This window comes from Eucyclogobius newberryi, unplaced genomic scaffold (genome assembly GCF_026437365.1).
Source record: "Eucyclogobius newberryi isolate DKJ021-1_F unplaced genomic scaffold, fEucNew1.0.hap1 SCAF_285, whole genome shotgun sequence".
NCBI classification, from domain to species: Eukaryota; Metazoa; Chordata; class Actinopteri; order Gobiiformes; family Gobiidae; genus Eucyclogobius; species Eucyclogobius newberryi.
The window spans coordinates 26544-98632 of record NW_027315929.1 but is presented as its reverse complement, the minus strand read 5'-3'; the positions used below and the strand labels follow the sequence as shown (position 1 = coordinate 98632).

Genomic DNA, 72089 nt, shown 5'->3' with positions numbered 1-72089 from the left:
GTAGTGAGAGTAGGAGCTCTGACCTTTAGCATCTCTGCGTGGATGCTGTAGTGAGAGTAGGAGCTCTGACCTTTAGCATCTCTGCGTGGATGCTGTAGTGAGTAGGAGCTCTGACCTTTAGCATCTCTGCGTGGATGCTGTAGTGAGAGTAGGAGCTCTGACCTTTAGCATCTCTGCGTGGATGCTGTAGAGAGAGTAGGAGCTCTGACCTTTAGCATCTCTGCGTGGATGCTGTAGTGAGTAGGAGCTCTGACCTTTAGCATCTCTGCGTGGATGCTGTAGTGAGAGTAGGAGCTCTGACCTTTAGCATCTCTGCGTGGATGCTGTAGTGAGAGTAGGAGCTCTGACCTTTAGCATCTCTGCGTGGATGCTGTAGTGAGAGTAGGAGCTCTGACCTTTAGCATCTCTGCGTGGATGCTGTAGTGAGAGTAGGAGCTCTGACCTTTAGCATCTCTGCGTGGATGCTGTAGTGAGAGTAGGAGCTCTGACCTTTAGCATCTCTGCGTGGATGCTGTAGTGAGAGTAGGAGCTCTGACCTTTAGCATCTCTGCGTGGATGCTGTAGTGAGTAGGAGCTCTGACCTTTAGCATCTCTGCGTGGATGCTGTAGTGAGAGTAGGAGCTCTGACCTTTAGCATCTCTGCGTGGATGCTGTAGTGAGTAGGAGCTCTGACCTTTAGCATCTCTGCGTGGATGCTGTAAGAGTAGGAGCTCTGACCTTTAGCATCTCTGCGTGGATGCTGTAGTGAGTAGGAGCTCTGACCTTTAGCATCTCTGCGTGGATGCTGTAGTGAGAGTAGGAGCTCTGACCTTTAGCATCTCTGCGTGGATGCTGTAGTGAGAGTAGGAGCTCTGACCTTTAGCATCTCTGCGTGGATGCTGTAGTGAGTAGGAGCTCTGACCTTTAGCATCTCTGCGTGGATGCTGTAGTGAGAGTAGGAGCTCTGACCTTTAGCATCTCTGCGTGGATGCTGTAGTGAGAGTAGGAGCTCTGACCTTTAGCATCTCTGCGTGGATGCTGTAGTGAGTAGGAGCTCTGACCTTTAGCATCTCTGCGTGGATGCTGTAGTGAGAGTAGGAGCTCTGACCTTTAGCATCTCTGCGTGGATGCTGTAGTGAGAGTAGGAGCTCTGACCTTTAGCATCTCTGCGTGGATGCTGTAGTGAGAGTAGGAGCTCTGACCTTTAGCATCTCTGCGTGGATGCTGTAGTGAGAGTAGGAGCTCTGACCTTTAGCATCTCTGCGTGGATGCTGTAGTGAGAGTAGGAGCTCTGACCTTTAGCATCTCTGCGTGGATGCTGTAGTGAGTAGGAGCTCTGACCTTTAGCATCTCTGCGTGGATGCTGTAGTGAGAGTAGGAGCTCTGACCTTTAGCATCTCTGCGTGGATGCTGTAGTGAGAGTAGGAGCTCTGACCTTTAGCATCTCTGCGTGGATGCTGTAGTGAGAGTAGGAGCTCTGACCTTTAGCATCTCTGCGTGGATGCTGTAGTGAGTAGGAGCTCTGACCTTTAGCATCTCTGCGTGGATGCTGTAGTGAGAGTAGGAGCTCTGACCTTTAGCATCTCTGCGTGGATGCTGTAGAGAGAGTAGGAGCTCTGACCTTTAGCATCTCTGCGTGGATGCTGTAGTGAGTAGGAGCTCTGACCTTTAGCATCTCTGCGTGGATGCTGTAGTGAGAGTAGGAGCTCTGACCTTTAGCATCTCTGCGTGGATGCTGTAGTGAGTAGGAGCTCTGACCTTTAGCATCTCTGCGTGGATGCTGTAGTGAGAGTAGGAGCTCTGACCTTTAGCATCTCTGCGTGGATGCTGTAGTGAGAGTAGGAGCTCTGACCTTTAGCATCTCTGCGTGGATGCTGTAGTGAGAGTAGGAGCTCTGACCTTTAGCATCTCTGCGTGGATGCTGTAGTGAGAGTAGGAGCTCTGACCTTTAGCATCTCTGCGTGGATGCTGTAGTGAGAGTAGGAGCTCTGACCTTTAGCATCTCTGCGTGGATGCTGTAGTGAGAGTAGGAGCTCTGACCTTTAGCATCTCTGCGTGGATGCTGTAGTGAGTAGGAGCTCTGACCTTTAGCATCTCTGCGTGGATGCTGTAGTGAGAGTAGGAGCTCTGACCTTTAGCATCTCTGCGTGGATGCTGTAGAGAGAGTAGGAGCTCTGACCTTTAGCATCTCTGCGTGGATGCTGTAGTGAGTAGGAGCTCTGACCTTTAGCATCTCTGCGTGGATGCTGTAGTGAGAGTAGGAGCTCTGACCTTTAGCATCTCTGCATGGATGCTGTAGTGAGAGTAGGAGCTCTGACCTTTAGCATCTCTGCATGAATGCTGTAGTGAGAGTAGGAGCTCTGACCTTTAGCATCTCTGCATGGATGCTGTAGTGAGAGTAGGAGCTCTGACCTTTAGCATCTCTGCATGAATGCTGTAGTGAGAGTAGGAGCTCTGACCTTTAGCATCTCTGCGTGGATGCTGTAGTGAGAGTAGGAGCTGAAGTAGGCGTGGTCCTCTTCCTCTCGGAGCTCACACACTGCTCCCAGAGAGCGTCCTCCTGGAGTGGACTCTGCGTTCAGCACCAGCCCCTGGGCCAGGAGCCTGAGGACACAGAGGACACAGAGCAGATACTTACACTGGGCCACAACGGTTTGGACTGTAGCACTCAAAGAAACCAAACCGAGAAACACTTTTACAACTTGTAATCATGTCGATTCAGTGTAAAAGTATCAGATTCTTTCAATCGGAAAAGTGATTCACAAAAATGTTCATGTTCTGCACAAAACCACCACCAGATGTTTCCAGAAATGTCCATAATAACGTAAAAGGTTTAGTCCCGGTTTAGACCTGGTTTAGTCCCGGTTTAGTCCCGGTTTAGTCCCGGTTTAGTCCCGGTTTAGTCCCGGTTTAGACCTGGTTTAGTCCTGGTTTAGTCCTGGTTTAGACCTGGTTTAGTCCTGGTTTAGTCCTGGTTTAGTCCTGGTTTAGTCCTGGTTTAGTCCTGGTTTAGTCCTGGTTTAGTCCTGGTTTAGACCTGGTTTAGTCCCGGTTTAGTCCCGGTTTAGTCCCGGTTTAGACCCGGTTTAGACCCGGTTTAGACCCGGTTTAGACCCGGTTTAGACCCGGTTTAGACCCGGTTTAGACCTGGTTTAGTCCTGGTTTAGACCTGGTTTAGTCCTGGTTTAGTCCTGGTTTAGTCCTGGTTTAGTCCTGGTTTAGTCCTGGTTTAGACCTGGTTTAGTCCTGGTTTAGACCTGGTTTAGTCCCGGTTTAGTCCCGGTTTAGTCCCGGTTTAGACCCGGTTTAGACCCGGTTTAGACCCGGTTTAGACCTGGTTTAGTCCTGGTTTAGACCTGGTTTAGACCTGGTTTAGACCTGGTTTAGACCTGGTTTAGACCTGGTGTAGTCCTGGTTTAGACCTGGTTTAGTCCTGGTTTAGTCCTGGTTTAGACCTGGTTTAGACCTGGTTTAGACCTGGTTTAGACCTGGTTTAGTCCTGGTTTAGTCCTGGTTTAGACCTGGTTTAGACCTGGTTTAGACCTGGTCTCATGTGTGGAACCTTTTCCTTTGTGTCAGATCTAGATGTTTATCGTCATGACTAAAGTTCAATGATATATTTTTATTTTCAGTTTGTGGCTGGTTCAGGATTCGGCCTTCAGGCCCAAGAGCGCAGCAAACATGCACTTCACCTCCTCCAGGCCCTGCTTTCCCCTCCATTTTCCTTTCCCTCTTTCCTCTCCTTCCTCCCTTGCTCTCTCTCCTCACTCTCTCCTCCCTCGCTCTCTCTTTCCTCTCCCTCCTCCCTCGCTCTTTCCTCTCCCTCCTCCCTCGCTCTCCCTTTCCTCTCTCTCTCCCCTCACTCTCTCTTTCCTCCAGTGGAATTTTCCTCTCGTCGCTGCAGTGGAATTTTACCCTGGTTTGGTTCCTCTGTTTGAACTTGAGTTACAGAATGAGAGTGAGCGAGGGAGAGCGAGGACCTCATGTGGCGGCAGAGGGAACTGCACGTGTGACATCAGGGGAACAGCTGCAGGGCATCAGGTTTATTTTAGAACATAGAACCACACAAACAGATCTGTTTCAGGTCGTCAGCTTCTTCTTCACATTTGGTTTGAATAAACTCAGTAGATTGTCCGTATACTTTGATATTATTCCCTTTGGAAGTTCTGATGTATATTCCTTGATAAAGATTTCAGTCAGAGGGTTATAGTTGCCGTTATTTTGTTTCATTTCTATATTATAATAGTTCCTGATTGGCAAATATCTATAAAAATCCTGTTTTTCCAGACCAGAGGATTCTGTCAACATATCAAAAATTTTCACTTGATTTTCCTCGATGCCGTTTGGCTTAAACCTTTGGTCATGGCCCGAGCAGTGTAAGATTGTAACATCTTTCATTAGCTCCTTCCATGTCGTGAGCACAGGTTTGACCCAGGGATTCTCTACGTGCTCCAAAGGGTCATGTGACAGTGAGGCCCGTTCTGAACGCTCTGGATCAGGCCATGTAAATGGAGCTGCAATAGAACTTGGTCAAGTCTGGAACAGATTTCAATCCTTTGTAGACTTAGATCTGGAATAAAGTTGCACTTTTCAAGCTCTTTCTTTATAGTAGAAACAGATTCAGTCGCATCAGATTGAGAATGACCCTGGGATGAGAGTCGAAGTCCAGATGATAAGACCGAATCTGTTTCTACTCTGGACCCCTCCTGGACAAATGAGGCATTACGCCCACATGTCTTTAACCATGAGAAGTGAAGGACAGTCTTTATGAAGTATAACACCTACATATTTAAGAGATTCTGTTTGTCATTTAAATGTGTAAGTCTTCATACAGGACAGAGAGAGAGAATTTCAGTTTTTTGAACATTTAGTTTGTGTCCAGACTTTGGACCAACATCAGGAAGGAAATGCATCACATCAGATATGGAAATGTCTGGCTTTGTCAGAAACCGTAAGATATCAGCTGCATAACAAGCAATTTGATCTAACAGCCCTGTCTGACCCCTCTGTCCAGAGTAAACATGAGGAGAGACCAGACACAGCCCTGTCTGACCCCTCTGTCCAGAGTAAACATGAGGAGAGACCAGACACAGCCCTGTCTGACCCCTCTGTCCAGAGTAAACATGAGGAGAGACCAGGCACAGCCCTGTCTCACTCCTCTGTCCAGAGTCAGTGAGTCCGTCATGTGACCATTGACTTTCATTCTTGATGTTGGACCATCGTAAAGAGCCTCAATATATATTATTATTAAATTATCTATTTTAATGTGTTTATCACTTTAAATAAGTCCAGACTTATTCTTCCAACTTTGTTTAGTTGTGTGTGTGTCTCATTGTGTGTAAAGATGGTCTTATGTCCTCTTGTGTGTGTCTCATTGTGGATTTGTTCCGTTCTTTTGGACATAATTGAGGTGAATAAACGTCACATTCAGAAAAGAAATAGTCTCTATGAGGCACAGTCGCTCCTGCTCTTCTTTTGGTCTCAAGGACATAAGGGCCTCTTTGGGGGATCTGAGCTTTTTGAAGGGCCCAGTTAGAGGTTTATATCACTCACTGGAGATGTATTGTTTAGTCTTTTAATTGCACTTTGAATTTCAGTCAGTTGTTTCAGCTCCTGGTTTATATTTTGCTCTTGTTTCATGCGTTAAATCCAGAATATCTCAGAAAGATTCAAATGATGATTGTATTTGATCTTGTTTGGTTAAAATGACATTGTTCTGTCTCGATGTTTCTCTGCCTGATGTTTGTTCCAGGAGAGCTGTTTTTTGGATCCATTTTTGATCCACTTTCATCGTGTCTTTGTTTGGTAAAAAACATTTGTTTCATTATTTCTTGTGACGTCTTTCATCTAGGTCTTTCATCTAGGTCTTTCATCTAGGTCTTTCATCTAGGTCTTTCATCTAGGTCTTTCATCTAGGTCTTTCATCTGGGTCATTCATCTCTTTTCTCATTCATTTCCTGCAGCAGTTGATGATTCCCATTTTCTGCATGTTTTGCCTCCAAATGTTTTAATTTATTCTGTAAATCATTTCATTTTTCTTGCTTTTGTTTCTTTTTGCTGAGGCGACGGCAATGATGCTGCCCCGCAGCACTGCTTTAGCTGCATCACCATCATTATCCTCTGACATCTTCTTTTTAAATCTCCAGAGTGTCTTCCTGTTCCAGATCTACAGTCATGTCAATCAGGGCGTGATCTTTAAGTCTATTGTACCTTTGTCCGACTTTTTATTGTTTATTAAAATGACAAAAATAGTCTCTTCTGGTATATTTCTTATGTGGATTAAAGAAATGTGTACACTGGAGCTCTCCAGATATCCATCAGCCCTAATGGCAATGTCCCAGAGCGTGTTACCTTTGGTCACATTGTCCCAGAGCGTGTTACCTTTGGTCACATTGTCCCAGAGCGTGTTACCTTTGGTCACATTGTCCCAGAGCGTGTTACCTTTGGTCACATTGTCCCAGAGCGTGTTACCTTTGGTCACATTGTCCCAGAGCGTGTTACCTTTGGTCACATTGTCCCAGAGCGTGTTACCTTTGGTCACATTGTCCCAGAGCGTGTTACCTTTGGTCACATTGTCCCAGAGCGTGTTACCTTTGGTCACATTGTCCCAGAGCGTGTTACCTTTGGTCACATGTCTGCTGAAGCTGGTGTAGAAACATCTGATCAAACTTATTCATGTTTAATACAAACAGTAACTAATGTTTTCCGTCCAAAGGTCAGACACTGACTTGAGTTTGTGCAGGTCGTCCATGGCTCTGGTCAGCGCCTCCTCAGCTCGCCTCGCTCGCTCCTCGGCCTCGATCGCCCGCTGCAGCAAAGCATCATGGGAGGTGGAACTGGAGTGGGAGGGGCCAGAGGCACACAGCTCCTCTGGATCTGACAAAACAAAAGTTATTATTTATAGTTTTTACTGATAAATCTGTTTCTGCACCAGTATCGTACCCGTCCCGTACCGTCCCCGTCCCGTACCCGTCCAGTACCCGTCCCGTCCCCGGTCCCCGGTCCCGTCCGGTCCAGTCCCCGTCCGGTCCAGTCCCCGTCCGGTCCAGTCCCCGTCCGGTCCAGTCCCCGTCAGGTCCAGTCCCCGTCAGGTCCAGTACCTGTCTGCAGGAGCGGGTCGTCCTGTAGAACTGGTCTGAGGAAGTGCTCTGAGTCCCAGGGCAGTGGAGCGTCCTGAAGAGAGGAGAGGAAGGAGCTGCTGCACTTCTGCAGTACAAACACATGAAGATCAGGCCCCAAATGAGACGTTTCAGTTCATGTCAAAGACAAAGTAAAAGAACCGACTGTCGAGCGAGTGAAGTTGATCATCTGAATGAAGCCGTAATCGTCTAAACCTGAAAGAGACAAAGAGCTCAACCTTAGAGTCCGCACCTTAGAGTCCGCACCTTAGAGTCCGCACCTTAGAGTCCGCACCTTAGAGTCCGCACCTTAGAGTCCGCACCTTAGAGTCCGCACCTTAGAGTCCGCACCTTAGAGTCCGCACCTTAGAGTCCGCACCTTAGAGTCCGCACCTTAGAGTCCGCACCTTAGAGTCCGCACCTTAGAGTCCGCACCTTAGAGTCCGCACCTTAGAGTCCGCACCTTAGAGTCCGCACCTTAGAGTCCTCACCTTAGAGTCCTCACCTTAGAGTCCGCACCTTAGAGTCCGCACCTTAGAGTCCGCACCTTAGAGTCCGCACCTTAGAGTCCGCACCTTAGAGTCCGCACCTTAGAGTCCGCACCTTAGAGTCCGCACCTTAGAGTCCGCACCTTAGAGTCCGCACCTTAGAGTCCGCACCTTAGAGTCCGCACGTTAGAGTCCGCACCTTAGAGTCCGCACCTTAGAGTCCGCACCTTAGAGTCCGCACCTTAGAGTCCGCACGTTAGAGTCCGCACGTTAGAGTCCCACGTTAGAGTCCGCACGTTAGAGTCCCACGTTAGAGTCCGCACGTTAGAGTCCGCACGTTAGAGTCCCACGTTAGAGTCCGCACGTTAGAGTCCCACGTTAGAGTCCGCACGTTAGAGTCCCACGTTAGAGTCCGCACGTTAGAGTCCCACGTTAGAGTCCGCACGTTAGAGTCCGCACGTTAGAGTCCCACGTTAGAGTCCGCACGTTAGAGTCCGCACGTTAGAGTCCGCACGTTAGAGTCCCACGTTAGAGTCTTAGTGTTGCTGACGGTGTTTGGTGATGACGTCTGAGAGGCTGAAGCTGTGATCTGACGAGAAGTGCTCCAACATCTGAGCCACGGAACACAAGCACCTGCAAAGAAGACAAGACAGAACCTGAGAACCAAGAACCTGAGACGAGAACCAAGAACCTGAGACGAGAACAAAGAACCTGAGACGAGAACAAAGAAACTGAGACGAGAACCAAGAATCTGAGACGAGAACAAAGAACCTGAGACGAGAACCAAGAATCTGAGACAAGATCAAAGAACCTGAGAGGAGATCAAAGAACCTGAGACGAGAATCGAGAACCTGAGGCAAGAACCTGAGACGAGAACAAAGAACCTGAGAAAAGATCCAAGAACCGGAGACGAAAACCTGAGACAAGAACCAAGATCCTGAGACGAGAACTAAGAACCTGAGGCAAGAACCTGAGGCGAGAACCAAGAACCTGAGACGAGAACTAAGAACCTGAGATGAGAATCGAGAACCTGAGGCGAGAACCAAGAACCTGAGACGAGAACCGAGAACCTGAGACGAGAACCGAGAACCTGAGATGAGAATCGAGAACCTGAGGCGAGAACCTGAGACGAGAACCTGAGATGAGAACCAAGAACCGAAGGTAGAAATCAAGAACCTGAGGTGAGAACACAATCTAAAACATTCTCATCTGAAGTATTTTGCGCAAATAAAAAGTGTATTTGACGATGAATTAAATGTTTATGTCATTTGTGGAACTCACACGTCACAAAAGAGACAAAGAACCTGCTGCAGCTCAGAGTCTTCATCCTCCAGCCACAGGGCGTCCTCCTCTGCATCCTCCACATCCTCCTCTGCATCAGAGAGATCTGGAACCTCCTCTGAAACACGGCACAAACCAGGACTAAACCAGGACTGAACCAGGACTGAACCAGGACTAAACCAGGACTAAACCAGGACTAAACCAGGTCTAAACCAGGACTAAACCAGGTCTAAACCAGGTCTAAACCAGGACTAAACCAGAACTAAACCAGGACTAAACCAGGTCTAAACCAGGTCTAAACCAGGACTAAACCAGAACTAAACCAGGACTGAACCAGGACTGAACCAGGACTAAACCAGGACTAAACCAGGACTAAACCAGGTCTAAACCAGGTCTAAACCAGGACTGAACCAGAACTGAACCAGGTCTAAACCAGAACTAAACCAGGACTGAACCAGGACTAAACCAGGACTAAACCAGGTCTAAACCAGGACTAAACCAGGACTAAACCAGGTCTAAACCAGGTCTAAACCAGGACTAAACCAGGTCTAAACCAGGACTAAACCAGGACTAAACCAGGACTAAACCAGGACTGAACCAGGTCTAAACCAGGTCTAAACCAGGACTAAACCAGGACTAAACCAGGTCTAAACCAGGACTAAACCAGGTCTAAACCAGGTCTAAACCAGGACTAAACCAGGACTAAACCAGGTCTAAACCAGGACTAAACCAGGACTAAACCAGGACTAAACCAGGTCTAAACCAGGACTAAATCAGGACTAAACCAGGACTGAACCAGGTCTAAACCAGGACTAAACCAGGACTAAACCAGGACTAAACCAGGTCTAAACCAGGACTAAACCAGGTCTAAACCAGGCCTAAACCAGGTCTAAACCAAGACTAAACCAGGTCTAAACCAGGTCTAAACTAGGACTAAACCAGGTCTAAACCAGGTCTAAACCCGGTCTGAACCAGGTCTAAACCAGGACTAAACCAGGTCCAAACCAGGTCTAAACCAGGTCTAAACCAGGTCTAAACCAGGACTAAACCAGGTCTAAACCAGGTCTAAACCAGGTCTAAACCAGGTCTATTAATTCGTGTGTTTTTATTTTTATTTACCAAATTCACGTGGACGCGCGGACTCCGCCATGTTGTCGCCTTGGCAGCACGGACACTTCTGGTCACGTGACTGTGACATCACTGTTACGTATGCCACGCGGGCTGACGCACTTTCAGCTGAAGGCCACTGGAGGGCGCCACACGCACGTTAAAAGAATCACTTTAATTGTAAACGTAAACACGTTTTTAAATCAGAATCAGACTTTTATTCATCCTCAAGAGGAAACGAAGGAAAGAAACAAAAAATATTTAATGCTTTTGTTTTATTGTGTTTTTGGATCTTTATTAAGAAAAGTTATGAAATTTCCCCATGTGGGACAATAAAGGAATATCTTAAATATGTGTTTTATTTGAACTTATTAAAGTAGGAAAATCAGAAGCAGAAAAAAGGTTTATTTCCAGTGAATGTGATGAAACATAAACCAAATATAATAGATCCATGGTAACGACTCATTACAACTCCAAACATCACACTGACGCCATAAGACGCCTCTCCACAAACCCGACTCGCACCCTGTGGCTGTCATGTTCCGCAGTGTGGCTTTAGTGTAAATGTTCTAAAATGATTATAACAGTTTTATTTTATATTTACAGAGTTTGAAACTAGTTTTAGATTCTTTGAAGACAAATCACATCATCTTAACTTTTGATTACAGTTCAATTATTTTTATTCTATTAAGTCGGATCACGTGAAGTCGGATCACGTGAAGTCGGATCACGTGAAGTCGGATCACGTGAAGTCGGATCACGTGAAGTCGGATCACGTGAAGTCGGATCACGTGAAGTCGGATCACGTGAAGTCGGATCACGTGACGTCGGATCACGTGAAGTCGGATCACGTGACGTCGGATCACGTGAAGTCGGATCACGTGACGTCGGATCACGTGAAGTCGGATCACGTGAAGTCGGATCACGTGACGTCGGATCACGTCAAGTCGGATCACGTCAAGTCGGATCACGTGAAGTCGGATCACGTGAAGTCGGATCACGTGACGTCGGATCACGTGAAGTCGGATCACGTCAAGTCGGATCACGTGAAGTCGGATCACGTGAAGTCGGATCACGTGAAGTCGGATCACGTGACGTCGGATCACGTGACGTCGGATCACGTGACGTCGGATCACGTGAAGTCGGATCACGTGACGTCGGATCACGTCAAGTCGGATCACGTGAAGTCGGATCACGTCAAGTCGGATCACGTCAAGTCGGATCACGTCAAGTCGGATCACGTCAAGTCGGATCACGTGAAGTCGGATCACGTGAAGTCGGATCACGTGAAGTCGGATCACGTCAAGTCGGATCAAGTGAAGTCGGATCACGTGAAGTCGGATCACGTGACGTCGGATCACGTGACGTCGGATCACGTGAAGTCGGATCACGTGAAGTCGGATCACGTGAAGTCGGATCACGTGAAGTCGGATCACGTGAAGTCGGATCACGTGACGTCGGATCACGTGACGTCGGATCACGTGAAGTCGGATCACGTGACGTCGGATCACGTCAAGTCGGATCACGTGAAGTCGGATCACGTGAAGTCGGATCACGTCAAGTCGGATCACGTCAAGTCGGATCACGTCAAGTCGGATCACGTCAAGTCGGATCACGTGAAGTCGGATCACGTGAAGTCGGATCACGTGAAGTCGGATCACGTGAAGTCGGATCACGTGAAGTCGGATCACGTGACGTCGGATCACGTCAAGTCGGATCACGTCAAGTCGGATCACGTCAAGTCGGATCACGTCAAGTCGGATCACGTCAAGTCGGATCACGTGAAGTCGGATCACGTGAAGTCGGATCACGTGAAGTCGGATCACGTGAAGTCGGATCACGTCAAGTCGGATCACGTCAAGTCGGATCACGTGAAGTCGGATCACGTGAAGTCGGATCAAGTGAAGTCGGATCACGTGAAGTCGGATCACGTGAAGTCGGATCACGTGACGTCGGATCACGTCAAGTCGGATCACGTCAAGTCGGATCACGTGAAGTCGGATCACGTGAAGTCGGATCACGTCAAGTCGGATCACGTCAAGTCGGATCACGTGAAGTCGGATCACGTGAAGTCGGATCACGTGAAGTCGGATCACGTGAAGTCGGATCACGTGAAGTCGGATCACGTGAAGTCGGATCACGTGAAGTCGAATCACGTGAAGTCGGATCACGTGAAGTCGGATCACGTGAAGTCGGATCACGTGAAGTCGGATCACGTGAAGTCGGATCACGTGAAGTCGGATCACGTGAAGTCGGATCACGTCAAGTCGGATCACGTCAAGTCGGATCACGTGAAGTCGGATCACGTGAAGTCGGATCACGTGAAGTCGGATCACGTGAAGTCAGATCACGTGAAGTCGGATCACGTGAAGTCGGATCACGTGAAGTCGGATCACGTGAAGTCGGATCACGTGAAGTCAGATCACGTGAAGTCAGATCACGTGAAGTCAGATCACGTGAAGTCAGATCACGTGTAAAAGCTCATTTGTGTTTCCCGAGGGCGGCGATGGCCTTGTTCTCCAGAATCTCAGTTTCCTGCTCCGGTTTGAGCAGCGTGTTTGAGACCATCGCCGTGGCAACCGCCTGGACCGGAATCGACATCGACGGCAGAACAGGAGCGAAAGCACGAAAGAACTGACGAACCACGAACTCCATGGGACGACTCTCCTGGCGGTCCACGAGCAGCACCCTGAGGAGAGGCGGAGTCAGGGCGGAGTCAGAGAAAGAGTCAGGGCGGAGTCAAGGCGGAGTCAGAGAAAGAGTCAGAGAAAGAGTCAGGGCGGAGTCAGGGCGGAGTCAGGGCAGAGTCAGGGCAGAGTCAGGGCAGAGTCAGGGCAGAGTCAGGGCAGAGTCAGGGCAGAGTCAAGGCGGAGTCAAGGCGGAGTCAAGGCGGAGTCAGAGAAAGAGTCAGGGCGGAGTCAGGGCGGAGTCAGGGCGGAGTCAGGGCGGAGTCAGGGCGGAGTCAGGGCAGAGTCAGGGCAGAGTCAGAGAAAGAGTCAGGGCGGAGTCAAGGCGGAGTCAGAGAAAGAGTCAGAGAAAGAGTCAGGGCGGAGTCAGGGCGGAGTCAGGGCAGAGTCAGGGCAGAGTCAGGGCAGAGTCAGGGCAGAGTCAGGGCAGAGTCAGGGCAGAGTCAGGGCAGAGTCAAGGCGGAGTCAAGGCGGAGTCAAGGCGGAGTCAGAGAAAGAGTCAGGGCGGAGTCAGGGCGGAGTCAGGGCGGAGTCAGGGCGGAGTCAGGGCGGAGTCAGGGCAGAGTCAGGGCGGAGTCAGGGCGGAGTCAGGGTCAGTTCAGAGTCAGAGGAACAGGATAAATGTAGAGTCAAACCCTCCTGACCCTGGTCTGTAGATGGAGAACCTGTGGAAGCCCAAAGACTGGACATCGGCCTCCACTTGACCCTGAGGAACATAACAACATCAACGTTTGTGCTCAAGTTATTAAAAAGAGTCAGTGCAGTGTAAAGACACGGCCTGCAGAGGGCGCTATGGCCTACAGAGGGCGCTATGACCTACAGAGGGCGCTCACCTTCACTTTCAGATACAGGAAGCTGCTGTTTTTATCGGCTCCTCGCGACGACACCAGATGAAAGTGAGAACAGCCTCCAGCAAGAGCCAGTTCAGCCGCATTCAGCACGTAATCGTGATCCACACGAGCAAACTGCTCCTGAAACAAACATGGAGGATAACACACGAGCAAACTGCTCCTGAAACAAACATGGAGGATAACACACGAGCAAACTGCTCCTGAAACAAACATGGAGGATAACACACGAGCAAACTGCTCCTGAAACAAACATGGAGGATAACACACGAGCAAACTGCTCCTGAAACAAACATGGAGGACAACACACGAGCAAACTGCTCCTGAAACAAACATGGAGGATAACACACGAGCAAACTGCTCCTGAAACAAACATGGAGGATAACACACGAGCAAACTGCTCCTGAAACAAACATGGAGGACAACACACGAGCAAACTGCTCCTGAAACAAACATGGAGGATAACACACGAGCAAACTGCTCCTGAAACAAACATGGAGGATAACACACGAGCAAACTGCTCCTGAAACAAACATGGAGGACAACACACGAGCAAACTGCTCCTGAAACAAACATGGAGGACAACACACGAGCAAACTGCTCCTGAAACAAACATGGAGGACAACACACGAGCAAACTGCTCCTGAAACAAACATGGAGGACAACACACGAGCAAACTGCTCCTGAAACAAACATGGAGGATAACACACGAGCAAACTGCTCCTGAAACAAACATGGAGGATAACACACGAGCAAACTGCTCCTGAAACAAACATGGAGGATAACACACGAGCAAACTGCTCCTGAAACAAACATGGAGGATAACACACTCACAGGTCCGACTTTGCCTCGTGTCGTCCCCAAACAGCAGAATCCAACGTCATGTCCCTGAAACGCTGCAGCGTGATCGCCCAACTTCTCAAAGTCCACCACCTCCTGCACCTGAGAGAGAGAGAGAATCGTCTGGTGTTGAACAGCAGTTGGTGTTATAGGGGATACTGTGTCGTGTTGGGGATACTGTGGCGCGTGTTGGGGATACTGTGGCGCGTGTTGGGGATACTGTGGCGCGTGTTGGGGATACTGTGGCGCGTGTTGGGGATACTGTGGCGCGTGTTGGGGATACTGTGGCGCGTGTTGGGGATACTGTGGCGCGTGTTGGGGATACTGTGGCGCGTGTTGGGGATACTGTGGCGCGTGTTGGGGATACTGTGGCGCGTGTTGGGGATACTGTGGCGCGTGTTGGGGATACTGTGGCGCGTGTTGGGGATACTGTGGCGCGTGTTGGGGATACTGTGGCGCGTGTTGGGGATACTGTGGCGCGTGTTGGGGATACTGTGGCGCGTGTTGGGGATACTGTGTTGGGGATACTGTGGCGCGTGTTGGGGATACTGTGGCGCGTGTTGGGGATACTGTGGCGCGTGTTGGGGATACTGTGGCGCGTGTTGGGGATACTGTGGCGCGTGTTGGGGATACTGTGGCGCGTGTTGGGGATACTGTGGCGCGTGTTGGGGATACTGTGGCGCGTTGGGGATACTGTGGCGCGTTGGGGATACTGTGGCGCGTTGGAGATACTGTGGCGCGTTGGAGATACTGTGGCGTGTTGGGGATACTGTGGCGCGTGTTGGGGATACTGTGGCCTGTGTTGGGGATACTGTGGCGCGTGTTGGGGATACTGTGGCGCGTGTTGGGGATACTGTGGCGCGTGTTGGGGATACTGTGGCGCGTGTTGGGGATACTGTGGCGCGTTGGGGATACTGTGGCGCGTTGGAGATACTGTGGCGCGTTGGAGATACTGTGGCGCGTGTTGGGGATACTGTGGCGCGTGTTGGGGATACTGTGTTGGGGATACTGTGGCGCGTGTTGGGGATACTGTGGCGCGTGTTGGGGATACTGTGGCGCGTGTTGGGGATACTGTGGCGCGTGTTGGGGATACTGTGGCGCGTGTTGGGGATACTGTGGCGCGTGTTGGGGATACTGTGGCGCGTGTTGGGGATACTGTGGCGCGTGTTGGGGATAGATGCTGTGGCGCGTGTTGGGGATAGATGCTGTGGCGTGTTGGGGATACTGTGGCGTGTTGGGGATACTGTGGCGTGTGTTGGGGATACTGTGGCGTGTGTTGGGGATACTGTGGCGTGTGTTGGGGATACTGTGGCGTGTGTTGGGGATACTGTGGCGTGTTGGGGATACTGTGGCGTGTTGGGGATACAGTGGCGCGTGTTGGGGATACAGTGGCGCGTGTTGGGGATACAGTGGCGCGTGTTGGGGATACTGTGGCGCGTGTTGGGGATACTGTGGCGCGTGTTGGGGATACTGTGGCGCGTGTTGGGGATACTGTGGCGCGTGTTGGGGATACTGTGGCGCGTGTTGGGGATACTGTGGCGCGTTGGAGATACTGTGGCGCGTTGGAGATACTGTGGCGCGTTGGAGATACTGTGGCGCGTTGGAGATACTGTGGCGCGTTGGGGATACTGTGGCGCGTGTTGGGGATACTGTGGCGCGTTGGAGATACTGTGGCGCGTTGGAGATACTGTGGCGCGTTGGAGATACTGTGGCGCGTTGGAGATACTGTGGCGCGTTGGAGATACTGTGGCGCGTTGGGGATACTGTGGCGCGTGTTGGGGATACTGTGGCGCGTGTTGGGGATAGATACTGTGGCGCGTTGGGGATACTGTGGCGCGTTGGGGATACTGTGGCGCGTTGGGGATACTGTGGCGCGTTGGGGATACTGTGGCGCGTTGGGGATACTGTGGCGCGTTGGGGATACTGTGGCGCGTTGGGGATACTGTGGCGCGTTGGGGATACTGTGGCGCGTTGGGGATACTGTGGCGCGTTGGGGATACTGTGGCGCGTTGGGGATACTGTGGCGCGTTGGGGATACTGTGGCGCGTTGGGGATACTGTGGCGTGTTGGGGATACTGTGTCGCGTGTTGGGGATACTGTGTCGCGTGTTGGGGATACTGTGTCGCGTGTTGGGGATACTGTGGCGCGTGTTGGGGATACTGTGGCGCGTGTTGGGGATACTGTGGCGCGTGTTGGGGATACTGTGGCGTGTTGGGGATACTGTGGCGTGTTTTGGGGTTACTGTGGCGTGTGTTGGGGTTACTGTGGCGTGTGTTGGGGATACTGTGGTACTTTGGCGCGTGTTGGGGATACTGTGGCGTGTTGGGGATACTGTGGCGTGTTGGGGATACTGTGGCGTGTTGGGGATACTGTGGCGTGTTGGGGATACTGTGGCGCGTGTTGGGGATACTGTGGCGCGTGTTGGGGATACTGTGGCGCGTGTTGGGGATACTGTGGCGCGTGTTGGGGATACTGTGGTACTGTGTCGCGTGTTGGGGATACTGTGTCGCGTGTTGGGAATACTGTGTCGCGTGTTGGGGATACTGTGTCGCGTGTTGGGGATACTGTGTCGCGTGTTGGGGATACTGTGTCGCGTGTTGGGGATACTGTGTCGCGTGTTGGGGATACTGTGTCGCGTGTTGGGGATACTGTGTCTCGTGTTGGGGATACTGTGTCGCGTGTTGGGGATACTGTGGTACTTTGGCGCGTGTTGGGGATACTGTGGCGTGTTGGGGATACTGTGGCGTTTTGGGGATACTGTGGTACTTTGGCGCGTGTTGGGGATACTGTGGTACTTTGGCGCGTGTTGAGGATACTGTGGCGCGTGTTGGGGATACTGTGGCGCGTGTTGGGGATACTGTGGCGCGTGTTGGGGATACTGTGGCGCGTGTTGGGGATACTGTGGCGCGTGTTGGGGATACTGTGGCGCGTGTTGGGGATACTGTGGCGCGTTGGGGATACTGTGGCGCGTTGGGGATACTGTGGCGCGTTGGAGATACTGTGGCGCGTTGGAGATACTGTGGCGTGTTGGGGATACTGTGGCGCGTGTTGGGGATACTGTGGCCTGTGTTGGGGATACTGTGGCGCGTGTTGGGGATACTGTGTCGCGTGTTGTGGATACTGTGTCGCGTGTTGGGGATACTGTGGCGCGTGTTGGGGATACTGTGGCGCGTGTTGGGGATACTGTGGCGCGTGTTGGGGATACTGTGGCGTGTTGGGGATACTGTGGCGTGTTTTGGGGTTACTGTGGCGTGTGTTGGGGTTACTGTGGCGTGTGTTGGGGATACTGTGGTACTTTGGCGCGTGTTGGGGATACTGTGGCGTGTTGGGGATACTGTGTCGTGTTGGGGATACTGTGGCGTGTTGGGGATACTGTGGCGCGTGTTGGGGATACTGTGGCGCGTGTTGGGGATACTGTGGCGCGTGTTGGGGATACTGTGGCGCGTGTTGGGGATACTGTGGCGCGTGTTGGGGATACTGTGGTACTTTGGCGCGTGTTGGGGATACTGTGGCGTGTTGGGGATACTGTGGCGTGTTGGGGATACTGTGGCGCGTGTTGGGGATACTGTGGCGCGTGTTGGGGATACTGTGGCGCGTGTTGGGGATACTGTGGCGCGTGTTGGGGATACTGTGGCGCGTGTTGGGGATACTGTGGTACTTTGGCGCGTGTTGGGGATACTGTGGCGTGTTGGGGATACTGTGGCGTGTTGGGGATACTGTGGCGCGTGTTGGGGATACTGTGGCGCGTGTTGGGGATACTGTGGCGCGTGTTGGGGATACTGTGGCGCGTGTTGGGGATACTGTGGCGCGTGTTGGGGATACTGTGGTACTTTGGCGCGTGTTGGGGATACTGTGGCGTGTTGGAGATACTGTGGCGTGTTGGAGATACTGTGGCGTGTTGGAGATACTGTGGCGCGTGTTGGGGATACTGTGGCGCGTGTTGGGGATACTGTGGCGCGTGTTGGGGATACTGTGGCGTGTTGGAGATACTGTGGCGTGTTGGGGATACTGTGGCGCGTGTTGGGGATACTGTGGCGCGTGTTGGGGATACTGTGGCGCGTGTTGGGGATACTGTGGCGCGTGTTGGGGATACTGTGGCGCGTGTTGGGGATACTGTGGCGCGTGTTGGGGATAGATGCTGTGGCGCGTGTTGGGGATAGATGCTGTGGCGTGTTGGGGATACTGTGGCGTGTTGGGGATACTGTGGCGTGTTGGGGATACTGTGGCGTGTGTTGGGGATACTGTGGCGTGTTGGGGATACTGTGGCGTGTTGGGGATACTGTGGCGTGTTGGGGATACAGTGGCGCGTGTTGGGGATACAGTGGCGCGTGTTGGGGATACAGTGGCGCGTGTTGGGGATACAGTGGCGCGTGTTGGGGATACTGTGGCGCGTGTTGGGGATACTGTGGCGTGTTGGGGATACTGTGGCGCGTGTTGGGGATACTGTGGCGCGTGTTGGGGATACTGTGGCGCGTGTTGGGGATACTGTGGCGCGTGTTGGGGATACTGTGGCGCGTGTTGGGGATACTGTGGCGCGTGTTGGGGATACTGTGGCGCGTGTTGGGGATACTGTGGCGTGTTGGGGATACTGTGGCGTGTTTTGGGGTTACTGTGGCGTGTGTTGGGGTTACTGTGGCGTGTGTTGGGGATACTGTGGCGTGTGTTGGGGATACTGTGGCGTGTGTTGGGGTTACTGTGGCGTGTGTTGGGGATACTGTGGTACTTTGGCGCGTGTTGGGGATACTGTGGCGTGTTGGAGATACTGTGGCGTGTTGGAGATACTGTGGCGTGTTGGAGATACTGTGGCGCGTGTTGGGGATACTGTGGCGCGTGTTGGGGATACTGTGGCGTGTTGGAGATACTGTGGCGCGTGTTGGGGATACTGTGGCGCGTGTTGGGGATACTGTGGCGCGTGTTGGGGATACTGTGGCGCGTGTTGGGGATACTGTGGCGCGTGTTGGGGATACTGTGGCGCGTGTTGGGGATACTGTGGCGCGTGTTGGGGATAGATGCTGTGGCGCGTGTTGGGGATAGATGCTGTGGCGTGTTGGGGATACTGTGGCGTGTTGGGGATACTGTGGCGTGTGTTGGGGATACTGTGGCGTGTGTTGGGGATACTGTGGCGTGTTGGGGATACTGTGGCGTGTTGGGGATACTGTGGCGTGTTGGGGATACTGTGGCGCGTGTTGGGGATACAGTGGCGCGTGTTGGGGATACAGTGGCGCGTGTTGGGGATACAGTGGCGCGTGTTGGGGATACTGTGGCGCGTGTTGGGGATACTGTGGCGTGTTGGGGATACTGTGGCGCGTGTTGGGGATACTGTGGCGCGTGTTGGGGATACTGTGGCGCGTGTTGGGGATACTGTGGCGCGTGTTGGGGATACTGTGGCGCGTGTTGGGGATACTGTGGCGCGTGTTGGGGATACTGTGGCGCGTGTTGGGGATACTGTGGCGCGTGTTGGGGATACTGTGGCGCGTGTTGGGGATACTGTGTTGGGGATACTGTGGCGCGTGTTGGGGATACTGTGGCGCGTGTTGGGGATACTGTGGCGCGTGTTGGGGATACTGTGGCGCGTGTTGGGGATACTGTGGCGCGTGTTGGGGATACTGTGGCGCGTGTTGGGGATACTGTGGCGCGTTGGGGATACTGTGGCGCGTTGGAGATACTGTGGCGCGTTGGAGATACTGTGGCGTGTTGGGGATACTGTGGCGCGTGTTGGGGATACTGTGGCGCGTGTTGGGGATACTGTGTTGGGGATACTGTGGCGCGTGTTGGGGATACTGTGGCGCGTGTTGGGGATACTGTGGCGCGTGTTGGGGATACTGTGGCGCGTGTTGGGGATACTGTGGCGCGTGTTGGGGATACTGTGGCGCGTTGGGGATACTGTGGCGCGTTGGAGATACTGTGGCGCGTTGGAGATACTGTGGCGCGTTGGGGATACTGTGGCGCGTGTTGGGGATACTGTGGCGCGTGTTGGGGATACTGTGTTGGGGATACTGTGGCGCGTGTTGGGGATACTGTGGCGCGTGTTGGGGATACTGTGGCGCGTGTTGGGGATACTGTGGCGTGTTGGGGATACTGTGGCGTGTTGGGGATACTGTGGCGTGTGTTGGGGATACTGTGGCGTGTTGGGGATACTGTGGCGTGTTGGGGATACTGTGGCGTGTTGGGGATACAGTGGCGCGTGTTGGGGATACAGTGGCGCGTGTTGGGGATACAGTGGCGCGTGTTGGGGATACTGTGGCGCGTGTTGGGGATACTGTGGCGCGTGTTGGGGATACTGTGGCGCGTGTTGGGGATACTGTGGCGCGTGTTGGGGATACTGTGGCGCGTGTTGGGGATACTGTGGCGCGTGTTGGGGATACTGTGGCGCGTGTTGGGGATACTGTGGCGCGTGTTGGGGATACTGTGGCGCGTGTTGGGGATACTGTGGCGCGTGTTGGGGATACTGTGGCGCGTGTTGGGGATACTGTGGCGCGTGTTGGGGATACTGTGTTGGGGATACTGTGGCGCGTGTTGGGGATACTGTGGCGCGTGTTGGGGATACTGTGGCGCGTGTTGGGGATACTGTGGCGCGTGTTGGGGATACTGTGGCGCGTGTTGGGGATACTGTGGCGCGTGTTGGGGATACTGTGGCGCGTGTTGGGGATACTGTGGCGCGTTGGGGATACTGTGGCGCGTTGGGGATACTGTGGCGCGTTGGGGATACTGTGGCGCGTTGGGGATACTGTGGCGCGTTGGAGATACTGTGGCGTGTTGGGGATACTGTGGCGCGTGTTGGGGATACTGTGGCCTGTGTTGGGGATACTGTGGCGCGTGTTGGGGATACTGTGGCGCGTGTTGGGGATACTGTGGCGCGTGTTGGGGATACTGTGGCGCGTGTTGGGGATACTGTGGCGCGTTGGGGATACTGTGGCGCGTTGGAGATACTGTGGCGCGTTGGAGATACTGTGGCGCGATGGGGATACTGTGGCGCGTGTTGGGGATACTGTGGCGCGTGTTGGGGATACTGTGTTGGGGATACTGTGGCGCGTGTTGGGGATACTGTGGCGCGTGTTGGGGATACTGTGGCGCGTGTTGGGGATACTGTGGCGCGTGTTGGGGATACTGTGGCGCGTGTTGGGGATACTGTGGCGCGTGTTGGGGATACTGTGGCGCGTGTTGGGGATACTGTGGCGCGTGTTGGGGATAGATGCTGTGGCGCGTGTTGGGGATAGATGCTGTGGCGTGTTGGGGATACTGTGGCGTGTTGGGGATACTGTGGCGTGTGTTGGGGATACTGTGGCGTGTGTTGGGGATACTGTGGCGTGTGTTGGGGATACTGTGGCGTGTGTTGGGGATACTGTGGCGTGTTGGGGATACTGTGGCGTGTTGGGGATACAGTGGCGCGTGTTGGGGATACAGTGGCGCGTGTTGGGGATACAGTGGCGCGTGTTGGGGATACTGTGGCGCGTGTTGGGGATACTGTGGCGCGTGTTGGGGATACTGTGGCGCGTGTTGGGGATACTGTGGCGCGTGTTGGGGATACTGTGGCGCGTGTTGGAGATACTGTGGCGCGTTGGAGATACTGTGGCGCGTTGGAGATACTGTGGCGCGTTGGAGATACTGTGGCGCGTTGGAGATACTGTGGCGCGTTGGGGATACTGTGGCGCGTGTTGGGGATACTGTGGCGCGTTGGAGATACTGTGGCGCGTTGGAGATACTGTGGCGCGTTGGAGATACTGTGGCGCGTTGGAGATACTGTGGCGCGTTGGAGATACTGTGGCGCGTTGGGGATACTGTGGCGCGTGTTGGGGATACTGTGGCGCGTGTTGGGGATAGATACTGTGGCGCGTTGGGGATACTGTGGCGCGTTGGGGATACTGTGGCGCGTTGGGGATACTGTGGCGCGTTGGGGATACTGTGGCGCGTTGGGGATACTGTGGCGCGTTGGGGATACTGTGGCGCGTTGGGGATACTGTGGCGCGTTGGGGATACTGTGGCGCGTTGGGGATACTGTGGCGCGTTGGGGATACTGTGGCGCGTTGGGGATACTGTGGCGCGTTGGGGATACTGTGGCGCGTTGGGGATACTGTGGCGCGTTGGGGATACTGTGGCGTGTTGGGGATACTGTGTCGCGTGTTGGGGATACTGTGTCGCGTGTTGGGGATACTGTGTCGCGTGTTGGGGATACTGTGGCGCGTGTTGGGGATACTGTGGCGCGTGTTGGGGATACTGTGGCGCGTGTTGGGGATACTGTGGCGTGTTGGGGATACTGTGGCGTGTTTTGGGGTTACTGTGGCGTGTGTTGGGGTTACTGTGGCGTGTGTTGGGGATACTGTGGTACTTTGGCGCGTGTTGGGGATACTGTGGCGTGTTGGGGATACTGTGGCGTGTTGGGGATACTGTGGCGTGTTGGGGATACTGTGGCGTGTTGGGGATACTGTGGCGCGTGTTGGGGATACTGTGGCGCGTGTTGGGGATACTGTGGCGCGTGTTGGGGATACTGTGGCGCGTGTTGGGGATACTGTGGTACTGTGTCGCGTGTTGGGGATACTGTGTCGCGTGTTGGGGATACTGTGTCGCGTGTTGGGGATACTGTGTCGCGTGTTGGGGATACTGTGTCGCGTGTTGGGGATACTGTGTCGCGTGTTGGGGATACTGTGTCGCGTGTTGGGGATACTGTGTCGCGTGTTGGGGATACTGTGTCGCGTGTTGGGGATACTGTGTCTCGTGTTGGGGATACTGTGTCGCGTGTTGGGGATACTGTGGTACTTTGGCGCGTGTTGGGGATACTGTGGCGTGTTGGGGATACTGTGGCGTTTTGGGGATACTGTGGTACTTTGGCGCGTGTTGGGGATACTGTGGTACTTTGGCGCGTGTTGAGGATACTGTGGCGCGTGTTGGGGATACTGTGGCGCGTGTTGGGGATACTGTGGCGCGTGTTGGGGATACTGTGGCGCGTGTTGGGGATACTGTGGCGCGTGTTGGGGATACTGTGGCGCGTGTTGGGGATACTGTGGCGCGTTGGGGATACTGTGGCGCGTTGGGGATACTGTGGCGCGTTGGAGATACTGTGGCGCGTTGGAGATACTGTGGCGTGTTGGGGATACTGTGGCGCGTGTTGGGGATACTGTGGCCTGTGTTGGGGATACTGTGGCGCGTGTTGGGGATACTGTGTCGCGTGTTGTGGATACTGTGTCGCGTGTTGGGGATACTGTGGCGCGTGTTGGGGATACTGTGGCGCGTGTTGGGGATACTGTGGCGCGTGTTGGGGATACTGTGGCGCGTGTTGGGGATACTGTGGCGTGTTGGGGATACTGTGGCGTGTTTTGGGGTTACTGTGGCGTGTGTTGGGGTTACTGTGGCGTGTGTTGGGGATACTGTGGTACTTTGGCGCGTGTTGGGGATACTGTGGCGTGTTGGGGATACTGTGTCGTGTTGGGGATACTGTGGCGTGTTGGGGATACTGTGGCGCGTGTTGGGGATACTGTGGCGCGTGTTGGGGATACTGTGGCGCGTGTTGGGGATACTGTGGCGCGTGTTGGGGATACTGTGGCGCGTGTTGGGGATACTGTGGTACTTTGGCGCGTGTTGGGGATACTGTGGCGTGTTGGGGATACTGTGGCGTGTTGGGGATACTGTGGCGCGTGTTGGGGATACTGTGGCGCGTGTTGGGGATACTGTGGCGCGTGTTGGGGATACTGTGGCGCGTGTTGGGGATACTGTGGCGCGTGTTGGGGATACTGTGGTACTGTGTTGCGTGTTGGGGATACTGTGTCGCGTGTTGGGGATACTGTGTCGCGTGTTGGGGATACTGTGTCGCGTGTTGGGGATACTGTGTCGCGTGTTGGGGATACTGTGTCGCGTGTTGGGGATACTGTGTCGCGTGTTGGGGATACTGTGTCGCGTGTTGGGGATACTGTGTCTCGTGTTGGGGATACTGTGTCGCGTGTTGGGGATACTGTGGTACTTTGGCGCGTGTTGGGGATACTGTGGCGTGTTGGGGATACTGTGGCGTTTTGGGGATACTGTGGTACTTTGGCGCGTGTTGGGGATACTGTGGTACTTTGGCGCGTGTTGGGGATACTGTGGTACTTTGGCGCGTGTTGGGGATACTGTGGCGCGTGTTGGGGATACTGTGGCGCGTGTTGGGGATACTGTGGCGCGTGTTGGGGATACTGTGGCGCGTGTTGGGGATACTGTGGCGCGTTGGGGATACTGTGGCGCGTTGGGGATACTGTGGCGCGTTGGAGATACTGTGGCGCGTTGGAGATACTGTGGCGTGTTGGGGATACTGTGGCGCGTGTTGGGGATACTGTGGCCTGTGTTGGGGATACTGTGGCGCGTGTTGGGGATACTGTGGCGCGTGTTGGGGATACTGTGGCGCGTGTTGGGGATACTGTGGCGCGTGTTGGGGATACTGTGGCGCGTGTTGGGGATACTGTGGCGCGTGTTGGGGATACTGTGGCGCGTTGGGGATACTGTGGCGCGTTGGAGATACTGTGGCGCGTGTTGGGGATACTGTGTTGGGGATACTGTGGCGCGTGTTGGGGATACTGTGGCGCGTGTTGGGGATACTGTGGCGCGTGTTGGGGATAGATGCTGTGGCGCGTGTTGGGGATAGATGCTGTGGCGTGTTGGGGATACTGTGGCGTGTTGGGGATACTGTGGCGTGTTGGGGATACTGTGGCGTGTGTTGGGGATACTGTGGCGTGTTGGGGATACTGTGGCGTGTTGGGGATACTGTGGCGTGTTGGGGATACAGTGGCGCGTGTTGGGGATACAGTGGCGCGTGTTGGGGATACAGTGGCGCGTGTTGGGGATACTGTGGCGCGTGTTGGGGATACTGTGGCGCGTGTTGGGGATACTGTGGCGCGTGTTGGGGATACTGTGGCGCGTGTTGGGGATACTGTGGCGCGTGTTGGGGATACTGTGGCGCGTGTTGGGGATACTGTGGCGCGTGTTGGGGATACTGTGGCGCGTGTTGGGGATACTGTGGCGCGTGTTGGGGATACTGTGGCGCGTGTTGGGGATACTGTGGCGCGTTGGAGATACTGTGGCGCGTTGGAGATACTGTGGCGCGTTGGAGATACTGTGGCGCGTTGGAGATACTGTGGCGCGTTGGGGATACTGTGGCGCGTTGGGGATACTGTGGCGCGTTGGGGATACTGTGGCGCGTTGGGGATACTGTGGCGCGTTGGGGATACTGTGGCGCGTTGGGGATACTGTGGCGCGTTGGGGATACTGTGGCGCGTTGGGGATACTGTGGCGCGTTGGGGATACTGTGTCGCGTTGTGGATACTGTGTCGCGTGTTGGGGATACTGTGTCGCGTGTTGGGGATACTGTGGCGCGTGTTGGGGATACTGTGGCGCGTGTTGGGGATACTGTGGCGTGTTGGGGATACTGTGGCGTGTTTTGGGGTTACTGTGGCGTGTGTTGGGGTTACTGTGGCGTGTGTTGGGGTTACTGTGGCGTGTGTTGGGGATACTGAGGTACTTTGGCGCGTGTTGGGGATACTGTGGCGTGTTGGGGATACTGTGGCGTGTTGGGGATACTGTGGCGCGTGTTGGGGATACTGTGGCGCGTGTTGGGGATACTGTGGCGCGTGTTGGGGATACTGTGGCGCGTGTTGGGGATACTGTGGCGCGTGTTGGGGATACTGTGGCGCGTGTTGGGGATACTGTGGCGCGTGTTGGGGATACTGTGTCGCGTGTTGGGGATACTGTGTCGCGTGTTGGGGATACTGTGTCGCGTGTTGGGGATACTGTGTCGCGTGTTGGGGATACTGTGTCGCGTGTTGGGGATACTGTGTCGCGTGTTGGGGATACTGTGTCGCGTGTTGGGGATACTGTGTCGCGTGTTGGGGATACTGTGTCGCGTGTTGGGGATACTGTGTCGCGTGTTGGGGATACTGTGTCGCGTGTTGGGGATACTGTGTCGCGTGTTGGGGATACTGTGTCGCGTGTTGGGGATACTGTGTCGCGTGTTGGGGATACTGTGTCGCGTGTTGGGGATACTGTGTCGCGTGTTGGGGATACTGTGTCGCGTGTTGGGGATACTGTGTCGCGTGTTGGGGATACTGTGTCGCGTGTTGGGGATACTGTGTCGCGTGTTGGGGATACTGTGTCGCGTGTTGGGGATACTGTGTCGCGTGTTGGGGATACTGTGTCGCGTGTTGGGGATACTGTGTCGCGTGTTGGGGATACTGTGTCGCGTGTTGGGGATACTGTGTCGCGTGTTGGGGATACTGTGTCGCGTGTTGGGATACTGTGTCGCGTGTTGGGATACTGTGTCGCGTGTTGGGATACTGTGTCGCGTGTTGGGATACTGTGTCGCGTGTTGGGATACTGTGTCGCGTGTTGGGGATACTGTGTCGCGTGTTGGGGATACTGTGTCGCGTGTTGGGGATACTGTGTCGCGTGTTGGGGATACTGTGTCGCGTGTTGGGGATACTGTGTCGCGTGTTGGGGATACTGTGTCGCGTGTTGGGGATACTGTGTCGCGTGTTGGAGGGATACTGTCGCGTGTTGGGGATACTGTGTCGCGTGTTGGGATACTGTGTCGCGTGTTGGGGATACTGTGTCGCGTGTTGGGGATACTGTGTCGCGTGTTGGGGATACTGTGTCGCGTGTTGGGGATACTGTGTCGCGTGTTGGGGATACTGTGTCGCGTGTTGGGGATACTGTGTCGCGTGTTGGGGATACTGTGTCGCGTGTTGGGGATACTGTGTCGCGTGTTGGGGATACTGTGTCGCGTGTTGGGGATACTGTGTCGCGTGTTGTGGGGATACTGTGTCGCGTGTTGGGATACTGTGTCGCGTGTTGGGGTTACTGTGTCGCGTGTTGGGGTTACTGTGTCGCGTGTTGGGTTACTGTGTCGCGTGTTGGGATACTGTGTCGCGTGTTGGGGATACTGTGTCGCGTGTTGGGGATACTGTGTCGCGTGTTGGGGTTACTGTGTCGCGTGTTGGGGATACTGTGTCGCGTGTTGGGATACTGTGTCGCGTGTTGGGGATACTGTGTCGCGTGTTGGGGATACTGTGTCGCGTGTTGGGGTTACTGTGTCGCGTGTTGGGGTTACTGTGTCGCGTGTTGGATACTGTGTCGCGTGTTGGGGATACTGTGTCGCGTGTTGGGGTTACTGTGTCGCGTGTTGGGGATACTGTGTCGCGTGTTGGGGATACTGTGTCGCGTGTTGGGGATACTGTGTCGCGTGTTGGGGATACTGTGTCGCGTGTTGGGGATACTGTGTCGCGTGTTGGGGATACTGTGTCGCGTGTTGGGGATACTGTGTCGCGTGTTGGGGATACTGTGTCGCGTGTTGGGGATACTGTGTCGCGTGTTGGGGATACTGTGTCGCGTGTTGGGGATACTGTGGCGCGTGTTGGGGATACTGTGGCGCGTGTTGGGGATACTGTGGCGCGTGTTGGGGATACTGTGGCGCGTGTTGGGGATACTGTGGCGCGTGTTGGGGATACTGTGGCGCGTGTTGGGGATACTGTGGCGCGTGTTGGGGATACTGTGGCGCGTGTTGGGGATACTGTGGCGCGTGTTGGGGATACTGTGGAGCGTGTTGGGGATACTGTGGCGCGTGTTGGGGATACTGTGGTACTGTGGCGCGTGTTGGGGATACTGTGGCGCGTGTTGGGGATACTGTGGTACTGTGGCGCGTGTTGGGGATACCGTGGCGCGTGTTGGGGATACCGTGGCGCGTGTTGGTGATACCGTGGCGCGTGTTGGGGATACCGTGGCGGATAATGTGGCGCGTGTTGGGGATACCGTGGCGCGTGTTGGGGATACCGTGGCGGATACTGTGGCGCGTGTTGGGGATACTGTGGCGCGTGTTGGGGATACTGTGGCGCGTGTTGGGGATACTGTGGCGCGTGTTGGGGATACTGTGGCGCGTGTTGGGGATACTGTGGCGCGTGTTGGGGATACTGTGGCGTGTGTTGGGGTTACTGTGGCGTGTGTTGGGGTTACTGTGGCGTGTGTTGGGGTTACTGTGGCGTGTGTTGGGGTTACTGTGGCGTGTGTTGGGGATACTGTGGTACTTTGGCGCGTGTTGGGGATACTGTGGCGTGTTGGGGATACTGTGGCGTTTTGGGGATACTGTGGTACTTTGGCGCGTGTTGGGGATACTGTGGTACTTTGGCGCGTGTTGGGGATACTGTGGCGCGTGTTGGGGATACTGTGGCGCGTGTTGGGGATACTGTGGCGCGTGTTGGGGATACTGTGGCGCGTGTTGGGGATACTGTGGCGCGTGTTGGGGATACTGTGGCGCGTGTTGGGGATACTGTGGCGCGTGTTGGGGATACTGTGGCGCGTGTTGGGGATACTGTGGCGCGTGTTGGGGATACTGTGGCGCGTGTTGGGGATACTGTGGCGCGTGTTGGGGATACTGTGGCGCGTATTGGGGATACTGTGGTACTGTGTCGCGTGTTGGGGATACTGTGGCGTGTTGGGGATACTGTGGCGTGTGTTGGGGATACTGTGGCGTGTGTTGGGGATACTGTGGCGTGTGTTGGGGATACTGTGGCGTGTGTTGGGGATACTGTGGCGTGTGTTGGGGATACTGTGGCGTGTGTTGGGGATACTGTGGCGTGTGTTGGGGATACTGTGGCGCGTGTTGGGGTTACTGTGGCGCGTGTTGGGGTTACTGTGGCGTGTGTTGGGGATACTGTGGTACTTTGGCGCGTGTTGGGGATACTGTGGTACTTTGGCGCGTGTTGGGGATACTGTGGCGCGTGTTGGGGATACTGTGGCGCGTGTTGGGGATACTGTGGCGCGTGTTGGGGATACTGTGGCGCGTGTTGGGGATACTGTGGCGCGTGTTGGGGATACTGTGGCGCGTGTTGGGGATACTGTGGCGCGTGTTGGGGATACTGTGGCGCGTGTTGGGGATACTGTGGCGCGTGTTGGGGATACTGTGGCGCGTGTTGGGGATACTGTGGCGCGTGTTGGGGATACTGTGGCGCGTGTTGGGGATACTGTGGCGCGTGTTGGGGATACTGTGGCGCGTGTTGGGGATACTGTGGCGCGTGTTGGGGATACTGTGGAGCGTGTTGGGGATACTGTGGCGCGTGTTGGGGATACTGTGGTACTGTGGCGCGTGTTGGGGATACTGTGGCGCGTGTTGGGGATACTGTGGTACTGTGGCGCGTGTTGGGGATACCGTGGCGCGTGTTGGGGATACCGTGGCGCGTGTTGGTGATACCGTGGCGCGTGTTGGGGATACCGTAGCGGATAATGTGGCGCGTGTTGGGGATACCGTGGCGCGTGTTGGGGATACCGTGGCGGATACTGTGGCGCGTGTTGGGGATACTGTGGCGCGTGTTGGGGATACTGTGGCGCGTGTTGGGGATACTGTGGCGCGTGTTGGGGATACTGTGGCGCGTGTTGGGGATACTGTGGCGTGTGTTGGGGATACTGTGGCGTGTGTTGGGGATACTGTGGCGTGTGTTGGGGATACTGTGGCGTGTGTTGGGGATACTGTGGTACTTTGGCGCGTGTTGGGGATACTGTGGCGTGTGTTGGGGATACTGTGGTACTTTGGCGCGTGTTGGGGATACTTTGGCGCGTGTTGGGGATACTGTGGCGCGTGTTGGGGATACTGTGGCGCGTGTTGGGGATACTGTGGCGCGTGTTGGGGATACTGTGGCGCGTGTTGGGGATACTGTGGCGCGTGTTGGGGATACTGTGGCGCGTGTTGGGGATACTGTGGCGCGTGTTGGGGATACTGTGGCGCGTGTTGGGGATACTGTGGCGCGTGTTGGGGATACTGTGGCGCGTGTTGGGGATACTGTGGCGCGTGTTGGGGATACTGTGGCGCGTGTTGGGGATACTGTGGCGCGTGTTGGGGATACTGTGGCGCGTGTTGGGGATACTGTGGCGCGTGTTGGGGATACTGTGGCGTGTTGGGGATACTGTGGCGTGTTTTGGGGTTACTGTGGCGTGTGTTGGGGTTACTGTGGCGTGTGTTGGGGATACTGTGGCGTGTGTTGGGGTTACTGTGGCGTGTGTTGGGGTTACTGTGGCGTGTGTTGGGGATACTGTGGTACTTTGGCGCGTGTTGGGGATACTGTGGCGTGTTGGGGATACTGTGGCGTGTTGGGGATACTGTGGCGCGTGTTGGGGATACTGTGGCGCGTGTTGGGGATACTGTGGCGCGTGTTGGGGATACTGTGGCGCGTGTTGGGGATACTGTGGTACTGTGTCGCGTGTTGGGGATACTGTGGTACTGTGTCGCGTGTTGGGGATACTGTGTCGCGTGTTGGGGATACTGTGGCGCGTGTTGGGGATACTGTGGCGCGTGTTGGAGATACTGTGGCGCGTGTTGGGGATACTGTGGCGCGTGTTGGGGATACTGTGGCGCGTGTTGGGGATACTGTGGCGCGTGTTGGGGATACTGTGGCGCGTGTTGGGGATACTGTGGCGCGTGTTGGGGATACTGTGGCGCGTGTTGGGGATACTGTGGCGCGTGTTGGGGATACTGTGGCGCGTGTTGGGGATACTGTGGCGCGTGTTGGGGATACTGTGGCGCGTGTTGGGGATACTGTGGCGCGTGTTGGGGATACTGTGGCGCGTGTTGGGGATACTGTGGCGCGTGTTGGGGATACTGTGGCGCGTGTTGGGGATACTGTGGCGCGTGTTGGGGATACTGTGGCGCGTGTTGGGGATACTGTGGCGCGTGTTGGGGATACTGTGGCGCGTGTTGGGGATACTGTGGCGCGTGTTGGGGATACTGTGGCGCGTGTTGGGGATACTGTGGCGCGTGTTGGGGATACTGTGGCGCGTGTTGGGGATACTGTGGCGCGTGTTGGGGATACTGTGGAGCGTGTTGGGGATACTGTGGCGCGTGTTGGGGATACTGTGGTACTGTGGCGCGTGTTGGGGATACTGTGGCGCGTGTTGGGGATACTGTGGTACTGTGGCGCGTGTTGGGGATACCGTGGCGCGTGTTGGGGATACCGTGGCGCGTGTTGGTGATACCGTGGCGCGTGTTGGGGATACCGTGGCGGATAATGTGGCGCGTGTTGGGGATACCGTGGCGCGTGTTGGGGATACCGTGGCGGATACTGTGGCGCGTGTTGGGGATACTGTGGCGCGTGTTGGGGATACTGTGGCGCGTGTTGGGGATACTGTGGCGCGTGTTGGGGATACTGTGGCGCGTGTTGGGGATACTGTGGCGTGTGTTGGGGATACTGTGGCGTGTGTTGGGGATACTGTGGTACTTTGGCGCGTGTTGGGGATACTTTGGCGCGTGTTGGGGATACTTTGGCGCGTGTTGGGGATACTGTGGCGCGTGTTGGGGATACTGTGGCGCGTGTTGGGGATACTGTGGCGCGTGTTGGGGATACTGTGGCGCGTGTTGGGGATACTGTGGCGCGTGTTGGGGATACTGTGGCGCGTGTTGGGGATACTGTGGCGCGTGTTGGGGATACTGTGGCGCGTGTTGGGGATACTGTGGCGCGTGTTGGGGATACTGTGGCGCGTGTTGGGGATACTGTGGCGCGTGTTGGGGATACTGTGGCGCGTGTTGGGGATACTGTGGCGCGTGTTGGGGATACTGTGGCGTGTTGGGGATACTGTGGCGTGTTTTGGGGTTACTGTGGCGTGTGTTGGGGTTACTGTGGCGTGTGTTGGGGATACTGTGGCGTGTGTTGGGGTTACTGTGGCGTGTGTTGGGGTTACTGTGGCGTGTGTTGGGGATACTGTGGTACTTTGGCGCGTGTTGGGGATACTGTGGCGTGTTGGGGATACTGTGGCGTGTTGGGGATACTGTGGCGCGTGTTGGGGTTACTGTGGCGCGTGTTGGGGATACTGTGGCGCGTGTTGGGGATACTGTGGCGCGTGTTGGGGATACTGTGGCGCGTGTTGGGGATACTGTGGCGCGTGTTGGGGATACTGTGGCGCGTGTTGGGGATACTGTGGCGCGTGTTGGGGATACTGTGGAGCGTGTTGGGGATACTGTGGCGCGTGTTGGGGATACTGTGGTACTGTGGCGCGTGTTGGGGATACTGTGGCGCGTGTTGGGGATACTGTGGTACTGTGGCGTGTGTTGGGGATACTGTGGTACTTTGGCGCGTGTTGGGGATACTGTGGCGTGTTGGGGATACTGTGGCGTGTTGGGGATACTGTGGCGCGTGTTGGGGATACTGTGGCGCGTGTTGGGGATACTGTGGCGCGTGTTGGGGATACTGTGGCGCGTGTTGGGGATACTGTGGTACTGTGTCGCGTGTTGGGGATACTGTGGTACTGTGTCGCGTGTTGGGGATACTGTGTCGCGTGTTGGGGATACTGTGTCGCGTGTTGGGGATACTGTGGCGCGTGTTGGAGATACTGTGGCGCGTGTTGGGGATACTGTGGCGCGTGTTGGGGATACTGTGGCGCGTGTTGGGGATACTGTGGCGCGTGTTGGGGATACTGTGGCGCGTGTTGGGGATACTGTGGCGCGTGTTGGGGATACTGTGGCGCGTGTTGGGGATACTGTGGCGCGTGTTGGGGATACTGTGGCGCGTGTTGGGGATACTGTGGCGCGTGTTGGGGATACTGTGGCGCGTGTTGGGGATACTGTGGCGCGTGTTGGGGATACTGTGGCGCGTGTTGGGGATACTGTGGCGCGTGTTGGGGATACTGTGGCGCGTGTTGGGGATACTGTGGCGTGTTGGGGATACTGTGGCGCGTGTTGGGGATACAGTGGCGCGTGTTGGGGATACTGTGGCGCGTGTTGGGGATACTGTGGCGCGTGTTGGGGATAGATACTGTGGCGTGTTGGGGATACTGTGGCGTGTTGGGGATACTGTGGCGTGTTGGGGATACTGTGGCGTGTTGGGGATACTGTGGCGTGTTGGGGATACTGTGGCGTGTTGGGGATACTGTGGCGTGTTGGGGATACTGTGGCGTGTTGGGGATACTGTGGCGTGTTGCGGATACTGTGGCGTGTTGGGGATACTGTGGCGTGTTGGGGATACTGTGGCGTGTTGGGGATACTGTGGCGTGTTGGGGATACTGTGGCGTGTTGGGGATACTGTGGCGTGTGTTGGGGATACTGTGGCGTGTGTTGGGGATACTGTGGCGTGTGTTGGGGATACTGTGGCGTGTGTTGGGGATACTGTGGCGTGTGTTGGGGATACTGTGGCGTGTGTTGGGGTTACTGTGGCGCGTGTTGGGGTTACTGTGGCGTGTGTTGGGGATACTGTGGTACTTTGGCGCGTGTTGGGGATACTGTGGCGCGTGTTGGGGATACTGTGGCGCGTGTTGGGGATACTGTGGCGCGTGTTGGGGATACTGTGGCGCGTGTTGGGGATACTGTGGCGCGTGTTGGGGATACTGTGGCGCGTGTTGGGGATACTGTGGCGCGTGTTGGGGATACTGTGGCGCGTGTTGGGGATACTGTGGCGCGTGTTGGGGATACTGTGGCGCGTGTTGGGGATACTGTGGCGCGTGTTGGGGATACTGTGGCGCGTGTTGGGGATACTGTGGCGCGTGTTGGGGATACTGTGGTACTGTGGCGCGTGTTGGGGATACTGTGGCGCGTGTTGGGGATACTGTGGCGCGTGTTGGGGATACTGTGGCGCGTGTTGGGGATACTGTGGCGCGTGTTGGGGATACTGTGGCGCGTGTTGGGGATACCGTGGCGCGTGTTGGGGATACCGTGGCGCGTGTTGGGGATACCGTGGCGCGTGTTGGGGATACCGTGGCGCGTGTTGGGGATACCGTGGCGCGTGTTGGGGATACCGTGGCGCGTGTTGGTGATACCGTGGCGCGTGTTGGGGATACCGTGGCGGATACTGTGGCGCGTGTTGGGGATACCGTGGCGCGTGTTGGGGATACCGTGGCGGATACCGTGGCGCGTGTTGGGGATACCGTGGCGGATACTGTGGCGCGTGTTGGGGATACTGTGGCGCGTGTTGGGGATACTGTGGCGCGTGTTGGGGATACTGTGGCGCGTGTTGGGGATACTGTGGCGCGTGTTGGGGATACTGTGGCGCGTGTTGGGGATACTGTGGCGCGTGTTGGGGATACTGTGGCGCGTGTTGGGGATACTGTGGCGCGTGTTGGGGATACTGTGGCGCGTGTTGGGGATACTGTGGCGCGTGTTGGGGATACTGTGGCGCGTGTTGGGGATACTGTGGCGTGTTGGGGATACTGTGGCGTGTTGGGGATACTGTGGCGTGTTGGGGATACTGTGGCGTGTTGGGGATACTGTGGCGTGTTGGGGATACTGTGGCGTGTGTTGGGGATACTGTGGCGTGTGTTGGGGATACTGTGGCGTGTGTTGGGGATACTGTGGCGTGTGTTGGGGATACTGTGGCGTGTGTTGGGGATACTGTGGCGTGTGTTGGGGATACTGTGGCGTGTGTTGGGGTTACTGTGGCGTGTGTTGGGGATACTGTGGTACTTTGGCGCGTGTTGGGGATACTGTGGCGCGTGTTGGGGATACTGTGGCGCGTGTTGGGGATACTGTGGCGTGTTGGGGATACTGTGGCGCGTGTTGGGGATACTGTGGCGCGTGTTGGGGATACTGTGGCGTGTTGGGGATACTGTGGCGTGTTGGGGATACTGTGGCGTGTTGGGGATACTGTGGCGTGTTGGGGATACTGTGGCGTGTTGGGGATACTGTGGCGTGTTGGGGATACTGTGGCGTGTTGGGGATACTGTGGCGTGTGTTGGGGATACTGTGGCGTGTGTTGGGGATACTGTGGCGTGTGTTGGGGATACTGTGGCGTGTGTTGGGGATACTGTGGCGTGTGTTGGGGATACTGTGGCGTGTGTTGGGGATACTGTGGCGTGTGTTGGGGATACTGTGGCGTGTGTTGGGGTTACTGTGGCGCGTGTTGGGGTTACTGTGGCGTGTGTTGGGGATACTGTGGTACTTTGGCGCGTGTTGGGGATACTTTGGCACATGTTGGGGATACTGTGGCGCGTGTTGGGGATACTGTGGCGCGTGTTGGGGATACTGTGGCGCGTGTTGGGGATACTGTGGCGCGTGTTGGGGATACTGTGGCGCGTGTTGGGGATACTGTGGCGCGTGTTGGGGATACTGTGGCGCGTGTTGGGGATACTGTGGCGCGTGTTGGGGATACTGTGGCGCGTGTTGGGGATACTGTGGCGCGTGTTGGGGATACTGTGGCGCGTGTTGGGGATACTGTGGCGCGTGTTGGGGATACTGTGGCGCGTGTTGGGGATACTGTGGCGCGTGTTGGGGATACTGTGGCGCGTGTTGGGGATACTGTGGCGCGTGTTGGGGATACTGTGGCGCGTGTTGGGGATACTGTGGCGCGTGTTGGGGATACTGTGGTACTGTGGCGCGTGTTGGGGATACTGTGGCGCGTGTTGGGGATACTGTGGCGCGTGTTGGGGATACTGTGGCGCGTGTTGGGGATACTGTGGCGCGTGTTGGGGATACCGTGGCGCGTGTTGGGGATACCGTGGCGCGTGTTGGTGATACCGTGGCGCGTGTTGGGGATACCGTGGCGGATACTGTGGCGCGTGTTGGGGATACCGTGGCGCGTGTTGGGGATACCGTGGCGGATACTGTGGCGCGTGTTGGGGATACCGTGGCGGATACTGTGGCGCGTGTTGGGGATACCGTGGCGCGTGTTGGGGATACCGTGGCGCGTGTTGGGGATACTGTGGTACTGTGGCGCGTGTTGGGGATACTGTGGTACTGTGGCGCGTGTTGGGGATACTGTGGCGCGTGTTGGGGATACTGTGGCGCGTGTTGGGGATACTGTGGCGCGTGTTGGGGATACTGTGGCGCGTGTTGGGGATACTGTGGCGCGTGTTGGGGATACTGTGGCGCGTGTTGGGGATACTGTGGCGCGTGGCGCGTGTTGGGGATACTGTGGCGCGTGTTGGGGATACTGTGGCGCGTGTTGGGGATACTGTGGCGCGTGTATACTGTGGCGCGTGTATACTGTGGCGCGTGTATACTGTGGCGTGTTGGAGATACTGTGGCGTGTTGGAGATACTGTGGCGTGTTGGAGATACTGTGGCGTGTTGGAGATACTGTGGCGTGTTGGAGATACTGTGGCGTGTGTTGGAGATACTGTGGCGTGTGTTGGAGATACTGTGGCGTGTGTTGGAGATACTGTGGCGTGTGTTGGAGATACTGTGGCGTGTGTTGGAGATACTGTGGCGTGTGTTGGAGATACTGTGGCGTGTGTTGGAGATACTGTGGCGTGTGTTGGGGATACTGTGGCGTGTGTTGGGGATACTGTGGCGTGTGTTGGGGATACTGTGGCGTGTGTTGGGGATACTGTGGCGTGTGTTGGGGATACTGTGGCGTGTGTTGGGGATACTGTGGCGTGTGTTGGGGATACTGTGGCGTGTGTTGGAGATACTGTGGCGTGTGTTGGAGATACTGTGGCGTGTTGGAGATACTGTGGCGTGTTGGGGATACTGTGGCGTGTTGGGGATACTGTGAAGTGTTGGGGATACTGTGAAGTGTTGGGGATACTGTGGCGTGTTGGGGATACTGTGGCGTGTGTTGGAGATACTGTGGCGTGTTGGAGATACTGTGGCGTGTTGGGGATACTGTGGCGTGTTGGGGATACTGTGAAGTGTTGGGGATACTGTGAAGTGTTGGGGATACTGTTGCGTGTGGTGCACCTCCTGCTGGAGAAGTGGCAGATTTACTCCTTTATTTGGTTGAAATGTGTTTAAAAGTCGCAGTGTTCAGTAGAAATTCAAGTTCGACAGTGGAACATTAAAAGTGTTGCGACTCTCACGGGGGTCACGGGGGTCAGAGGTGCAGTGCTCGGTAGCGCCCCCTGCAGGATGAACTTACCAGTTTGCTGCCGGCCTCGTCGTCGAAGGAGAGCTGTCGTCGTCCGATCAGAGTGATCCTGCTGAAGATGTTCCTCTGCATCAGCTCCTTCACCAGGACCTGCCCCGTTTCTCCCGACGCGCCGAGAACCAAACAACTGAGACTCTGTTTACGGAAGTCCTGCTCCAGAAGGTCCAGCCCCGCCGCCATCCTGCCACAGCATGAGCACAACAAGCCTCCTCAGCATGAGCACAACAAGCCTCCACAGCATGAGCAGAACAAGCCTCCTCAGCATGAGCACAACAAGCCTCCACAGCATGAGCACAACAAGCCTCCACAGCATGAGCACAACAAGCCTCCACAGCATGAGCACAACAAGCCTCCACAGCATGAGCACAACAAGCCTCCACAGCATGAGCACAACAAGCCTCCACAGCATGAGCACAACAAGCCTCCACAGCATGAGCAGAACAAGCCTCCACAGCATGAGCACAACAAGCCTCCACAGCATGAGCAGAACAAGCCTCCTCAGCATGAGCACAACAAGCCTCCTCAGCATGAGCACAACAAGCCTCCTCAGCATGAGCAGAACAAGCCTCCACAGCATGAGCACAACAAGCCTCCACAGCATGAGCAGAACAAGCCTCCACAGCATGAGCAGAACAAGCCTCCACAGCATGAGCAGAACAAGCCTCCACAGCATGAGCAGAACAAGCCTCCACAGCATGAGCAGAACAAGCCTCCACAGCATGAGCACAACAAGCCTCCACAGCATGAGCAGAACAAGCCTCCACAGCATGAGCAGAACAAGCCTCCACAGCATGAGCAGAACAAGCCTCCACAGCATGAGCAGAACAAGCCTCCACAGCATGAGCAGAACAAGCCTCCACAGCATGAGCACAACAAGCCTCCACAGCATGAGCAGAACAAGCCTCCACAGCATGAGCAGAACAAGCCTCCACAGCATGAGCACAACAAGCCTCCACAGCATGAGCAGAACAAGCCTCCACAGCATGAGCAGAACAAGCCTCCACAGCATGAGCACAACAAGCCTCCACAGCATGAGCAGAACAAGCCTCCACAGCATGAGCAGAACAAGCCTCCACAGCATGAGCAGAACAAGCCTCCACAGCATGAGCAGAACAAGCCTCCACAGCATGAGCAGTGGTTTGAAAAGCCACAGCCTCATAGAAAAGCGATGGGGATTTTTAATGTAGAAGTTACGTCATGGAGCTACACTTTTTACACTGTGAGACAGACATGTGACACAGACATGTGAGACAGACATGTGAGACAGACATGTGACACAGACATGTGAGACAGACATGTGAGACAGACATGTGAGACAGACATGTGAGACAGACATGTGACACAGACATGTGACACAGACATGTGACACAGACATGTGAGACAGACATGTGACACAGACATGTGACACAGACATGTGACACAGACATGTGACACAGACATGTGACACAGACATGTGACACAGACATGTGAGACAGACATGTGAGACAGACATGTGAGACAGACATGTGACACAGACATGTGACACAGACATGTGACACAGACATGTGACACAGACATGTGACACAGACATGTGACACAGACATGTGAGACAGACATGTGACACAGACATGTGACACAGACATGTGACACAGACATGTGACACAGACATGTGACACAGACATGTGACACAGACATGTGACACAGACATGTGCGCGCTACAGGAAGTGCCACACCCTGTGTTTTCCATGTTTAGGTCTTAAAACTGCATCTGCAGAGTCTGTGACTAAAGTACGTCCTAAACGACTCAGAATGAGCTGCTCAACTGTACTGACTTTATTTGTGTTGAAGTGAAATCGGCTGATTTCATATCAAAGACATGTGATCTGTCAAACTCTGTTACCATGACAACAAACACAAGAGGAGTGTTTTGTTTAGTTTACTACTTGCATAAGGCTAATGCTAAGCATTAAGTATTAACTTAACTTCTATTGATAAAAATATGCTTTTGTTATTATAAAACCTATGAAAAGAATGTTATAAATGACACGTCTCCAACAGTAATAATGTTTATGATGAAATATAAACATGTTCCACATGTAGTTCAGAGAAACTAATGTCACTGAAGCGGTTTTATCAAACATAAACAACTGTTTGTGTTTTTATTTCCTCTTCATGTTGTAATGTTACTGTGTACTGTAGTTATATACTATACTTATACTCTATAAGTGACAGTTATAGTTATATACTATACTTATACTCTATAAGTGACAGTTATAGTTATATACTATACTTATACTCTATAAGTGACAGTTAGTTATACATACATACATACATACATACATACATACATACATACATACATACATACATACATACATATATATATATATAAGTGACAGTTATAGTTATATATTATACTTATATAAGTGACTATAAGTTTGATTTGCTCTTTTCAATCTGATATTTTATAAGTGTAAAATGTAATTTTATGTCAAATGGAATCAGCCTCTAAATCAAATTATCATAAACAGAAGTGGAAATAAAGTGTGTTTACTTCATTAATTCAGTTGTAAATGTGGATTTAAAATATGTATCATAAACACGGTCATGTCAAATAGCGCCCCTATATTGTGTACCACCTGGCGCCACACGCACGAAACACGCGCAAAACACGCGCAAAACACGCGCAAAACACGCGCAAAACACGCAGGAAACACGAAGGAAACACGAAGGAAACACGCAAGAAACACGCAGGAAACACGCAGGAAACACGCAGGAAACACGCACGGAACACACGCAAGAAACACGCACGGAACACGCAGGAAACACGCAGGAAACACGCAGGGAACACGCACAAAACACGCAGGAAACACGCAGGAAACACGCAGGAAACACGCAGGAAACACGCAGGAAACACGCAGGAAACACACGCACGAAACACGCAGGAAACACGCACAAAACACGCACAAAACACGCACAAAACACGCACAAAACACGCACAAAACACACGTAGGAAACACGCAGAAAACATGCAGGAAACACAAACGAAACACGCACGGAACACGCACGGAACACGCACGAAACACGCAGGAAACACACGCACGAAACACGCAGGAAACACACACGAAACACACGCAAGAAACACACACAAAACACGCACAAAACACGCACAAAAGACGCACAAAACACGCACAAAACACGCACAAAACACACGGAGGAAACACGCAGGAAACACGCAGGAAACACGCAGGAAACACGCACGGAACACACGCAAGAAACACGCACGGAACACGCAGGAAACACGCAGGAAACACGCAGGGAACACGCACAAAACACGCAGGAAACACGCAGGAAACACGCAGGAAACACGCAGGAAACACACGAAACACGCAGGAAACACACGCACGAAACACGCAGGAAACACGCACAAAACACGCACAAAACACGCACAAAACACACGTAGGAAACACGCAGAAAACATGCAGGAAACACAAACGAAACACGCACGGAACACGCACGGAACACGCACGGAACACGCAGGAAACACGCACGGAACACGCACGAAACACGCAGGAAACACACGCACGAAACACGCACGGAACACGCACGGAACACGCAGGAAACACACGCACGAAACACGCAGGAAACACACACAACACACGCAAGAAACACACACAAAACACGCAAAAAACACGCACAAAACACGCACAAAACACGCACAAAACACACGGAGGAAACACGCAGAAAACATGCAGGAAACACAAACGAAACACGCACGGAACACGCACGGAACACGCACGGAACACGCAGGAAACACACGCACGAAACACGCAGGAAACACACACAAAACACGCACAAAACACGCACAAAACACGCACAAAACACGCACAAAACACACGGAGGAAACACGCAGAAAACATGCAGGAAACACAAACGAAACACGCACGGAACACGCACGGAACACGCACGGAACACGCACGGAACACGCAGGAAACACACGCACGAAACACGCAGGAAACACACAGGAAACACACGCAAGAAACACACACAAAACACGCACAAAACACGCACAAAACACGCACAAAACACGCACAAAACACACGGAGGAAACACGCAGGAAACACAAACGAAACACAAACGAAACACAAACGAAACACAAACGAAACACAAACGAAACACAAACGAAACACAAACGAAACACGCAGGAAACACGCACGAAACACGCAGGAAACACGCACGAAACACACACGAAACACACGCAAGAAACACACAGGAAACATAAGAAACACACAATAAAGGAGCGAAAGGAACAAAATGTCATTGTGACAACATGCAACATTTGATTATTAAGTTCACATTCAAACAAAAAGAGCGGAACCAGAACCACAGAACCACAGAACCAGAACCACGGAACCACAGAACCAGAACCACGGAACCACAGAACCACGGAACCAGAACCACGGAACCACAGAACCAGAACCACGGAACCAGAACCACGGAACCAGAACCACGGAACCACAGAACCAGAACCACGGAACCAGAACCACGGAACCAGAACCACAGAACCAGAACTCATGAGTTTGAAACTAAATCATGGAGTTTAATGACACAAAAGACTCAAGTTGAGCTTGAAATGGTGAAAAGTCTGACCTCGTGTATTTCTGCGGCTCCGGATCGTCCCAAAGGATCAAACCCGCTGCGAGCAGAAGAACCAGAACTGTGAGGTTCCAGGGCCAGAGTCCGAACGCCTTTTCCAACAGTTTCATGGAAGAAAAACACCAAAAAGCTGCGGAACACAAGGCTCGAGCTGCAGCGGCGGCGACGCGAAAGAACCAGGCACTTCCGGGTTCTACGGCTACGATTATAAGGCTTTTTACAAACAAATATCAACTGTAAATGAGTCCCTGGTTATTATGAGTCAGATCTGTGCGTTATCGAGTCACTTTCATCATTCAAACGTTGTGTGTTTGAACATTTAGGAGAGAAAAGGCTTAAAAAACAGACTCATCGCTGCTTCATCTGTCACTGTCACAGGATGAGCGCATGCGCAGTACGGACACGACGAGCAGGACTATTATTATTGTTTATTTTAACTTTATATCGTGATTAATAATGAGTCTGAAACTGTTCACTTTTTACTGCAAGCAATATTGAATGAAACAAATGATAAAAAAATAAATTGATTTGATTTGATAAGCAAAAAAAATAGTGACAGTAAAAAAAAATAATAACAAGTGTGACAGTAAAGCTGCAACGAAAAGTGATTAAAAAGCACCTAAATGCAACTTTAAAGGGACAAAAACGTGACTAAACAGTTCAAACTCTGACTTGATCTCGTGCTAAAGCGCTGTGTTTCCACTGATGCTAACGACTATGTGGAGCCTTAGCAACATAAAGCTAGCAAAGCATGTTAGCAACAGCTGTTTCCTGTCTATGGCACTCGCTTTATCAAGAGCCACAATCTGATATTTCCAGGTCATAATGCATCAAACATTAGCCTTAGCATTAGCATTAGCATGACATAAAGAGAGGTTCAAATGCGGCGTAGAGGCTTTAGCCACGCCCCTCACATGCGGGGAAGTCAAAGAAATGAGGCAAAACTGTTCCTGTGAACGCTCGCTTTAGCCACACCCCTCACACACACTAGCTTTAGCCACGCCCCTCACACACTAGCTTTAGCCACACCCCCCACACACACTAGCTTTAGCCACGCCCCTCACACACTAGCTTTAGCCACGCCCCCCACACGCACTAGCTTTAGCCACGCCCCTCACACACACTAGCTTTAGCCACGCCCGTCACACACACTAGCTTTAGCCACGCCCCTCACATACACTAGCTTTAGCCACGCCCCTCACACACACTAGCTTTAGCCACGCCCCTCACACACTAGCTTTACTCACGCCCCTCACACACACTAGCTTTAGCCACGCCCCTCACACACGCTAGCTTTAGCCACGCCTCTCACACACACTAGCTTTAGCCACGCCCCTCACACACACTAGCTTTAGCCACGCCCCTCACACACACAAGCTTTAGCCACGCCCCTCACACACACTAGCTTTAGCCACGCCCCTCACACGCACTAGCTTTAGACACGCCCCTCACACACACTAGCCTTAGCCACGCCCCTCACATACACTAGCTTTAGCCACGCCCCTCACACACGCTAGCTTTAGCCACGCCCCTCACACACTAGCTTTACTCACGCCCCTCACACACACTAGCTTTAGCCACGCCCCTCACACACGCTAGCTTTAGCCACGCCTCTCACACACACTAGCTTTAGCCACGCCCCTCACACACACTAGCTTTAGCCACGCCCCTCACGCACACTAGCTTAAGCCACGCCCCTCACACACACTAGCTTAAGCCACGCCCCTCACACACACTAGCTTTAGCCACGCCGCTCACATACACTAGCTATAGCCACGCCCATCACACCCTAGCTTTAGCCACGCCCCTCACACACACTAGCTTTAGCCACGCCCCTCACACATACTAGCTTTAGCCACGCCCCTCACACACACTAGCTTTAGCCACGCCCCTCACACACGCTAGCTTTAGCCACGCCCCTCACACACACTAGCTTTAGCCACGCCCCTCACACACACTAGTTTTAGTCACGCCCCTCACACACACTAGCTTTAGCCACACCCCTCACACACACTAGCTTTAGCCACGCCACTCACACATGCTAGCTTAAGCCACGCCCTTCACACACACTAGCTTAAGCCACGCCCCTCACACACACTAGCTTTAGCCACGCCCCTCACACACACTAGCTTTAGTCACGCCCCTCACACACACTAACTTTAGCCACGCCCCTCACACACACTAGCTTTAGCCACGCCCCTCACACACACTAGTTTTAGTCACGCCCCTCACACACACTAGCTTTAGCCACGCCCCTCACACACGCTAGCTTTAGCCACGCCCCTCACACACGCTAGCTTTAGCCACGCCCCTCACACACGCTAGCTTAAGCCACGCCCCTCACACACACTAGCTTAAGCCACGCCCCTCACACACGCTAGCTTTAGCCACGCCCCTCACACACACTAGCTTTAGTCACGCCCCTCACACACACTAACTTTAGCCACGCCCCTCACACACACTAGCTTTAGCCACGCCCCTCACATACACTAGCTTTAGCCACGCCCCTCACACACGCTAGCTTTAGCCAAGCCCCTCACACACACTAGCTTTAGCCACGCCCCTCACATACACTAGCTTTAGCCACGCCCCTGACACACGCTAGCTTTAGCCACGCCCCTCACACACACTAGCTTTAGCCACGCCCCTCACACATACTAGCTTTAGCCACGCCCCTCTCACACGCTAGCTTAAGCCACGCCCCTCACACACACTAGCTTAAGCCACGCCCCTCGCACACACTAGCTTAAGCCACGCCCCTCACACACACTAGCTTTAGCCACGCCCCTCACACACACTAACTTTAGCCACGCCCCTCACACACACTAGCTTTAGCCACGCCCCTCACATACACTAGCTTTAGCCACGCCCCTGACACACGCTAGCTTTAGCCACGCCCCTCACACACACTAGCTTTAGCCACGCCCCTCACACATACTAGCTTTAGCCACGCCCCTCACACACGCTAGCTTTAGCCACGCCCCTCACACACACTAGCTTTAGCCACGCCCCTCACACACACTAGCTTAAGCCACGCCCCTCACACACACTAGCTTTAGCCACGCCCCTCACACACACTAACTTTAGCCACGCCCCTCACACACACTAGCTTTAGCCACGCCCCCTCACATACACTTGACTTCATTGTCTGGACGTCATTTCCGGTGAGTGTGTCGCGTTTTCAGAGCTGTTCGTTCTTAGAGCCTTTTACCGATTAATCCACGAATTATACACACTATTTACGCATCATATACACGAAAGTGAACGTTTGATTTCTCCGCAAACAATCCGGAGCCTCAAGCCGCTCGCTTTTCAGTATTTCGTGGATTAAAAAGCCCTCCTCACTCTCTAGCTCCAGCCTGAACTAGCCTAGCGTAGCCTAGCCGCTAGCGTCATGGCTGGATCTACCTTTACCTGTTTGAGCTGTCATATGTCGAGTCAGAACCCTGGCTCCTTCTCTGATGATAGGTGCGTGAAGTGCAGTGTAGTGGTAGTTTTGGAGGCCAGGGTTACGGAGTTAGAAGCGCGGATCCGCTGTTTAGAGGAGCTTAAGTCCAGTTATAGTTCGGTTTTAGCGCGAGGGCTACCGGACCGCGCTGCAGGGCGTAGCATTAGCATTAGCAGTAGCAGTAAGGCCGAGCTCAGCCCCTCAGCGTCTCCCGTGCAGCCGGGACTAGACCAGGAACAGAATAGGGACCATTTTGTGACAGTTCGGAGGGGACAAGGCGCTAAACGCCGAACCTCAGAGCGCCGTGAGCTTCACGTCTATAATAGGTTTTCTCCCCTCAGTGAACAAACGCCCGCTGAACACACGAGAGAAACTCTTGTAATCGGGAGTTCTATTGTTAGAGACGTGAAGCTGCCAGCTGCTAGCGTTAGGTGTTACCCGGGGGCCAGAATGGGTGACATCGAAGGAAACCTTAGGATCTTAAAGCGGAGTAGGACCCGTTTCCGGCGAGTCGTGGTTCACGCAGGCGGTAACGACGCCCGGCGGAGACAATCAGAGGTGCTCAAAGTTCAAGTAGCCGCGGTGTGTGACCTAGCGAAGTCGATGTCGGACACTGTAATATTTTCTGGTCCCCTGCCCAATCGGATCAATGCTGAATTGTACAGCCGTCTCTCAGCATTCAACAACTGGTTATCCAGATGGTGCCCTCAAAACAACGTTGTCTTTATTGATAACTGGAGTGCGTTTTGGGGAAAGCCCGGGCTCATACGCAGGGATGGCATCCATCCGACTTCGGAGGGTACATCCCTATTAGTTCGGAATTTGACCGATAGTCTTAGTCGTGTTAAGTGACCATCTAGGGATGAGCCCCAGGTGCAGAGCAGCAGTTCAAGACGCTCCTCTGTCGCTGAACTCTCGCCCGTTCTGTTACCTGTGAAGTGTTCAGATTCAAGACAGATAGAGACTGTGTGTGTCCCTCGTGTCCCTCGTGTCCCTCGTACAAATAATGCCAAAAAGTCACATCTCAGAAAAAATATTTCAGGCGTCAGACCAAATAACTTAGGGAAAATAACAATCACAAATACACAAATGAATAAACACGTAAAATGTGGACTGCTAAACATTAGAGCAATTTCCTCCAAATCGCTCTTAGTTAATGAATTAATTAGTGACTATAACATAGATCTTCTAGCTCTAACTGAAACGTGGCTTCAACAAGACGACTACGTCAGACTAAATGAGTCCACCCCACCCACCCATGTAAACCCCACCCACCCATGTTAACCCCACCCACCCATGTTAACCCCACCCACCCATGTTAACTTTCAGACTGCCAGGAGCACAGGCCGAGGTGGTGGTGTGGCAGTGATCTCCCACTCAAGCCTACTCATGAGCCCTAAAACTAACAATGCATTTCACTCATTTGAAAGCCTTATGCTGTCGATCACATGTCCAAATATGAAAAACCAAAAGGAGTTTTGTTCATAGTTATCTACCGACCTCCTGGTCCCTACTCAGAGTTTTTAACAGAGTTTTCTGACTTTATATCAAACTTAGTGTTAGCCTGGGATAAAATAGTTATAGTTGGAGACTTTAATATCCACGTGAACATGAGTGATGACGCTCTCAGTAATGCCTTCAGCGCCTTGTTAGACAGCATTGGTTTCACTCAGAATGTAAATAAACCGACTCACACTCACAAGAACACTCTGGATCTTGTCCTAACGTATGGAACAGAGATTAGTGACCTCATTGTCCTCCCTCAAAACCCTATATTGTCAGATCATTTCCTAATTACATTTCAGTTTATTCTTAAAGATCATCCAGTCCCACAAAATAAAGTTATAATGAAAAGGACAATATCTGAAAAATCTATCTCAAAATTCAAAGAAATAATAGAGCCAATATTCAGTGACATGTCATGTGATCCTGCTGAGAACAGTTTTAGTCCCAGTTTAAGTGATCAATGTGTCGACTTGACCATGAATTCTCTGAAGTCTGCTCTTGACGTTGTAGCGCCGTTAAAACAGAAGGTCATTAGGCCAAAGCGCGCCTCCCCATGGTACAACCAAGAACTGCGTTCACATAAACAAAGGGTTAGAAAGTTAGAGGGATTATTTCGTCGCTCTCACACCGAAGAATCCCTAAAAGCATGGAAAAGTTGCCTGCTGTCCTATAAGCAGGCTCTGCGTAAGGCCCAAACCAGATATTATTCAAATCTAATAGAAGTCAACAAAAGTAACACTAAATTCCTTTTCAGCACTGTAGCTAGGCTAACAAACTGTCACAGTGCAGTAGAGCCCTCAATCCCAGCTACACTTAGCTCTGATGATTTCCTCCTATTTTTTAACAATAAAATAAAAACAATCAGAGATAAATTAGATGAAATTACCCCCGCTATTAGCCCTGAACTAGCCCAAGCTGTAAATCTAACGTCCCATATAAATCCACCTGTAAACCTAGAAAGTTTCACAGCTGTTGATCAAGCAGAGATAACTTCAGCCATTATGTCCTCTAAAAGCTCCACTTGTGTCCTAGACCCCATTCCAAGCAGACTCCTCAAAGACATTCTCCCCCTAATTATAGACCCTATTCTTAATATAATAAATACTTCACTCCAAAGTGGCTATGTTCCACAGTCCTTCAAACATGCAGTCATTAAACCTCTTCTGAAAAAGCCTCATCTAGATCCCGACCTATTGGTAAACTACAGACCTATTTCAAATCTTCCCTTCGTCTCTAAAATCCTTGAAAAAGTTGTAGTAAAACAGCTTTGTCGCCACCTGCAGGACAATAACATATTTGAAGTTTTCCAGTCAGGGTTCAGAGCCCACCACAGCACTGAAACTGCACTAGTTAAAGTCACAAATGATTTGTTATTAGCCGCTGACGATGGACTGGTCTCAATCCTGGTTCTGTTGGACCTCAGCGCAGCGTTTGACACCATCGACCACAACATTCTACTGCAGAGGTTAGAATGTGATGTAGGTGTTGGAGGAACAGCCCTCAGCTGGTTTAAATCCTATCTATCTGATAGGTTCCAATTTGTTAATGTAAACCAGAGCTCCTCACCAAGCTCTAAAGTAATTTACGGTGTGCCACAGGGTTCGGTACTCGGTCCAATTCTGTTTACTCTTTATATGCTGCCATTAGGCAACATTATCAGAAAGCATGACATTAACTTCCACTGCTCTGCAGACGACACTCAGCTGTATTTATCAATGAAACCTGATCAGAGCGATCAAGTAGACAGACTTAGTACTTGTGTGAAGGAGATAAAAACCTGGATGACACTAAACTACCTGCTTCTTAACCCTGAAAAAACCGAGGTCATTGTGCTTGGCCCTAAGCATCTACGAGACGCTCTATCTGAGCAGATAGTCTCACTGGACAATGTCAGTGTAGCCTCCAGTTCTACTGTAAGAAACCTTGGAGTCTTATTTGACCAGGAGCTCTCATTTAAAGCTCATATAAATCAAGCTTGTAAAACAGCCTATTTCCATTTGCGCAACATCGCCAAAATCAGAAGAATCCTGCCTAAAAGTGATGCCGAAAAACTTATCCATGCATTTGTAACGACTAGATTAGACTACTGTAACTCCCTGCTTGCAGCGTGTCCTAAAAGCTCCATAAAAAGCTTTCAACTGGTTCAAAATGCAGCAGCAAGATTACTAACAGGAACAAAAAGAAGAGAGCACATTACGCCAGTGCTGAAGTCTCTTCACTGGCTCCCCGTCGAGTCCAGAATCAAATTCAAAATTCTACTCTTGACCTACAAAGCCATAAATGACATGGCCCCATCCTACCTCAAAGATGCTATAGAACCATATCATCCAAACAGAGCTCTTCGCTCTCAGAATGCCGGCCTTCTGGTGGTGCCAAGAGTCTCTAAAAGTACTGTAGGAGGTAGAGCGTTTAGCTACCAAGCTCCTGTGTTATGGAATCAGCTCCCGACCCATGTTAAATATGCTGACACAGTCTCTTCATTTAAGTCCAGGCTTAAAACGTTCCTCTTCGAAATCGCTTATGTTCAGAGTAGTTAGGAACAGAAACATAAACCCACAGCTTTAGCTACGCTGCCCTAGGAGTAACTGTGCTGGGGGAAGTATGACAGCTTGAGCACTATCCTCTTCTTCTTCTGACTACTTATGCTATCAAACAATATTTATTTTTTGATTCCACTTGCAAACTGTTCACCGCCTTCTTTTCTTTCTCTCACTCCTGAGGACCTGTGGACCCAGATGCCCCTCCCCTGGTGAAGTGGTCCCTGCCCCATGTGGACGGTCCCTCATCTGCCTGAAGAGTGGGTCCTGCTCGACTCCGACGGTCCCTCATCTGCCTGAAGAGTGGGTCCAGCTCGACTCAGACGGTCCCTCTTCTGCCTGAAGAGTGGGTCCAGCTCCAGTCTCCTCGTGTCCGTCTGTGAGAGTGGGATCTCTCCTTCACTGGAACTCCTCCAGGTTTCTACGCTTTTTTCCCAAAGAGGTTTTTTTTGTAGTTTTTCCTGGCCGAGAAGGAGAGTCTAAGGACAGAGGACCCTGGGACATCGTCCCTCGCCACCACAGACATTGTTGATTCATTTCTCCCTGTGGCCCTCAGAGGCAACTGTTGTTGTGATTTTGGGCCTTACAAAAATAAATTGATTTGATTTGATTTGATTTGACTAGCTTTAGCCACGCCCCTCACACACGCTAGCTTTAGCCAAGCCCCTCACACACACTAGCTTTAGCCACGCCCCTCACATACACTAGCTTTAGCCACGCCCCTGACACACGCTAGCTTTAGCCACGCCCCTCACACACACTAGCTTTAGCCACGCCCCTCACACATACTAGCTTTAGCCACGCCCCTCACACACACTAACTTTAGCCACGCCCCTCACACACTAGCTTTAGCCACGCCCCTCACATACACTAGCTTTAGCCACGCCCCTCACACACGCTAGCTTTAGCCAAGCCCCTCACACACACTAGCTTTAGCCACGCCCCTCACATACACTAGCTTTAGCCACGCCCCTGACACACGCTAGCTTTAGCCACGCCCCTCACACACACTAGCTTTAGCCACGCCCCTCACACATACTAGCTTTAGCCACGCCCCTCACACACGCTAGCTTTAGCCACGCCCCTCACACACACTAGCTTTAGCCACGCCCCTCACACATACTAGCTTTAGCCACGCCCCTCACACACACTAGCTTTAGCCACGCCCCTCACACACACTAGCTTTAGCCACGCCCCTCACACACACTAGCTTTAGCCACGCCCCTGACACACACTAGCTTTAGCCACGCCCCTCACACACACTAGCTTTAGCCACGCCCCTCACACACACACTAGCTTTAGCCACGCCCCTCACACGCACGCTTTAATGAATAAATGTGCTTTTGTGACTCGCTCAGGTCGACTTCAGAAGTCAAAAGTGTCATTATTCGGGTTTAGATGTAGATTTCATTTTCTGAGCAGGAAAAATAGGTCGAAATGAACCAAACCAAGACCAAGTGTACTTTCTGATCCAAATGAGTTTCTAAAGCAGAGTCTAAGTGCCGCTCATACAGACATAGGAGCTAAATGTGCGCTCGGCTCTTCTTCGGGCTCCGCGGGAGTTTGGCATCAGCGCCGCTCCCGACACAAAAGACCCCAAACTCTGTCACCGCAATGAATGTATCAACTCCCAAGACCCGAGCGGCGCCGCGTCCACAAGCGCCGGCCATCGAGCGACTTACGGAGACAAACCCGACTGGGCCGAGCTCATGCGGAGGCGTCAGCCGCGTCGGACAGGCCTCTCCCGATCGGCCCCGACCGCGGGCGCTTTGTGCGGCACCGCGGGCGCTAATTAGCCGAGCGGCGGGTGGTCAGCGCTGTCCGGTCCACCTGTGGGGCTTTTGTTTTGGGCATGGATGTGACGGGAGCGGAGACGGAGCAGCGCTTCGATCGTTCTCCCTCAGAAACCAGCAGCGGGAGGCGGTGGACAGTGGTCAATCGTCTCCATCGATTCAGGAGCAGAAGTAAAACGTATGGATCCAAACAGAGAGAACGTCCATAACCGCCTCCCACTTAACGCAGAGGAAGTGAAGCGTCTGGTGCAAAGCCGCGGTAAAAACATCTCACTCGTTTATTTCAGGCCTTTACAGCAGTTCACGTGCATTTATTCTACTTCAAAAAGCCTTTCACAACTTTCTCACGACAACTCGCTAACGTTTTATTCTCCGTGAAACAGGAAGTGCACTTGACTCATTTAGTTCGACCATAAATCCGTCCCGGGGCGTAACAGATTCATCTTTGTTATATATAGTGGGGTCTCACCAGGTAAAATAATAATATAAAGTCAAAATATCTCACAGCGTCACTCCAGGAAGTGCACGTGCAAGTAAAGCTGACGTTATGACGAGTGAGACGGTCGTTTAGTTTCACTACATCGTCAGTTCACACAAACTTCCTGTCGGCCGCCAGAAGGTGGCGCTATGTCAGTGTGTCTCTTTGCAGCGCGTCCTGATGGAGACAAACAGTAGCGTTAGCATGGCATTAGCATGGCATTAGCATGTAGCCTGCAGCTAATATGCAGATGGGAAGTAAAAGTAGCAGATCATCTTTTGTTTTGAGGATGAATGACTTTGTCCTTGATCCTGACACTGACTGAACTGGACTCTGCACTGAACGGGCCAATCACAGGCCAGAACCAATCACAGGCCAGAACCAATCACAGGCCAGAACCAATCACAGGCCAGAACCAATCACAGGCCAGAACCAATCACAGGCCAGAACCAATCATAGGCCAGAACCAATCACAGGCCAGAACCAATCATAGGCCAGAACCAATCATAGGCCAGAACCAATCACAGGCCAGAACCAATCACAGGCCAGAACCAATGCCAACGCCAACGCCCCTCGTGCACACGCCCCTCGTGCACACGCCCCTCGTGCACACGCCCCTCGTGCACACGCCCCTCGTGCACACGCCCCTCGTCCCACTGATTGGGACACAATGGGAGCAGATTGTTCTGTCAGAGCTCATTCAAGACAAGAGCAGACACAGAAGAACAAAACCTCAGTTTGTCATCTCTGCTGATGAGTCCAAATCCCTCTGATGTTCTGGTGTTTCTTCCTGGTGCAGCTGAAGCTTCTCTTCCTCTGATGTTCTGGTGTTTCTTCCTGGTGCAGCTGAAGCTTCTCTTCGTGGAATCTCAGTTTCCTGCAGAAAAGGCTCAGACTTAAACACTTTTCCTCTGTTCAAATCCCCAGACTTAATCCGGGCTCAGTTTCAGATCAGTTTCAGCTCAGGAGGATCAGCTCTGAGGAACAAAAGGCTCGTTAGCAGATTATCAGGTCTCAGGGGTTTCACAGCCGCGCCCCCTCTGGTCACTACAGGACGGCCGGCTGAGGGTCGGGTCAGCAGGACTTTAGGGGCACGGCAAGCCCGGTTCAAATCCAACAAGGACCTGCACGTGAAAGAGAAGGAGAAGCAAGTACAGACAGAACTTTGTGTGAGAGAAGAGTGTGTTCCAGCATGTTCATGTAGATGCAGCAGGTCAGAACATGTGAGGGTGAGAGATGTTCTTACTCTGCCTCAGACATCACACAGAATGGTATAAAGCAGATCTATCTCCAGGAGAAGGTTCCATGGTTTGGTCTCCATGAGGGTCCATCTCCATGAAGCTGCCGTGCCCTGCTCCGTCCTCCACGCTCCGACGCTCCGACAGGTTCTAATCTCTTTAATCTGCAGATCAAACACGGCTCTTTGTGCTGCTCTTTCAGAGCCTGAGAACGGGACATGCTTCATTTGCATGTGTGTCTTGTCCCTCAGATGTGGGGTGAAGGTTCAGGGCGGCAGCGGCGTTCTGCAGAGTTAATCCGAGCGCTGGCTGATGGCTCATGTGATCCTCCTGTGTGGCCGCTCGCTCTTCAAACATCGCCCTAATTGGTCTGAAGATATTTACTCGACGACGACAAAATGGTGACAAACACGAGGAGAAAAGGTCCTGAGCAGATCTGAGTCTTTTATGAGCTTTAGAGACTTTAGAGTTTAACTCAGAGACTTTAGAGTTTAACTCAGAGACTTTAGAGTTTGAGTTGAGACGTTTCAAAAGTACATCACTGACGGCTGGAAATGTTAGAGAAGTTAAAGCTCAAACTAACGTTGAATCAATCCTGTTCAGATGTGACAGGACCAGGTCAGTCTAACGGTCAACAACTGACCCACTGTAGACGACTGTAACAACTGACCCACTGTAGACGACTGTAACAACTGACCCACTGTAGAGGACTGTAACAACTGACCCACTGTAGACGACTGTAACAACTGACCCACTGTAGAGGACTGTAACAACTGACCCACTGTAGACGACTGTAACAACTGACCCACTGTAGAGGACTGTAACAACTGACCCACTGTAGACGACTGTAACAACTGACCCACTGTAGAGGACTGTAACAACTGACCCACTGTAGACGACTGTAACAACTGACCCACTGTAGACGACTGTAACAACTGACCCACTGTAGACGACTGTAACAACTGACCCACTGTAGAGGACTGTAACAACTGACCTACTGTAGACGACTGTAACAACTGACCCACTGTAGACGACTGTAACAACTGACCCACTGTAGACGACTGTAACAACTGACCCACTGTAGAGGACTGTAACAACTGACCTACTGTAGACGACTGTAACAACTGACCCACTGTAGACGACTGTAACAACTGACCCACTGTAGACGACTGTAACAACTGACCCACTGTAGACGACTGTAACAACTGACCCACTGTAGACGACTGTAACAACTGACCCACTGTAGAGGACTGTAACAACTGACCCACTGTAGACGACTGTAACAACTGACCCACTGTAGACGACTGTAACAACTGACCCACTGTAGACGACTGTAACAACTGACCCACTGTAGACGACTGTAACAACTGACCCACTGTAGACGACTGTAACAACTGACCCACTGTAGACGACTGTAACAACTGACCCACTGTAGAGGACTGTAACAACTGACCCACTGTATACGACTGTAACAACTGACCCACTGTAGAGGACTGTAACAACTGACCCACTGTAGACGACTGTAACAACTGACCCACTGTAGACGACTGTAACAACTGACCCACTGTAGACGACTGTAACAACTGACCCACTGTAGAGGACTGTAACAACTGACCCACTGTATACGACTGTAACAACTGACCCACTGTAGAGGACTGTAACAACTGACCCACTGTAGAGGACTGTAACAACTGACCCACTGTAGAGGACTGTAACAACTGACCCACTGTAGAGGACTGTAACAACTGACCCACTGTAGACGACTGTAACAACTGACCCACTGTAGACGACTGTAACAACTGACCCACTGTAGACGACTGTAACAACTGACCCACTGTAGACGACTGTAACAACTGACCCACTGTAGACGACTGTAACAACTGACCCACTGTATACGACTGTAACAACTGACCCACTGTAGAGGACTGTAACAACTGACCCACTGTATACGACTGTAACAACTGACCCACTGTAGACGACTGTAACAACTGACCCACTGTAGAGGACTGTAACAACTGACCCACTGTAGAGGACTGTAACAACTGACCCACTGTAGACGACTGTAACAACTGACCCACTGTAGACGACTGTAACAACTGACCCACTGTAGACGACTGTAACAACTGACCCACTGTAGACGACTGTAACAACTGACCCACTGTAGACGACTGTAACAACTGACCTACTGTAGACGACTGTAACAACTGACCCACTGTAGACGACTGTAACAACTGACCCACTGTAGACGACTGTAACAACTGACCCACTGTAGACGACTGTAACAACTGACCCACTGTAGAGGACTGTAACAACTGACCCACTGTGGACGACTGTAACAACTGACCCACTGTAGACGACTGTAACAACTGACCCACTGTAGACGACTGTAACAACTGACCCACTGTAGACGACTGTAACAACTGACCTACTGTAGACGACTGTAACAACTGACCCACTGTAGACGACTGTAACAACTGACCCACTGTAGACGACTGTAACAACTGACCCACTGTAGACGACTGTAACAACTGACCCACTGTAGAGGACTGTAACAACTGACCCACTGTAGAGGACTGTAACAACTGACCCACTGTAGAGGACTGTAACAACTGACCCACTGTAGAGGACTGTAACAACTGACCCACTGTAGACGACTGTAACAACTGACCCACTGTAGAGGACTGTAACAACTGACCCACTGTAGACGACTGTAACAACTGACCCACTGTAGACGACTGTAACAACTGACCCACTGTAGATGACTGTAACAACTGACCCACTGTAGACGACTGTAACAACTGACCCACTGTAGACGACTGTAACAACTGACCCACTGTAGAGGACTGTAACAACTGACCCACTGTAGACGACTGTAACAACTGACCCACTGTAGAGGACTGTAACAACTGACCCACTGTAGACGACTGTAACAACTGACCCACTGTAGACGACTGTAACAACTGACCCACTGTAGACGACTGTAACAACTGACCCACTGTATACGACTGTAACAACTGACCCACTGTAGACGACTGTAACAACTGACCCACTGTATACGACTGTAACAACTGACCCACTGTAGAGGACTGTAACAACTGACCCACTGTAGACGACTGTAACAACTGACCCACTGTAGACGACTGTAACAACTGACCCACTGTAGAGGACTGTAACAACTGACCCACTGTAGAGGACTGTAACAACTGACCCACTGTAGACGACTGTAACAACTGACCCACTGTAGAGGACTGTAACAACTGACCCACTGTAGACGACTGTAACAACTGACCCACTGTAGAGGACTGTAACAACTGACCCACTGTAGAGGACTGTAACAACTGACCCACTGTAGACGACTGTAACAACTGACCCACTGTAGACGACTGTAACAACTGACCCACTGTAGACGACTGTAACAACTGACCCACTGTAGAGGACTGTAACAACTGACCCACTGTAGACGACTGTAACAACTGACCTACTGTAGACGACTGTAACAACTGACCCACTGTAGACGACTGTAACAACTGACCCACTGTATACGACTGTAACAACTGACCCACTGTAGAGGACTGTAACAACTGACCCACTGTAGACGACTGTAACAACTGACCCACTGTAGACGACTGTAACAACTGACCCACTGTATACAACTGTAACAACTGACCCACTGTAGAGGACTGTAACAACTGACCCACTGTAGAGGACTGTAACAACTGACCCACTGTAGAGGACTGTAACAACTGACCCACTGTAGACGACTGTAACAACTGACCCACTGTAGACGACTGTAACAACTGACCCACTGTAGAGGACTGTAACAACTGACCCACTGTAGACGACTGTAACAACTGACCTACTGTAGACGACTGTAACAACTGACCCACTGTAGACGACTGTAACAACTGACCCACTGTAGACGACTGTAACAACTGACCCACTGTAGACGACTGTAACAACTGACCCACTGTAGAGGACTGTAACAACTGACCTACTGTAGACGACTGTAACAACTGACCTACTGTAGACGACTGTAACAACTGACCCACTGTAGAGGACTGTAACAACTGACCTACTGTAGACGACTGTAACAACTGACCCACTGTAGACGACTGTAACAACTGACCCACTGTAGACGACTGTAACAACTGACCCACTGTAGAGGACTGTAACAACTGACCCACTGTAGAGGACTGTAACAACTGACCCACTGTAGACGACTGTAACAACTGACCCACTGTAGACGACTGTAACAACTGACCCACTGTAGACGACTGTAACAACTGACCCACTGTAGACGACTGTAACAACTGACCCACTGTAGAGGACTGTAACAACTGACCCACTGTAGACGACTGTAACAACTGACCCACTGTAGACGACTGTAACAACTGACCCACTGTAGACGACTGTAACAACTGACCCACTGTAGAAGACTGTAACAACTGACCCACTGTAGACGACTGTAACAACTGACCCACTGTAGACGACTGTAACAACTGACCCACTGTAGACGACTGTAACAACTGACCCACTGTAGACGACTGTAACAACTGACCCACTGTATACGACTGTAACAACTGACCCACTGTAGACGACTGTAACAACTGACCCACTGTAGACGACTGTAACAACTGACCCACTGTAGACGACTGTAACAACTGACCCACTGTAGAGGACTGTAACAACTGACCCACTGTAGAGGACTGTAACAACTGACCCACTGTAGAGGACTTTAACAACTGACCCACTGTAGACGACTGTAACAACTGACCCACTGTAGACGACTGTAACAACTGACCCACTGTAGACGACTGTAACAACTGACCCACTGTAGACGACTGTAACAACTGACCCACTGTAGACGACTGTAACAACTGACCCACTGTAGACGACTGTAACAACTGACCCACTGTAGAGGACTGTAACAACTGACCCACTGTAGACGACTGTAACAACTGACCCACTGTAGAGGACTGTAACAACTGACCCACTGTAGACGACTGTAACAACTGACCCACTGTAGACGACTGTAACAACTGACCCACTGTAGACGACTGTAACAACTGACCCACTGTATACGACTGTAACAACTGACCCACTGTAGACGACTGTAACAACTGACCCACTGTATACGACTGTAACAACTGACCCACTGTAGAGGACTGTAACAACTGACCCACTGTAGACGACTGTAACAACTGACCCACTGTAGACGACTGTAACAACTGACCCACTGTAGAGGACTGTAACAACTGACCCACTGTAGAGGACTGTAACAACTGACCCACTGTAGACGACTGTAACAACTGACCCACTGTAGAGGACTGTAACAACTGACCCACTGTAGACGACTGTAACAACTGACCCACTGTAGAGGACTGTAACAACTGACCCACTGTAGAGGACTGTAACAACTGACCCACTGTAGAGGACTGTAACAACTGACCCACTGTAGACGACTGTAACAACTGACCCACTGTAGAGGACTGTAACAACTGACCCACTGTAGACGACTGTAACAACTGACCTACTGTAGACGACTGTAACAACTGACCCACTGTAGACGACTGTAACAACTGACCCACTGTATACGACTGTAACAACTGACCCACTGTAGAGGACTGTAACAACTGACCCACTGTAGAAGACTGTAACAACTGACCCACTGTAGACGACTGTAACAACTGACCCACTGTAGACGACTGTAACAACTGACCCACTGTAGAGGACTGTAACAACTGACCCACTGTAGACGACTGTAACAACTGACCTACTGTAGACGACTGTAACAACTGACCCACTGTAGACGACTGTAACAACTGACCCACTGTAGAGGACTGTAACAACTGACCCACTGTAGAGGACTGTAACAACTGACCCACTGTAGAGGACTGTAACAACTGACCCACTGTAGACGACTGTAACAACTGACCCACTGTAGACGACTGTAACAACTGACCCACTGTAGACGACTGTAACAACTGACCCACTGTAGAGGACTGTAACAACTGACCCACTGTAGACGACTGTAACAACTGACCCACTGTATACGACTGTAACAACTGACCCACTGTAGACGACTGTAACAACTGACCCACTGTAGACGACTGTAACAACTGACCCGAGGGCCCAGTCGGCATCTTTAGAGCCACATTCACATTATTGATAAGATAAGATAATCCTTTATTGTCCACACATGGGGACATGTTGTCCACACATGAGGACATGTTGTCCACACATGAGGACATGTTGTCCACACATGAGGACATGTTGTCCACACATGGGGACATGTTGTCCACACATGAGGACATGTTGTCCACACATGAGGACATGTTGTCCACACATGGGACATGTTGTCCACACATGAGGACATGTTGTCCACACATGAGGACATGTTGTCCACACAGGGACATGTGGTTGTTACACTGCAGTAGATCCAGAGGAAAAGGACAGATTATAGGACGTTTCTTAAATAGAAGAACTCTTATGGACAAAAGTTCCTGTAAACACGTCCTCTCATCTTTGTGGAACTCTGGTCACTTGTTTTGGGCCATTTATTCATGGGCCTGGTCACTTGGTGGTCACTTGTCGTCCAGGGTGACGCTCTGGACGCTCTGGTCGCGCCTCCACATAGACTTTGAATATAAACTGGACGCTGTGAACGAACCGTTAGTCAGACCAGGACTCAGACCAGGACCAGGACTCAGACCAGGACCAGGACCAGGACTCAGACCAGGACTAAAGCCGGTCTGGAGGATCAGACCTGAGTAAACAGAGGTAATACACGTCTGAGACAAAAGAGTTTAAGGAGAATAAAACACTGGGTTAGAGTATAGAATATAATATACTATTTATATAGAATATAATATACTATATATATAGAATATAATATACTATATATATAGAATATAATATACTATATATATAGAATATAATATACTATTTATATAGAATATAATATACTATATATATAGAATATAATATACTATATATATAGAATATAATATACTATATATATAGAATATAATATACTATTTATATAGAATATAATATACTATATATATAGAATATAATATACTATTTATATAGAATATAATATACTATTTATATAGAATATAATATACTATATATATAGAATATAATATACTATATATATAGAATATAATGAAAGTCTCAGTTTGTTCAAACCAATGACTTTTATTTATTATTTACATCAGATCAAATCCACAAACGTGACGTCATCTTATAGAAGACGATCCAATACACGTCTTTTCACACCTTTGTCTTGGGGCTTCAGCACCTGCCCAGAAGTACTCCAAGTAATCCTAGAGAAGTACTCCAAGTAATCCTAGAGAAGTACTCCAAGTAATCCTAGAGAAGTACTCCAAGTAATCCTAGAGAAGTACTCCAAGTAATCCTAGAGAAGTACTCCGTGCCGTGACCCGTGCCGTGAGCCGTGTCATGAGCCATGACGCGAGCCGTGACCGTGAGCCGTGACACGAGCCGTGACCGTGAGCCGTGACGTGAGCCGTGACGCGAGCCGTGACGCGAGCCGTGACGTGAGCCGTGACGTGAGCCGTGACACGAGCCGTGACGCGAGCCGTGACGTGAGCCGTGACGTGAGCCGTGACCGTGAGCCGTGACACGAGCCGTGACCGTGAGCCGTGACGTGAGCCGTGACGTGAACCGTGTCATGAGCCGTGACCGTGAGCCGTGACGTGAGCCGTGACGCGAGCCGTGACGCGAGCCGTGACGTGAGCCGTGACGCGAGCCGTGACGCGAGCCGTGACGCGAGCCGTGCCGTGACCCGTGACGTGAGCCATGACGTGAGCCGTGACGCGAGCCGTGATGTGAACCGTGTCATGAGCCGTGACGCGAGCCATGACGCGAGCCATGTCATGAGCCGTGACACGAGCCGTGACCGTGAGCCATGACGTGAGCCGTGTCATGAGCCATGACGTGAGCCGTGACGCGAGCCGTGACGCGAGCCGTGACGCGAGCCGTGACGTGAGCCGTGACGCGAGCCGTGACGCGAGCCGTGACGCGAGCCGTGACGTGAGCCGTGACGCGAGCCATGACGTGAGCCGTGACGCGAGCCGTGACGCGAGCCGTGACGCGAGCCGTGACGTGAGCCGTGACGCGAGCCGTGACGCGAGCCGTGACGCGAGCCGTGACGTGAGCCGTGACGCGAGCCGTGACGTGAGCCGTGACGCGAGCCGTGACGCGAGCCGTGACACGAGCCGTGACCGTGAGCCGTGTCATGAGCCGTGACACGAGCCGTGACCGTGAGCCATGACGTGAGCCGTGACGTGAGCCGTGACGTGAACCGTGTCATGAGCCGTGACGCGAGCCATGACGCGAGCCATGTCATGAGCCGTGACCGTGAGCCGTGACGTGAGCCGTGACGCGAGCCGTGACGCGAGCCGTGACGCGAGCCGTGACGCGAGCCGTGACGCGAGCCGTGACGCGAGCCGTGACGTGAGCCGTGTCTTGAGCCGTGATGTGAGCCGTGACGTGAGCCGTGATGTGAGCCGTGACATGAGCCGTGTCATGAGCCGTGACGTGACCTGTGACGTGTCTCCAGTGATGAGCCAAACGTGAGCCAAACGTGAGCCAAACGTGAGCCAAACGTGAGCCAGGATCGGGTCAGAACAGAAACAACTGTGGCATTTTTAGGCTGAATCCTGGAAATGCAAAATGGCGTCCGAGCCATGGGACAAGGCTATGGCTAATGCTTACGTTTACATGCACACTAATGCTAACGTTTACACGCACACTAATGCTAACGTTTACACGCACACTAATGCTAACGTTTACACGCACACTAATGCTAACGCGCAGCTAATCCAGTGAAAGTGAGCTCCACAGTCCCATCCACACAAGACGAGGTTCAACATCGCACGCTTCTACCACAAATGTGTCGAGTTTAAAACCGTTTGACGCTGCGGTGACACTTCCTCTGCGCGGTGACACTGCGTCTGCGCGGTGACACTTTGTCTGCGCACCGCTTCGTCTGCGCGGTGACACTTCCTCTGCGCGGTGACACTTCCTCTGCGTGGTGACACTGCGTCTGCGCGGTGACACTTCGTCTGCGCACCGCTTCGTCTGCGCGGTGACACTTCGTCTGCGCGGTGACACTTTGTCTGCGCGGTGACACTTCGTCTGCGCGGTGGCACTTCTTCTGCGCGGAGGCACTTCGTCTGGGCGGTCACCCTTCTTCTGCGCGGTCACCCTTCTTCTGCGCGGTGACACTTCGTCTGCGCGGTGACACTTCTTCTGCGCGGTCACCCTTCTTCTGCGCGGTCACCCTTTTTCTGCTAAAACCTTTTACTCTGTCATAGTTTGACTTGGACATCTCTGGAAACATTTGGTCTGCGTTGCCGTCCCGTTCCCACGGGCCCCGCCCTCACGGGCCCCGCCCTCACACCGGGACACTCGTCTGACACACGATTGTTGATTCCAGTCGGGCCTCATGTGTGGTCCTCGCTCTCCCTCGCGCCGGGGCCCCACGATGGCCCCTGCGGATAGTGAAAAGTCCACTGTGTGTCCAGGGGATTAGCCGCGTTAGCATCAGGGCTCTGCTAATGATGTTTGCTCTGCTGTGATCGGGCTAATGTCCCCGCGCTAAAGCTAATCAGGCTGAGCAAACATGCGGGAGGAGTGCTACATGGGGGGGGGGCGATGTCACATGACCTCGGACCCTCAACAGTTGTTGTACAGATGTAGTACAGTTGTGGTACAGTTGTAGTACAGTTGTGGTACAGATGTAGTACAGTTGTGGTACAGTTGTAGTACAGTTGTAGTACAGTTTTATTTTCTCAGGGAAAAAGTAAAAAGAACAAAAAAGAAAACACAGGAAAACACAAAACACAATTTAGAAAAAGAGAGAATGAAAAAAGAGTAATAAAAAACGATCTACGGCCCTGTCCATTTGCCTGATGTCTGTCTCTATGTCCTTGATCGTTGGTGATTTGATGTCTGACTTTTTTCCTGCAGCAAAAAGTACATTCCAAAATTACATTCTAAAAATGCATTTCAAAAATGCATTTCAAAAGTAAGGCAAGTTTATTTGTGTCGCACATTTCATACACAAGGCAATTCAAAGCTTCACAGCAGGAAAAATGCATCAAATCACAAAGAAATTACAGAAACTGAAATACAATAAAATTAACTAAATTAAAAATGATCAATCCAACTGATTTTCTAAACTAATAAAATCACAAACAAAAGAGAAGAGTGCAAAGAAAAAATCCCTTCAGTCATATGCGCAGCTAAACAAAACTGTTTTTAGCTTAGATTTGAACATTGTCCGAGTAGAAGCCTGTCTCACATCTTCAGGAAGAATGTTCCAGATTTTAGCTGCATAAAACTGAAACGCAGATTCACCATGTTTTGTCCTGACTCTGGCACCAGCAGGAGGCCGATCCATGTTTAGTCCTGACTCTGGCACCAGCAGGAGGCCGGTCCATGTTTAGTCCTGACTCTGGGCACCCGCAGGAGGCCGGTCCATGTTTAGTCCTGACTCTGGCACCAGCAGGAGGCCGGTCCATGTTTAGTCCTGACTCTGGGCACCAGCAGGAGGCCGGTCCCTGAGGTCCTCAGAGTCCGAGATGGTTCATATGGCACTAACATATCCAAGATGTACTTTGGTGCTAGGCCATGGAGAGACTTGTACACAAGCAGAGCTGCTTTAAAGTCTATTCTCTGAGCCACAGGGGGCAGTGCAGAGACCTGAGAACAGGACTAATGTGATGCTACTTCCTGGTTCTAGTCAGGACCCGAGCAGCAGCGTTCTGGATGTACTGCAGCTGTTTTACAGCTCGTTTGGAGAGACCAGTGAGCGGCCGTTACAGTAGTCTAATCTACTGGAGACAAACGCATGGATAAGTCTCTCTAAATCTGGTTTTGACACTATATTTTTGATTTTGGCAATGTTTTTTAGATGGTAAAAAGCTGCTGATGTTATTGATTTGACGTGGCTATTAAAGTTCAAGTCTGAGTCCATTATTACCCCCAGATTTCTAATTTGGTTTGTAGGTTTTAGAGCGAGACTCTGGAGGTGACCGCGAACACTTTCTCTTTGTTTCTGTGGCCAAAAACGATTATTTCAGTCTTGTCTGAGTTCAGCTGGAGAAAGTTGTTTTGCATCCACAAACTGATCTGTTGGATGCAGTGACAGAGTGAATCTACTGGTCCATAGTCACCTGCCGATAGTGAAACATAGATCTGAGTGTCGTCTGCATAATTGTGATAGGACACATTTTCACTGCGTATCAACTGACCCAACGGCAGCATGTAGAGGTTGAACAGAAGGGGACCCAGGACTGACCCTTGGGGCACTCCACAGGTCAGGGTCATGTGGTCTGAGACACAGCTACCAATTTCAACAAAGTACTTCCTGTCTTCCAGATAGGACCTTAACCAGTTTAGGGCAGTGCCAGTGATGCCCACCCAGTCCTCTAGTCTCTGTAAGAGGATCCCATGATCGACAGTGTCAAAAGCAGCGTCAGATCTAACAGAATTAAGACTGAGGCTTTGCCCGTGTCAGTGTTCAGGCGGATGTCATTTGTCACCTTGACAAGAGCAGTCTCAGTGCTGTGATGAGGTCTAAAACCTGACTGAAAAACATCAAATGAGTTGTTTATTAAGAGGAAATCTGTGAGCTGTTGGTAAACAACCTTTTCAAGGACTTTGCCCCAAAATGTCAGATTAGAGATGGGCCGGTAATGACTCAGTACTGCAGCATCAAGACTGCTCTTCTTTAGGAGAGGCTTTATGACCGCAGTTTTCAAAGACATTGGGAATGTTCCAGATTGAAGCGACATGTTAACTATGTGAGTGATGGTGCTAACAAACTGTTCAGCACAGACTTTAGAAATCTGGTGGGTAACACATCAAGGCAGCATGTAGATGAACTCAGACTGGTGATGATCTCATGGACAGTTTTGTCAGTTACTGGTGCAAAGTGAGTGAGCTCTAAGTGTCTTGGTGGTTTTAGGGTAATTTTTTGCATTGTGGGATTTATAGCATTTTTAATGCCCTGAACTTTGTCATTAAAGAATAATGCAAACTCATTACACTTGGATGTGGAAATGAGTTCTAACGGCAGCTGAGCTGGAGGGTTTGTTAATCTGTTTACTGTGGCAAACAGGACACGCGAGTTGTTACTGCAGCTTCCAATTATTTCAGAAAAATATCTTTCCCTAGTTCTACATAAGATTAGGTTGTACATGTTCAGCTTTTCTTTGTAAATCTCTTTTTGAATCTGGAGCTTTGACTTGCGCCATTTCCGTTCGGCCCTGTGGCACTCCCTTTTCTGTGCCCTGACCCAATCATCATTTCTCCACGGCGCCTTCTGCTTATTTTTAACCATTTTAGCCTTTATAGGGGCGATGGTGTCCAGAACATTCAAAACACTAGATGTAACAGAGTTCAACAAATCATTTACATTAGAACATGAGACATTTTCAAAGTTTATCATTTCCATAAACAGTGCACCTGTGCCATCACTTATGTGTCTCCTCTGAACAACTGCAGGACCAACCGGAGGTTTGGGAGAAACAGACAGGTCAAAGAAGACACAGAAATGATCAGACAGAGCAACATCGATCACATTAACATTTGAAATATTTACCCCCTTTGTAATTATGAGATCTAGAGTGTGTCCTTTGCTGTGGGTGGGGCCTCTCACATGTTGAGTAAGACTGAAGGTTTCAAGGACAGCATCAAGCTCTTTAGCGTTTCTGTCACAAATATTATCAACATGCACGTTGAAATCACCTGTAATGACCAAACCATCAAAGCCTGTGCATATGACTGAAAGCATCTCAGTAAAATGATCAATAAAACTTTGGCAGTGCTGGGGAGGCTTGTATAAAACAATGAAGAGAATGGATGGAGACCGTTTTAGCTCCATTTTAATTACATACCATTAAGTACATTCCAAAAATACATTTTAAAATTACATTTCAAAAGTACATTCCAAAAATACATTCTAAAGTATCCATGTATTGTGTCCATGGAGTTTTGAGGCCTAAGTTCATAGTTCTAAAGTTCAGAAATAAGAACATCATAAATAAAGTCATTTCCGACGTAAGATCCTCCGACAGAGGAAGCGATCGCTCCCCATTTCACACAACAACCGTCCGGTCAGAGTTTAAGATAAGATAATCCTTTAATGTCCCACAGGGACATGTGGGACACGTTGTCCACACAGAGACATTTGGGACATGTTGTCCACACAGGGACATGTTGTCCACACAGGGACATGTTGTCCACACAGGGACATGTGGGACATGTTGTCCACACAGGGACATTTGGGACATGTTGTCCACACAGGGACATGTGGGACATGTTGTCCACACAGGGACATGTGGGACATGTTGTCCACACAGGGACATGTGGGACATGTTGTCCACACAGGGACATTTGGGACATGTTGTCCACACAGGGACATGTGGGACATGTTGTCCACACAGGGACATTTGGGACATGTTGTCCACACAGGGACATGTGGGACATGTTGTCCACACAGGGACATGTGGTTGTTGCAGTAGAAACAGAGGAAAAGGACAGTTTCATAAAAAACACTCTTAACAGAAGAAGAACTCATGTCTTCACAGGGACTGGAGGGTGAAGAAACAAATAGATAAATAAAAATGAAAAGATAAAGATAAAAATAAGATAATAATAAAACAATGATAATAAAATAAAATAAAATAAAGTAAAAATAACTAGCACAAGACTAGGTAATACTAATAGTAAGTAAACAATAAAAACAAAATAGAACACTCTTATTTTATAACAAACACTGTTAGTACTGAACACTCACAATACTGACCTAACCTAATACTGATGTGCAATTCTGTCATATGTGCAATTGCTGTGAAATTCATGTGCAATCTATGTGCTGTCGTGACACATATTCATGTGCAATTACTGTCGTGATCACATGACATGGTATTTATTTATGTATTTATTTATTTATTTGTCTATGGGAGTTTTTTATTTATTTATAGGAGATCTTCTACTGAAAGTGTTTTTCAGACTTCCTATAAGTGATCTGTTCTTCTGGATCTACCTCTGGATCTTCCTGCGTTGCAACAATGAAATTTCCCCATGTGGGACAATAAAGGAATATCTTATCTTATCTTACATCAGTTATGCACATGAATATGACTGAAACGATGAATATGACTGAAACGATGAATATGACTAAAACGTCTCCTTCAACAGCGAGGGTGGATCAGTCACTGAAGCGTCTCTCCAGAGTGGACAGAGTGTCCTGCAGGGGACAGAGTGTCCTGCAGGGGACAGAGTGTCCTGCAGGGGGCGACACTCATGGTCCAGCATAGATGTGAGTTTAGCCAGGACCCTTCTGTCCCCCACCTCCTGCACCGAGTCCAGAGGACAGTCCAGGACAGAGCTGTGTCCAGCTTCTTCCTCTCCCTCTGTGATGACCACACCTACAGGAGCTGATGCACCACAGAGGAGGAGAAGGTCTTCAGGAGCGGCCCTGTCAGGAGTGGCCCTGTCAGGAGTGGCCCTGTCAGGAGCGGCCCTGTCAGGAGCGGCCCTGTCACACTAAAAGACCTGAGTCTCCTCAGGAGGTGGAGTCGGTGGTTGAGGTGAACACCAGGTCCTTGTGTGAGTTTGAGTGACTCGTCAGTCGTCATCGTTTAGAGCTCGATCAGAACTCAGAGTCTTGAGTTTCGCTCGTGGATTCTGCAGAACTCTAATGTCAGAGTCTAAACCCGACTGACTCTCATTTCTGAAACGACCTTGTGGAAAGACAAATCCCGTGGTCATGGAGTATGAAGAACCATAAAGACCGAAGAATGGTCCAAAATGGTTTTCAGTCCGGTCTTTCCTGTTGCCACAGACGAGGTCACAGACACTGAAGTCACAGACACTGAGGTCACAGACACTGAGGTCACAGACACTGAGGTCACAGACACTGAAGTCACAGACACTGAGGTCACAGACACTGAGGTCACAGACACTGAGGTCACAGACGCTGAGGTCACAGACACTGAGGTCACAGACGCTGAGGTCACAGACACTGAAGTCACAGACACTGAGGTCACAGACACTGAAGTCACAGACACTGAGGTCACAGACACTGAGGTCACAGACACTGAGGTCACAGACGCTGAGGTCACAGACACTGAGGTCACAGACGCTGAGGTCACAGACACTGAAGTCACAGACGCTGAGGTCACAGATACTGAGGTCACAGACGCTGAGGTCACAGACGCTGAGGTCACAGACACTGAGGTCACAGACGCTGAGGTCACAGACGCTGAGGTCACAGACACTGAGGTCACAGACGCTGAGGTCACAGACACTGAAGTCACAGACACTGAGGTCACAGACACTGAGGTCACAGACGCTGAGGTCACAGACGCTGAGGTCACAGACGCTGAGGTCACAGACGCTGAGGTCACAGACACTGAGGTCACAGACGCTGAGGTCACAGACACTGAGGTCACAGACGCTGAGGTCACAGACGCTGAGGCCACAGACACTGAGGTCACAGACACTGAGGTCACAGACGCTGAGGTCACAGACGCTGAGGTCACAGACGCTGAGGTCACAGACGCTGAGGTCACAGACGCTGAGGTCACAGACGCTGAGGTCACAGACACTGAGGTCACAGACGCTGAGGTCACAGACGCTGAGGTCACAGACGCTGAGGTCACAGACGCTGAGGTCACAGACGCTGAGGTCACAGACGCTGAGGTCACAGACACTGAGGTCACAGACGCTGAGGTCACAGACGCTGAGGTCACAGACACTGAGGTCACAGACGCTGAGGTCACAGACACTGAAGTCACAGACGCTGAGGTCACAGACACTGAGGTCACAGACGCTGAGGTCACAGACGCTGAGGTCACAGACACTGAGGTCACAGACGCTGAGGTCACAGACACTGAGGTCACAGACGCTGAGGTCACAGACACTGAAGTCACAGACGCTGAGGTCACAGACACTGAGGTCACAGACGCTGAGGTCACAGACGCTGAGGTCACAGACACTGAGGTCACAGACACTGAAGTCACAGACACTGAGGTCACAGACACTGAGGTCACAGACGCTGAGGTCACAGACGCTGAGGTCACAGACACTGAAGTCACAGACACTGAGGTCACAGACGCTGAGGTCACAGACACTGAGGTCACAGACACTGAGGTCACAGACGCTGAGGTCACAGACGCTGAGGTCACAGACGCTGAGGTCACAGACGCTGAGGTCACAGACGCTGAGGTCACAGACGCTGAGGTCACAGACACTGAGGTCACAGACACTGAGGTCACAGACGCTGAGGTCACAGACGCTGAGGTCACAGACGCTGAGGTCACAGACGCTGAGGTCACAGACGCTGAGGTCACAGACGCTGAGGTCACAGACACTGAGGTCACAGACGCTGAGGTCACAGACGCTGAGGTCACAGACACTGAAGTCACAGACGCTGAGGTCACAGACACTGAGGTCACAGACGCTGAGGTCACAGACGCTGAGGTCACAGACACTGAGGTCACAGACGCTGAGGTCACAGACACTGAGGTCACAGACGCTGAGGTCACAGACACTGAAGTCACAGACGCTGAGGTCACAGACACTGAGGTCACAGACGCTGAGGTCACAGACGCTGAGGTCACAGACACTGAGGTCACAGACACTGAAGTCACAGACACTGAGGTCACAGACACTGAGGTCACAGACACTGAAGTCACAGACACTGAGGTCACAGACGCTGAGGTCACAGACACTGAGGTCACAGACGCTGAGGTCACAGACGCTGAGGTCACAGACGCTGAGGTCACAGACGCTGAGGTCACAGACACTGAGGTCACAGACACTGAGGTCACAGACGCTGAGGTCTTTCCAGGACCGTTACATTTTTATTTTGTTAAATTTAGAGACATTTTGGTGGAACTCATTCTTTCTTTGAACTTGATGTTAAACGATGATAAATATTGGTCACAGGTTCCATCTGTGGCTTTAAGCACATGTGCCGTGTGAGATCCCTGAGGAGCCGTGTGAGGTCCCTGAGGAGCCGTGTGAGGTCCCTGAGGAGCCGTGTGAGGTCCCTGAGGAGCCGTGTGAGGTCCCTGAGGAGCTGCCGCGTCAGATCAGTGTTTTGTCCATTGTGTTTCACTAAGTGGACATTATTCCGCCCTCACGGCCAATTAGAGAGATGAGAGGGGCCCGAGGGTCAGCGAGCGCAACACATGAGCCCAGGCAACAAGCCGCATCAGGGGCCGCACCAGGGGCCGCAATCCTACCCCTTATATAAGAGTAAATTTATATAAAGTCAATCATATTAGTCAATTAAAACTCAAGTATAAAAGTATTGAGGGAAAACTATGATTGAAATCAGAGTAACAGTTAAACAGTGAAGGAAGCACCATCAGAGGAGTCTGCTCAGGAGCAGGGGCCGCACCGGGGGGGGGCACCGGGGGGGGGGCACCGGGGGGGGGGCACCGGGGGGGGGCACCGGGGGGGGGCACCGGGGGGGGGCACCGGGGGCCGCACTGAAACATTCAGTTTACTCACCAGACTAATGTCTTTTTTGTGAATAAACCCAGACAAACACTTGTGTCTCATTATGAAATGTTCTTCTCTTTTCAGACTGAGGCTCTGGAGTTTGGACGAAGTGTTGATCGTCTGAGAGCGACGCCCCCTTGTGAGAGCGACGCCCCCCTGTGAGAGCGACGCCCCCTTGTGAGAGCGACGCCCCCTTGTGTCTGACAGAAACAATCATCAAAACTCAGATTTGGCCTGAAATCATCAGTGACGTGTCGATCTGTAACGAACAGTCTTTTTGTTCACATTTGTCACATGTGGCTCTGGTCCAGAGGGAGAAGCTGTCACTTCACTCTAATCTGTTTAATATGTGATCCGGTCCACAGGGGGACACCCTTAAGGACCAGACCAGGACCAGACCAGGACCAGACCAGGACCAGACCAGGACCAGGACCCAGGCTAAATCCGGCTTTGATCTGCATCACAGAGCTGTCAGATTGAACTTGTCGTCTTGTAGTGATTCATAATGAATCTGATCCGAGACGAGGACAAAGACGAGAGACAAAGAGACAAAACAAAAGGTCTCGTTGAAGCTTTGGTTTAATAAAACCAGAATTATTTATAAATCTGTAATTGAACTTTTTATTCAGCTGACAAATATGTAATGAAACATTAGTGTCTTTCTAATCTATAGCTCAGATCTTAACTCTAAAGACCTGGACCTCAGGAGCAGCTTCAGTGGTGAAAGTGCAGAAAACTCAGTCCTGGAGAAAGACTTACACATTTAAAATGACAAACAGAATCCCTTGAATATTTAGGTGAAATAAGATAAGATGAGCCTTTATTTGTCCCACAGAGGGGAAATTCCATTGTTGCAACACAAGTAGGTACAGAAGTAAATAATAAAGAACAGATAACGTAAAAATATATATATTTTTTAAACACAGAAAAGCTTTCATAAAACTCTTTTCTTAATAAAATGTAAAAAATAATATTAACAACAGTAACATTCTAATTTACAATTGTTATATGGACGGAGAATATTGCACCAATATGACTGACATTAAGTCAGTATTGCACATGACAGTATTGCACATGGGTATGTCAGTATTGCACATGGTTAAGTCAGTATTGCACATGGGTATGTCAGTATTGCACATGGGTATGTCAGTATTGCACATGGGGTATGACAGTATTGCACATGGTTAAGTCAGTATTGCACATGGCTATGACAGTATGGCACATGGCTATGACAGTATTGCACATGGTTATGCCAGTACTGCACATGGGTATGACAGGATTGCACACGGGTATGACAGTATTGCACATGGGTATGACAGTATTGTACATGGCTATGACAGTATTGCACATGGTATGTCAGTATTGCACATGGTTATGTCAGTATTGCACATGGGTGTGTCAGTATTGCACATGGGTATGTCAGTATTGCACATGGGTATGACAGTACTGCACATGGGTATGACAGTAGTGCACACGGGTATGACAGTATTGCACATGCGTATACCAGTACTGCACATGGGTATGACAGTATTGCACATGGCTATGACAGTATTGCAAATGCGTATACCAGTACTGCACATGGGTATGACAGTACTGCACATGGGTATGACAGTAGTGCACACGGGTATGTCAGTATTGCACATGGGTATGACAGTACTGCACATGGGTATGACAGTATTGCACATGGCTATGACAGTATTGCACATGCGTATACCAGTACTGCACATGGGTATGACAGGATTGCACACGGGTATTACAGTATTGCACATG

General features: G+C 51.8%; 2 protein-coding genes across 3 annotated transcripts; both read right to left on the bottom strand.

Moving 5' to 3' along the window:
• Positions 1 to 2393: 2393 nt before the first annotated feature.
• LOC140373031 (protein arginine N-methyltransferase 3-like) lies at positions 2394 to 10031 on the bottom strand. The gene is made up of 7 exons (XM_072459859.1): positions 9986 to 10031; positions 8867 to 8984; positions 8136 to 8218; positions 7264 to 7313; positions 7080 to 7185; positions 6708 to 6855; positions 2394 to 2583 (listed from the first exon to the last, which is right to left on the bottom strand). The coding sequence occupies exons 1-7, from the start codon at positions 10014 to 10016 to the stop codon at positions 2394 to 2396; spliced, it is 726 nt and encodes a 241-aa protein (XP_072315960.1). The 5' UTR covers positions 10017 to 10031.
• Positions 10032 to 12227: 2196 nt separating this feature from the next.
• htatip2 (HIV-1 Tat interactive protein 2) lies at positions 12228 to 41934 on the bottom strand. Of its 2 annotated transcripts, XM_072459860.1 has the most exons (6): positions 41761 to 41933; positions 37123 to 37312; positions 14343 to 14450; positions 13494 to 13631; positions 13305 to 13366; positions 12228 to 12662 (listed from the first exon to the last, which is right to left on the bottom strand). In XM_072459860.1, the coding sequence occupies exons 1-6, from the start codon at positions 41874 to 41876 to the stop codon at positions 12455 to 12457; spliced, it is 822 nt and encodes a 273-aa protein (XP_072315961.1). In that variant the 5' UTR covers positions 41877 to 41933; the 3' UTR covers positions 12228 to 12454. The 2 variants fall into 2 exon arrangements, with proteins under 2 accessions (XP_072315961.1, XP_072315962.1); XM_072459861.1 differs by lacking the exon at positions 13305 to 13366 and having other exon boundaries at positions 12408 to 12662; positions 41761 to 41934.
• Positions 41935 to 72089: the final 30155 nt, after the last annotated feature.

Coding starts and splice junctions, on each gene's coding strand:
- htatip2 (XM_072459860.1), bottom strand. CDS start 41,876: ATGAAACTGTTGGAAAAGGCGTTCGGACTCTGGCCCTGGAACCTCACA. Junction 37,313..41,760: donor GAGCCGCAGAAATACACGAG/GTCAGACTTTTC, acceptor ATGCTGTGGCAG/GATGGCGGCGGGGCTGGACC. Junction 13,367..13,493: donor TCCTGTATCTGAAAGTGAAG/GTGAGCGCCCTC, acceptor TATGTTCCTCAG/GGTCAAGTGGAGGCCGATGT.
- LOC140373031 (XM_072459859.1), bottom strand. CDS start 10,016: ATGGCGGAGTCCGCGCGTCCACGTGAATTTG. Junction 7,314..8,135: donor AGACGTCATCACCAAACACC/GTCAGCAACACT, acceptor TGTCTCTTTCAG/GTTTAGACGATTACGGCTTC. Junction 7,186..7,263: donor TCAACTTCACTCGCTCGACA/GTCGGTTCTTTT, acceptor TTTGTACTGCAG/AAGTGCAGCAGCTCCTTCCT.